The 72,089-nt window shown below is 43.4% G+C and overlaps 1 protein-coding gene and 1 long non-coding RNA gene across 4 annotated transcripts; both read right to left on the reverse strand.

Annotated features, from left to right (window-relative positions):
* Nucleotides 1–3,858: 3,858 nt before the first annotated feature.
* LOC116980457 (NXPE family member 3-like) lies at nucleotides 3,859–36,095 on the reverse strand. Of its 3 annotated transcripts, none has more exons than XM_033032712.1 (5): nucleotides 35,823–36,095; nucleotides 34,808–35,589; nucleotides 10,901–10,974; nucleotides 5,895–6,104; nucleotides 3,859–4,571 (listed from the first exon to the last, which is right to left on the reverse strand). In XM_033032712.1, exons 1-5 carry the CDS (start codon nucleotides 35,952–35,954, stop codon nucleotides 4,018–4,020), a joined length of 1,752 nt encoding a protein of 583 aa, XP_032888603.1. In that variant the 5' UTR covers nucleotides 35,955–36,095; the 3' UTR covers nucleotides 3,859–4,017. The 3 variants fall into 3 exon arrangements, with proteins under 3 accessions (XP_032888603.1, XP_032888602.1, XP_032888601.1); XM_033032711.1 differs by having other exon boundaries at nucleotides 34,808–35,595; XM_033032710.1 differs by having other exon boundaries at nucleotides 35,796–36,095.
* A 35,060-nt stretch (nucleotides 36,096–71,155) lies between these two features.
* LOC116980907 lies at nucleotides 71,156–71,864 on the reverse strand. Its single transcript, XR_004414094.1, has 2 exons — nucleotides 71,564–71,864; nucleotides 71,156–71,287 (listed from the first exon to the last, which is right to left on the reverse strand). It is a non-coding gene; the product is annotated as an uncharacterized LOC116980907 (long non-coding RNA).
* Nucleotides 71,865–72,089: the final 225 nt, after the last annotated feature.

Genomic DNA, 72,089 nt, shown 5'->3' on the forward strand with positions numbered 1-72,089 from the left:
TTTACAATTGCTGGCAAGGCTCGAATCAAGAAAGCATTGAATTCATCATGCACCTCTGCAGGCAGTGGTAGCAGAGCCTTTGAATAATATATTGGCAGAGATAGATTGATTCTGCAACATATTTTCCATCTTCAATCTGATCCGATCATCAGTCACTTTTTCCCATCTCCACCTCATTGTGCTTTCTCTACAGACCACACACACCCACAACTCCTTGGAGATGTAACAGCTGTCTGTACACCTCCTCCCTCACATATAACCATGGACCTAAGCAGGCCTTCCAGGTGAGACGGAGACTGGCATGCTCTCTTGAAAATTGAGAAATTCAATGTTCATTTCCAGCTTTCGCTCCCTGACTACAATCAGTCTGAAGAAGGGTCCCAACCTGAAACATTGTCTATCCATGTCCTCCAGAGATGATGCCTGCCTCGTTGAGTTACTGCAGCCCTTTGTGCTGTTTTGGTTTGTAAAATAGCATCTGCATTTCATTGTATCTTAGGCCTCTGGCACTGTGAGGCAGCAGCTCCACCATCTGTGCCACTCTGCTGCTCAAATGTTACAATATTTGCTGTATCTTGTTGTTTAGTTAGTTATAATAACTCTTTAATTCAGTAAGAATTCCATATCTCTTGATCTGCAAATGTGACAAGTTATCGTCGAAGAGTCACATTGTTCAGAAACAGGACCTTCTGGCAAACCTGCACATGCTGACCATCGGGCCCCATCAACGCTAGTGCCACCTGCCCACATTTGGCCCGTATCCATCTAAACCTTTCCTATCCATGTACCTGTCCAAATGTGTTTTAAACGTTATAGTACCTGGCAAGGCCTATTGGATCTCCTGGTTGCTAACTATTTTAACTTCCTTTCTCATTCCTGTACTCAACTTTCTATCCTAGGCTTCCTCCATTGCCAGAGTGATGCCACATGCAAACAGGAGGAACAGCACCTCATATTCCACTTGGGTAGCTTACAACCCAATGGTATGAACATTGACCCACACCCATGCCCCACCTGGACTCACTTTGGAGGGGGAAGGGGAGAAATAGGCGTGAGTTTGTGTGGTGCGCAGGGGTGGGTAGAGGTCAAGGGGGAATTTTGGACCAAGCTTGAGTCCCAGGATAACCATATGGACAACCATTGATTGTGGCAAAACTTGCATATTATAAAGTGAAGTCACACAGTGTGGCAACTCCCTGACGAGCTCAATACATTCTATGTTCACTTTGAACAGTGGAATGAATGACCTGCCCACATGTCTGATGAGAACCGGTAAACTGTTACCACAGTCAGCATCACAGATATCAAATTGGCCTTTCTGAGAGCGAACCAACGGAAAGCAACTGGCCTCTGATGAAACTCCGGCTCTGTCCTGGAATGACCAGCTGACAGAATCAGCTGACAGAAAAAATCATGGAGAACTTTACCTTTCCCTATTCCATTCTGAGGTTCCCACCTGCTTTAAGAAGACCATGATCATCCCGATGTCAAAGTAAAGTAAGGTAGCATATCTTAAAGATTACCGTCCGGTGGCTCCAGCATACTTTATCACAAAGTGCTTTGAGAGGCTTGTCATGGAGCACATAAACTCCAGGCTCCGAGAAGGCTTTGACCCACTGCAATTCACCTGCCGTCACAACAGGTCCATGGCAGGCACCTTCTTCCTGGACCTACACTCAACCATGGAACATCTGGTAACAAGGACACCTATGTCAGACCCAGTGCTGCAGGGACTCAGTAGGTCAGACAACATCTGTGGAGCATGGTCCTCTGGGTTCCTCCAGCACTGTTTTGCTCACGATTCCAGCATTTGCTGTCTCGTGTCTGTCAGATTTCCCTTTATGGACTACAGGTCTGCCTTCAATAATTCCAACCAAACTCATCTCCAAACTCAGCTCAACCACCCACCCCCTACCTGGATCCACAACTTCCCTACCGATAGACCATAATCAGTAAGGATAGGTGACAAAATATCCTCCATAATAATTCTCAACACCAGTACCCTGTAAGGATGACTTCACAATAGATAATAGGTGCAGGAGTACGCCATTCGGCCCTTTGAGCCAGCACAGCAATTCAATGTGATTATGGCTGATCATCCCCAATCAGCACCCCGTTCTTGCCTTCTCCCCATATCCCCTGACTCCGCTATCTTTAAGAGCCCTACCTAGCTCTCTCCTGAGAACTGGCCTCCACCGCCCTCTGAGGCAGAGAATTCCACTGACTCACAAGTCTCTGTGAGAAAACGTGTTTCCTCGTTTCTGTTCTAAATGGCTTACCCCTTATTCTTAAACTGTGGCCCCTGGTTCTGGACTCCCCCATTTTCTTTTTTGTTTGTTTTTTGTTCACAGCCCCTTATTATCTATATTACTAAAAATCTTGACCACTTCCTGTTGTTCTGTATATTAATTTTAGAAAAAACGCTGCCATTTATGGCTGTGATTTTTGGCCATCTTACTCAGAGTTCCCCCCCGCTGCGCAGGAGAAGAGGATTTTTTCCATCGATGAAAACTAAAAGAGTTATTAGTGTTTTAAAAATGTTGAGATTATCTCTCCTGAAGGCCACACCCCTGCTGGAGGGACTATAAAACCCGGAAGTGTTGAGTGCCTCAGTCAGTCTCTACAAGATGGGGGAGCGAGAGGGTCATGTCTTTCAGTCTGAGCTGTGAATAACACTGAACACGTCTACTAAACTGTGAGTGGTTTTACTGACCTGTCAGTGCCCTAATATTTGAAAATATAGTTTGGAAATGCTAAAGCTGTGTTGCCTTTGCTTTGGAAATGCTAAAGCTGTGTTGCCTTTGGTTTGAAAATACTAAAGCTGTGTTGCCTTTGGTTTGGAAAAGCTAAAGCTGTGTTGCCTTTGGTTTGGAAATTCTAAAGCTGTGTTGCCTAATTAAAGTTGCCTTGCCTAATTAAAGTTGCCTTGCTTAATTAAAGTTGCTTTGCCTAATCAAAGTTCCCTTGCCTTCTATATAATTAAAAATCTTGACCACTTCCTGTTTCTGCTTTATATTGATTTTAGAAAAAATGCTACGACGTACGGCTGTGACATTTGACCATCTTACTCAGTCCCCTTCTGTTCATCAGGTGCCGAGGATTTTTCCCATCTATGAAAAATGAAAGAGTTATTAGTGTTTAAAAAATGTTGAGATTCTCTCTCCTGTCAATCATGCCATGAAGGCCACGCCCCTTCTAGTGGGAGGGGGGAGGGACTCTAAAACCCAGAAGTGTGGGTGTGGCTCAGTCTCTGCAAGATGGAGGAGGGAGAGGTCACGACTCGCTGTCTTTAGTGGCCTTGCACCCTGCTTGAAATGGTATGAAATTGCACTTGAATTTGGTGGCCTTGCACACTGCTTGAAGTGGTAAGAAACTGCACTTGAATTTGGTGGCCTTGCACCCTGCTTGAAATGAAATTTCAAGGAATAGCCGTGAGTCAACTGCCAGTCCACCAGCCGTGAGTGAGTGAGCTGCCAGCACAAAAGGCTTGAGTGACTTAGCCGCCAGCCCAAGAATCCATTCGGCCCACAATGCCCATAATAGCCCTCTGGAAACCAGTCCCTTAAGCTGCACTCAAATTACTCCACTTCAAACACCAAATTGCTCCAAATTCCTAATTCCCATCCTCTCCAAGTCTTCACTTTCACTCGCTCTGAGCCTCTCACAGGAAGCAGACCTTTGGCTTGTCCAGATCACATTAACTCATCACAGAAGAACCCCATTCCCCCAATTCTCACTCACATGTCAGTTAACTCCCCTTTGGAAATGTCATATTCCAAACAGAATGGTTTAATATCAAACCTTAGGTAATGGTTAAGAATTATGACTAATTAAGATAATGGAATCAAATCATTTGTATGTTACAAAATATATTTATTTACAGAGATAAAAATGAATTAAAAGCTTAGAAATCAAAAATTTCAAAACATTTAAAATTGCACTTCAGGTTTAGACAGATAAATCTAAGATTTCCAATGTAATAGTTTTGATTTGGTGATGCATGGTAAGCAAATATAGTTATCTCTTTTCGGAAGGGCACACGTGTGAAAGAAACACATCTATTTCATTCTTTATTATGACTTGCGGAGGGTGTATGTTATGGGGCAGATAGTGGGCCATGGTCATTTCCCATGCATCCACAAATGCTACATTGATGCCGGCAAACATCCTCCTCATCAGTAAATCAAGTTGAAAAGAGAACCAGTCACTGTAGTTAAGAATTACATCTTGTGTAAGGGCCCGTACATTTGCAGTCTTTATAACGACCACCGTATCTGGATTCCTGCTGAGCAGATGTAGAACCGATCTTCGAATATGCTGCAGCCTTCTGATGTACACTTCCACTGGGAAACTGCAGAAATGGGCACATATAGCAATGCAAATAACAGTGTCTTTCCCTCCTTTAATTTCATTCAGTTTATTTGAAATGTAGTACAGATGCTGGCTTGAAAGGGTGGTGAATTGGATTGGTGGGCCATGAGCACAATATTCCAGCATGATGTTGTTTTGCATGTCCAAGGCACACAGAGGGCCAGCCTTTATTGGATTGCCAAGGTCAAACCATCTAATACCTAAACAGAAAAGACAAATTTTAAACTTGCTAAATATTGAAAATGTTAATATTTAGGAAACTGGGAAATGCACTTCAATCAAAACAACGACACCAAAGGAAGCCGTCCATTTACCTGCCACTAAAGGTAAAAGTTGAACAAAGGGAGAGAATTCTCACAGTGAATTACAGTGGAATCATAGAGCAAACACAGATCAACAAATTGAAAACAGGAAGACTTCACATTTATCATTCAGTTTCTTTCAAGCTACACAAGTGCCACACTATGACTATCTACGAGGGAGAGAATCTAACTACCACCTTTTGGCAATTAAAGAGCGTTTATTTGCATTATGCACCAGATACGAACTGAAACAATGAAACTTAAACTTGCTGCATCTTTACATTCATTTGATGTAACAACCACAATAGAAGAATCTGAAGAAGCACAATCGGAAGAAGGGTCTCGACATGAAACGTCATCCTTTGCTTCTCTCCAGAGATGCTGCCTGCCCCACTGAGTTACTCAAGCTTTTTGTGTTTAACCACAATAGATTATCAGTTACAGTGCCCTCCATAATGTTTGGGCCAAAGGCCCATCATTTATTTATTTGCCTCTGTACTCCATAATTTGAGATTTGTAATAGAAAAAAATCACATTTGGTTAAATTGCACATTGTCAGATTTTATTAAAGGCCATTTTTATACATTTTTGTTTCAGCTATTTTTAAACAAATTCCCCCCATTTCAGGGCACCATAATGTTTGGGACACAGCAATTTGACAATGACAAATGACAATAAATGGTATTGTATTGTATTGTATTGTATTGTAATTTCATGTAAATGAAAGTAGTCATATTTCGTATTTTGTTGCATATCCTTTGCATACAATGACTGCTTGAAGTCTGCGATTCATGGACATCACCATTTGATGGGTGTCTTCTCTGGTGATGCTCTACCAGGCCTGTATTGCAGTCGGGCGGTCAAGGGTGACAATGCACAAATTGGGCTACATCGAGGGTACAACAACCTGTGACTGTGGCACACAGACCTAGACAAATCAACACCCACTACAATGCCCATTGCTGGATAATCCATGTACTACTGCAGAACCTTGCACTTAACACTCCAATAGCGCAACAATGTGTACAGCAGTGGCGAGCCACTATACAGCATAAGGACATGAATGAAGAAGTAACACATTTCAGAGTGGCTACTTCCACAATTGCTGACATTTCTCATGAATACTTTAACCATTTTTCTTATTTCACTTTTGTAAAACGGATTGATAAATAAGCCAGACAAATCTGCATAAAGATAGTCAGTTTGATGAATGATACTAACCTGGAACAAATTTAGTCAGGTATTCAAACCACTGACGTAAAGTGGAATCTCCAAACAGATGAACTTTTTTCCTTCGAAGGCACTCGGTAACTTTTGCAGGAGTGTTGAAGCGACGAATATTGCAGGTCAGTGACATCCACTGGTCCTTATAATAAAAGCCAGATGGTGATAACATTGGTTTTCCCTGGACACATTCATCAAGAACTGTGGCTGAAAATAAGGGGACAAAGAGAAACATTTCATCTTTGGCTATCAATACTCTCTTGAGTGGTTCATTATAATTTCCATGGACAGAATGTATAGAGTAATATAATATGAATATCTGAACAATGTTGTGTCAATGTGGTTAGCACCAGGTCAGCTGGGTGGATTGTTCTTTGTTAGCATCCTTAACAGGGTAGAGAAACAGTATACTTAAGAAAGAGACAGGGCAGACTTCTGTGCATTTATGATCCAAATACACACAGCCTTTTGTTCATGTGGAATATTTCATTTTCTCCAGGGAAGCTTAAAAAAACAAACTTATCTCCAAACATCCAACTATTGATAGTTCCCAATTCAGGTTTGATGGACTACACCAGGAAATAAAATCCAGGAAAAGTGCTTCCCATCTCTGATTCCAGATGGGATGGAATTTGTTAAATGTGTCCAAGAAAGCTTCCTTAATCAATATGAACTGGGCCCCCACTTGAGAGGGTGCAACACCGGACCTCTTAGGGAACAAAGTAGGATGTGACCAAGGTGTCAGTGGGAGAGCACTTTGGGACTGACCACAAGTTAAGGAATTGTTTTGGAGGTACAATGTGTGAACTTGCAGAGGTTGACTGGATGTGTCTTTTGCAATAAGAGGACTGTTGGTAGGTGGGAGACTTCCCAAAAGAGAGATAACCTGAATGTAGTAAAACACTGTTAGGTAAAGAGCAAATCTGGCAGGTGTAGGGAACCTATTCCTTTTCTCCAGAGATTCTGCCTGACCCACTCAGTTACTTCAAAATGTTATGTCTATCAACGGAGGGAGACGTCGGTTTTAAGCAGTTGAGATCAAGAAAATCCTTCTGCAAGTTTAAATGTGGGGTTAGGAAGTGTAGGATTGATTTAAGAAGGCAATCAAGTGGTTAAATCTGAAATAGATTGGTAGGAAAGATAAAAACAAATCTAAAGAGATTCGACAGATACAAAAAATAGATGGTTAGGGAGAAAATATACCCCCTTAAAGATCAAAATGGCCATCATTATTTTAGATCAGTTGAGAGATATAGCATGGATCGAGGTCATTCAACTCTCTTGAGTCCACGCTGACCACCGATTACCCATTCACAGTAGTTCTATATTATCCCCTTTGTACCAACACTACACATTAGGGGCAATTTAGAGGTCAACTACAAACCCGCACATCTTTGGAATGCTGGAGGAAACCGGAGCATCCGGAGGAAACCCACATGGCTACAAGGAGAATTTGCAAAATCCATGCAGACAGTACCAGAGGTTGGGATTGAGCCTGTGGGACAGCAGCTCTACCAGCTGCGCTTCTATCCCCGCCTCCCTCCTCCATCCAAGAGGCCACAAGAGGGGAACATTTTAAATAAATATTTATCATCTGTTTTCTCTAGGGAAAAGATCATGGAAGCTAAAAAATCGAGGCATGTGAGTGGTGAGTTCATAGATGACATACAAATGACTAAAGATGAGCTACTGGGGTTTTAAGGCACATTATGGTGGATGAATCCCCAGGGCCAGATGAAATGCATCCTCATTAGCCAGAGAGGAATTTCTGAAAGTTGGGAGGTGGCTAATGTTGCATCATTATTTAAGATGGGCAGTAGGGCAAACCAGGGAACTACATTCCAGCGGGCCAGCCGTCAGTGGTGGGAGAGTTGTTGGAGGGGATTCTAAGAGACAAGAGTTGATTAGAGATAGTCAGCATGGCTTTGGGTGTGGGGAATCGTGTCTCATGATTATGACAGTTATTTCACCCCAAAGAGGTCAGCAAGATGACTGATAAGGGCAGGGCAGTGAATATTCTCTATATGGACTTTAACAAAACATTTAACAAGATCACACATTGGTAGGTACACATAAATGCTGGAGAAACTCAGCGGGTGCAGCAGCATCTATGGAACGAAGGAAATAGGCAACATTTCGAGCCAAAACCCTTCTTCAGACTGATGGGGGGGGGGGGGGGGGGGGGGGGGGGTTTGTTTGCAAGGTCAGATCATATAATTTCCAAAGTAAGCTAACCAAATAGATTCAAAATTGGCTTAGAGAACAAAGGGTAGTTGTGGAGATTGTTTTTCTGATTGAAGACTTGTGACCAGTTGTGTATGACAGGGACCAATGCTGTTCGTTGACATTGTTATTAAATTTATACCAACATTTCTCGTGTGGTGGACGAGGGAGGATATCTAAATATACAACAGTGTAGAATACCTGGGGAGGTGGGCAAAGGACTGTCAAATAGGATTTAACTGTGATAAATGTGAGGCATTGCATCCTGGCATGTCAAATCAGGGCAGGATGTGCACAGTAAATGGTTGAACCTTGTAAAATGTTGCAGAGCAAAGAGATCAGGGAGTGCAGTGCGTGGTTCATCAAAAGTGGCAGCTCAGGCGAGCAAGGTGGTGTGGATAGTGTTTGGCATGCTTGCGTTTATTGGGAAGAATGTTGGATACAAACATTGGAACATCGTGATATAGATGTCTAAATTATTGGTGAGACCACACTTACAGTACAGCATACAGTGATATGTTCTTGCTGCAGGAAGTATGATTGGAAAGGGTACAGGTAACATATTCACCAGGATGCTAAATGTATTCATTCGGAAAAGGTGAGGTGCAACAAGACCTGGGTGTGCTTGTACATCAGTCACTGAAAGTAAGCATGCAGGTACAGCAGGTCGTGAAGAAAGCTAATGGCATGTTGGCCTTCATTGCGAGAGCCAGAAGCAAGGAGGTCCTACTGCAGTTTTACAGGGTCCTGGTGAGACCGCACCTGTAATATTGTGTGCTATTATGGTCTCATAATTTGAAGAAGGACATTCTTGCTATTGAGGAAGTGCAGAGTAGGTTCACCAGGTTAATTTCCAGGATGGCGGGACTGACATAGGAAGAAAGAATGGGTCAACTGGGCTGATATTCACTGGAATTTAGGATGAGAGGGGATTTTATAGAAACATATAAAATTCTTAAAGGATTGGTCAGGCTAGATGCAAGAAAAATGCTCCCAATATTGGGGGAGTCCAGAACCAGGGGTCACAGTTTAAGAATAAGGGGTAGGCCACTTAGGACTGAGATGAGGAAAAACTTCTTCATCCAGAGAGTTGTGAATCTGTGGAATTCTCTGCCACAGAAGGCAGTGGGGGCCAATTCATTGGATGTTTTCAAGAGAGTTAGATTTAGCTCTTAGGGCTAAAGGAATCAAGGGATATGGGGAAAAAGCAGGAACAGGGTACTGATTTTAGATGATCAGCCATGATCATATTGAATGGCAGTGCTGGCTCGAAGGGCCGAATGGCCTACTCCTGCACCTATTTTTCTATGTATCTTTTTTATTTGTATTTATTTTATTTTTTTCTGTTTCTACTTGCAGGCTTGAGTCCTTAGCCTAACATATGAGAGGTATCAATAAGGTGAACATCCTGCCTTTTTCCACCTTAGAGGATTCTAAAACTAGAAAGGATAAGAAGGATCTCAGGGGAATCTTTTTCACTCTGGAATTAGCTGCCAGAGGAAACTATAGAAGACGCAATTGCTACTTTTAAAAGTCTGAAATGGATAGAAACGGTTTTGACTAATATGGGCCAGATATGGGCAAATGGGATTAGCCTAGAATGCAAATTTGGTCAGTATGGAAAAAGTGTCTGAAGAACCTGTTCTCATGCTCTATGATTATGTAGAATACAGAGACCAAGCTATTTATGGAGTGCTTCAGATGTATGTGCTTTCAAATCAAAGTGCAGAATATCCCAGATCTTTAGTGGTAACTATCTGAGTGCGTTACTGTTGATATTTGTTTTTTGATATCACTCCCAAGTCCACAGAAAGCTTATGTAGTCAGGCTAACATTTCCCGAACATAATCTCGAGGTATGGATTTCTTGAATCACAAAATATTGAGTTGCCAGCTGAAGTATGATGTTGCTTCAAGTATGTGATGGGGCAGAATAGAGTGGTGACAAAGCAAAGCATGAGATCAACATGCTTTGAATTTCTCAGTTTGAGAGCAGAATCTCAATTGTTTTAAATGAAGAAAACAGAAGCCCCTTGGCACTATAACAAATGTGAAATAGTTTGCTTGAAAAGTTGTTTATTCAAAATTTGGCACCAGATGCCTCAATCGACAATTCTGTATTAACTGCAATAGGATCTCTGCATATAGAGCATTAATCATATCACCATGGTGGCACCACAGCTGCATGTATCTATTAAATATATGATTAATAATAAATGAATGAATATGCTTAAGATTACTGTAAAGTCCCCCACCTACAATTTCATATCAACAATGTGATTAGTAGCAGGTTAACCAACAGATCAAGCCCGTATCTTTTCTGTTGAAAAAGTTAATATCTGTATTTATTGCTACTGTTGCTGTAGAGACCTGGCTAGGTGAATTCAATGGAAGAGCTGTTCTAGCTGGATGTATGTTGGGTGATGATCTGCCTCCATTACTGATGGACCACACCAGAAAAATGCTGTTTTATTTTAAATCATATATTCAACCATCTATTAAAATGATAAAAATACACAAATCTGCATGAGAAAATGTATTGAATTGCTTGAGATGTGGCAAGTGACTAATATTGAATCAATACTAGCCCTGAAAAATAATACATATTGGTGAATAATTTATAACTTAAATGTTCATCTAATTCAAGAAAGAACTTCACGCGCTGTATTTTGTTTTAAAATGTTGTATATTTATAGCAAGGAACTGCTTCACTATTCTATTAGTATTTCTTCTAATATACTAGACGATCAATTTATTAGATGTGATTAAAAATAATCTTACTTGGTTGAGGTGACGGCTCTACGATTATATAACCCATGGCACAGGGTAATATGGGCTTCTTGATGTTGACTTTACTGCAAATGTTAATACCATTCATTAAGTCACTATTTCAATATAAAACACACATGCATACAGGGGACAGTCCAAAAAAGTCTTCAAATAATCCATTTCTACAACCTAGCCCATTGCAATTAACGTAGCTTCCACAAGTTTAGCTTCGAACGTCATCTTCTGAATAGTATGGAACCTGTAATTTAGCAAATCCATCCGGATCCAAATTGCTCTACATTAATTGACATTTATACTGAAAACAAGTAGTGATCAGAAACTTCAATGGTAATCCCTCGTCTAAACCGTCTACTTTAGATGTGGTGTTTGTTCAATGGAAAAACCAGGGAATCAATACAATGGGAGACCTCTATAAGAAGGGGACTCTCTCCTCTTTTCAAGAACTACAGGAGAAATATGACCTGAATGCCAATAATTTTTTTAGATATCTTCAAATCCGAGATTATGTGAAAACATATATACAAGATTGTCCTCTTATGGGTCCAGATATATTAGACGATAGTTTGAATAGACAGGCCGATACAAGTAAGATTGACACCCCACCCTCTGAGATTTATAGCGAGCATGGGAGGACGAGCTGGGTTTACCCATTTCTAAAGATATATGGGAGGAAAGCCTACAATACATACACTACTGTTCTTTAAATGCTAGGCATTGGCTGATACAATTTAAAGTATTGCATAGGTTATACTACTCAAAGACCAAATTGAACAAGATCTTCCCAACTGTCTCCCCTCTTTGTGATAAATGTCACTTTCAAGAAGCCGCCCTAACTCATTCTTTTGTATCCTGTATAAAAATACAGAACAGGCGTTGGAGATGCCAAAAGAATGGTCTACCACAGGGCAGTGTCCTAGCCCCAACGTTGTTCATATATACAGTATATACCAATGATCAACCTATCACCCCGATAACTAGGTCATTTCTGTATGTCGATGAATTATGCATCGCAACCCTCAGACTTCAGCCAGATTGGGACCGTACTAGAGACTGCTCTGCAGAATATGACAACATAATACCAACAGAACTCCTGCGCCCAAAACCAACAAAAAAAGCAGTAGTTTTCAGAACCAAGGATAACCTACCGGTAATGTTAAATGTCTGCCGAGCTTCACAGCTGTGTATCACTGGCTTCTTAAAAGTTGTCACCACTCCTTCTCCCCCCTCTTTTAAAGGACTTACCATATACTGCGCTTTAGCCATCGTTTTACAGCGCCAACCTTCCTGTTCATCGCGGTGTGTGTCTGTTTCACGTTGACTTTGCACAGTGTGAATTTTTTAGACAGTGCCTCCTCCGCTTGCGTAACGGGCTGGTGAAGGAGGTGATGTGTTTGTGTGAGTGTGTGTTCCACTCTGACAGTCGCCGTTCCAGTTGCCAGTTTTTCAGGCGACTGCCAGTAACTTGACAAATCGCCTAAGTGGGTCAGGCCCATAAGGAGAAGATTTATGAAGATGTTGCCAGGACTCAAAGGCCTGAGCAACAGGGAGAAGATGGGCAGGCTAAACCTTTATTCCTAAGAGCGCAGGTAACCGAGGGGGGGGGATCTTGTACAGATGTATAAAATTTGAGGGCAAATGATAGAGTGAATGCACAGAGTCTTTTACCCAGAGTAGGAGGATCAAGACAAGAGAACATTGGTTTAAGGTGAGAGGGGAAAAATTGAATAGGAACCTGAGAGGTATCTTTTTCACCACTGGGTGATTGATTATAGGGAAGAAAGTGTCAGAGGAGGTAGTTGAGGCAGGTACTGTGACAACATTTAAAAGTATTTTGGACAGGTACATGAATAGGAAAGGTTTAGAAAGATATGGGCCAAACATGGGTAGGTAGGACTAATGTAAATGGGGCATCTTGGTTGGCATGGACAAGTTGAGCAAGAAGAGGTTGTTTTTATGCTGTATGACCCCATATAATCATATACAACAGAGATCTCTGTACAACTCCACTGGTAACAAACATCCAGCCAGAATAACACTCTTCTGTAATGATCTAAAGTCTTCTATGTGTAAGCCAGTTCTAAATCTGATTGATCAAGTAACCATGGATCCCATGCATCTTAATCTCTCTGGATCAGCCTAATATGAGGGACTTTATCAAATGCCTTACTAAAATACAGGTAGACAACATCTACTGCTGTTCCCTCACCTCCTCAGAAAAATTATTCAGGTTTGAGACATGACCTGTCGCAGCTAAAGAAATGCTGACTGTCCCGAATAAGCCCATTTTCTTCCACCTATAAGCCAATCCTATCCCAAAGAATCCTCTCCAATAGCTTCCTTTCAAGTGACATGATGCTCACCAGCTTTTATTTCCTTTGATTATCTTTGCTTCCTATCTTAAATAAAGGAACAACATTGGCTACTTTCCAGTCCTCTGGTGACTTGCCTATGGCTAGAGAAGAAACAAAGATCTTTGTCGAAGTCCCTGCGAACTCCTTTCTTGCCCTTCTCAATAATCTGAGACATATCCCATTAGGTCGTAGGGATTTTTCTACCTTTATGTTGTTCAAGAACCCCAACATCTCCTTCTTGATCTCAAACTGCCCCAGCACATTAGTATTCCCCACACTGATCTCGATGTCCTTCAAGTCTATCCCCTTCTGTGTATGTCATATTGTGGATGACGTAGTGATTACACATTAACCGGACAAATGACAGTTGAACATATCCTGTTGCTCTTTTATAGTTGGCTTAAGTCCAAATTTGAACCAAGAAAGCCAGATAGAAAGTAGATATGAAACTCCAAGGGACATGTGAAAACAATCAATCAATCGTGAATGGCGTGTCTAATAGTTAGAATGGAAAAAATCAAAGTATTCTTGAGAATTATTTTAATTACACATTTTACCCTAGTAATCCACTGTTACGGACTTTAAAATTTAAAAAAAGGACAGACTATGTTCAATTTGATAATGATCATGGTAGATTTAATTCATGGCTGAACAGTGCATGACGCTTTCCGCATGGTCAAGAAGTAGAGAAAATAGGTTTAAGATGAGAGGGGAAAGATGTAATAGGAATTTACACATTTTCCCACAGTATGGGGAGTAAATGGAACGAGCTGTCAGAGGAAGTGATCAAGGCACATTCAATAACACCATTTAAAAGACATATGACAACTACATGGATAGTTGCAAAGAATATGTGCCAAATGCAGTCAAATGGGCTAGCTTAGATAGTGTATCGTGGTCAGCATGGATGAGTTGGGCAAAGGGTCTGTTTCTGTGTTGTATAACTCTATTGTAGCCACATGGGTAGCAACTAATATTCTACAATGCATAATGGGAAAAAAGCCAACTTTACATGAGCAACAGGTTATTGTGAGTATGATTAAAAGTAACCATTTCAGAGCAGAGGGTAGTCACAAGCAATGGTAGATGTTAGAATTTGGAACAAAACAAAAAACTGCTGAAAGAACTCAGTGGGTCAAACAGCATCTGTGGAAACAAATCTGATGCAGGGTCTTAAACGTGAAGCAAAAGACTGGACAATATTTTCAGTTTGATCAGGCCAAACATGCTCAGCTCAAGGTCCATAAATTGTATTGAGATGCCCAAGAGAATTAACAACAAATTAACTGGATAGAGAATAGGGAAGTGCTATAAAAGACCATCTATGGCAAGGGCAAGAAAGAAAACTAGAAGTAGCAGTCTATCTGTGCAGGAAGGAACTGCAGATGTTGGTTTACACACCAAAGCTAGACACAAAATGCTGGAGTACGGGCCAGGCAGCATCTCTGGCGAGAAGGAATGGGTGATGTTTCAGGTAGAGACCCATCTTCAGACCTATCTGTCCATCTTCTCATCGTTCTCAGAAGGATTTCCAGGCTCATACGCATAATAAAGTGAAAACACAACAGTGGCCATTCATTGTAATGAGGCAAGAAAATCCAAAAGTAACAAAGGCCTCACAGTCAGGTAAAAGGGCTTTGTCACTTTGACAATAAGGGATAAGCAGATGTACAGGTTAAAACTGTGAAATATCAATGTAGGAAGACATAATTATGTTACCCATGTGAAAACATTGTCAGGAGCAATCAAATCTATGCTCCAGTGTCCCATTTGGGATTTGAGGACCCCCAGCCTTTTGGAAGATTGATGTGAAAACATCTTAGAAGCATTAAGTACACCAGGAGTGATAACTCGAGAACAACTGACACAGAAAGTGCACCCCGACTTCTGAACTCAGAGAAGACTACAACTCATTGAAGTAATCCTAGCTAATTCATTTTTATTTATTGGGCAGCAAGATAGGAAAAGCTGTATTAGTAAATGAGGTTATTAAGAGTTACAAAGGTCTTGTTGAATGGTTTAGTTAAATGCCTGTATATTTAATACTGATATGAATATTAATAGTAAGATTAAACGAGAACTTACCAGTTCGAAGTTTGATCTTTATTTTTATGAGGAGTTACGATGAGGGATTACATGAAGAAGGCCGTCAGCCCGCATGCGCATCGATCTTCAAAGCAGCGGTGTGAAGTCACAGATAAACAGTTGATGAACTGATAATAGTAAGATTCGCGAACTTAGAACTACCAGCTGTATTTTATGAGGAGGGTTGGGAGTGGAGGGCACGTAATCCCTCATCGTAACTCCTCATAAAATAAAGATCAAACTTCAAACTGGTAAGTTCTCGTTTAATCTTACTATTTTACTTCGAAGTCACGTGAGTGACTATGTGAAGATTTTGAAGCTCTGTGACTTCATGCTGTGGAACGAGTCCATGCGTCACACACCGCATGATTGACCAAGGAGGAGTGGAAATCAAGTATTCAGTCATGACATAAATTTGGAACATGCTGAAAAATATTTAATGGACAAAATTATAATAGAAAAACCCCTCTTACACTTGAGAGGGGTTTACAAAACAGAACTTAAAATAGAGTTTGCTCGACCTGGCTACAGGTTTATTGTAAAACGTCTGGAACGTGTGTTCTGAGGTCCATCCTGCGGCCGCTAGGATTAGGTCCAACGGGACGTCCAGGACCCTTGCTGCGGACGTAGATGCAGCCCTGGTGGAATGAGATTTGAACACATCAGAGTCTATCCCAGCCTCAGCCAGAACATGCTTTAACCACCTAGAGATGGTTTGAGCTGAAACCTTTTTATGTAGTTTCTTATGACTGATAAATAATGTAAGTTCTGACCCCCTAAGAACCTTGGTTGTTTTAATATATTGGTGGAGGTGTGTGACCACACATAATTGGGGGTCTAAGGGGTATGCCATCAATTGTAGCTTAAGACCCGAAACACCAGGTCTGCTCTGTTTAATGAGATCATAGACAAAAAACGTTATGTCACTGGCAGAAATCACTATCCTATCCAGACGCAGCTTCTGTAATGACTGGACCCGTTGAGCTGATACTAAGGCCATGAGCATCACTACTTTGTAAGTGAGCCGGAGAAGGGACAGGGATGTAGCTGGAGCCCATTGGCGAAGTAGTGTTAAAACCACACCTACATCCCATATTTTGATATACCTGGGCCTGGGAGGGTTTAAGTTAAAAATACCCCTCATGAATCTGGATATTAATGGATGGGACCCAACAGATTGACCTAAGCTTGGCAACAAATATGATGACAATGCACTCCTGGCACAATTCAGTGCACTGTAGCTCAATCTCTCGTCAAAGTGGAGTTTTGAGAGGAATTCCAGAATGTTAGTTATGTGCGTTGTCTCATACGTGATTTTAGTTTGTAAACAGAACTCTTCCCATTTCTAGTTTTCTAGTGCTGTCTCTCCAGGCCGTAGTTAGTACATCTGCGGTATGGTCAGCTAGTTCAATCCCGAGAAAGGGTCTTCTTAGAATCTGCAAACCAATAAGTTTTAGCTGATCATGTAGGGGATGTTCTTTCCGAGTGATTCGAGCATTTAGGCACCTCCATAAGGGTTCCATGATCACACCAAGAATGAGTGGATACCATGACTTAGTGGCCCCATCACGGCTATTAGGATGCCCGAGCCAGAGTCTTGATTGACTTTAAGCAGGCATCGACAGACAAGGCAGAACGGGTAGAACACAGAAAACTTATTCATCCCAATGCAGTGAGAATACATCAATCGCTATTGCCTTTGAGTCTGGTTTGCAACCAATATACCATTGGTGATCTTTTACATAGAAACATAGAAATTAGGTGCAGGAGTATGCCATTCGGCCCTTCGAGCCTGCACCGCCATTCAATATGATCATGGCTGATCATCCAACTCAGTATCCCGTACCTGCCTTCTCTCCATACCCTCTGATCCCCTTAGCCACAAGGGCCACATCTAACTCCCTCTTAAATATAGCCGATGAACTGGCCTCGACTACCCTCTGTGGCAACCCCTTAAGAATTTTGTAAGTTTTTATAAGATCCCCTCTCATCTCCTAAATTCTAGAGAGTATAAACCAAGTCTATCCAGTCTTTCTTCATAAGACAGTCCTGACATCCCAGGAATCAGTCTGGTGAACCTTCTCTGCACTCCCTCTATGGCAATAATGTCCATCCTCAGATTTGGAGACCAAAACTGTACGCAATACTAGAGGTGTGGTCTCACCAATACCCTGTACAACTGCAGTAGAACCTCCCTGCTCCTATACTCAAATCCTTTTGCTATGAATGCTAACATACCATTCGCTTTCTTCACAGCCTGCTGCACCTGCATGCCTACTTTTAATGACAGGTCTCGTTGCATCTCCCCTTTTCCTAATCGGCCACCATCAAATGTGCTGCTATATGATCTTTAATAACTGACTCTAGCAGTTTCCCCACTACCGATGTTAGACTAACTGGTCTGTAATTCCCCGTTTTCTCTCTCCCTCCCTTTTTAAAAAGTGGGGTTACATTAGCCACCCTCCAATCCTCAGGAACTACTCCAGAATCTAAAGAGTTTGAAAAATTATCACTAATGCATCCACTATTTCTGGAGCTGCTTCCTTAAGTACTCTGGGATGCAGCCTATCTGGCCCTGGCGATTTATCGGCCTTTAATCCATTCAATTTACCTAACACCACTTCCCGGCTAACCTGGATTCCACTCAGTTCCTCCATCTCCTTTGACCCGCTGTCCCCTGCTATTTCCGGCAGATTATTTATGTCTTCCTTTGTGAAGATGTTTCTATAAGATCCCCCCTCAATCTCCTAAATTCTAGCGAGTACAAGCCGAGTCTATCCAGTCTTTCTTCATATGAAAGTCCTGACATTCCAGGAATCAGCCTGGTAAACCTTCTCTGCACTCCCTCTATGACAATAATGTCCTTCCTCAGATTTGGAGACCAAAACTATACGCAATACTAGAGGTGTGGTCTCACCAATACCCTGTACAACTGCAGTAGAACCTCCCTGCTCCTATACTCAAATCCTTTTGCTATGAAAGCTAACATACCATTCGCTTTCTTCACTGCCTGCTGCACCTGCATGCCTACTTTCAATGACTGGTGTACCATGACACCCAGGTCTCTCTGCATCTCCCCTTTTCCTAGTCGGCCGCCATTTAGATAATAGTCTGCTTTCCTGTTTTTGCCACCAAAATGGATAACCTCACATTTATCCACATTATACTGCATCTGCCAAACATTTGCCCACTCACCCAGCCTATCCAAGTCACCTTGCAGTCTCCTAGCATCCTCCTCACAGCTAACACTGCCCCCCAGCTTAGTGTCATCCGCAAACTTGGAGATATTGCTTTCAATTCCCTCATCCAGATCATTAATATATATTGTAAATAGCTGGGGTCCCAGCACTGAGCCTTGCGGTACCCCACTAGTCACTGCCTGCCATTGTGAAAAGGACCCGTTTACTCCTACTCTTTGCTTCCTGTTTGCCAGCCAGTTCTCTATCCACATCAATACTGAACCCCCAATGCCATGTGCTTTAAGTTTGTATACTAATCTCTTATGTGGGACCTTGCCGAAAGCCTTCTGGAAGTCCAGATACACCACATCCACTGGTTCTCCCCTATCCACGCTACTAGTTACATCCTCGAAAAATTCTATAAGATTCGTCAGACATGATTTACCTTTTGTAAATCCATGCTGACTTTGTCCAATGATTTCACCACTTTCCAAATTTTCTGCTACCCCATCTTTAATAACTGACTCTAGCAGTTTCCCCACTACCGATGTTAGACTAACTGGGCTGTAATTCCCAGGGAGGGACCCTTCTTAAAAAGTGGGGTTACGTTTGCTACCCGCCAATCCTCAGGAACTACTCCAGAATCTAAAGAGTTTTGAAAGATTATTACTAATGCATCCACTATTTCTGGAGCTACTTCCTTAAGTACTCTGGGATGCAGCCTATCTGGCCCTGGGGATTTATCGGCCTTTAATCCATTCAATTTACCCAACACCACTTCCCGGCTAGCCTGGATTTCACTCAATTCCTCCAACTCCTTTGACCCGCGGTCCCCTGCTATTTCCGGCAGATTATTTATGTCTTCCTTAGTGAAGACGGAACCAAAGTAGTTATTCAATTGGTCCGCCATATCCTTGTTCCCCATGATCAACTCACCTGTTTCTGACTGCAAGGGACCTACATTTGTTTTAACTAATCTCTTTCTTTTCACATATCTATAAAAACTTTTGCAGTCAGTTTTTATGTTCCCTGCCAGTTTTCTTTCATAATCTATTTTTCATATGAAGAAAGACTGGATAGACTCGGCTTATACTCGCTAGAATTTAGGAGATTGAGGGGGGACCTTCTTGCTAGATGCAGGAAGATTGTTCCCGATGTTGGGGAAGTCCAGGACAAGAGGTCACAGCTTAAGGATAAGGGGGAAATCCTTTAAAACCGAGATGAGAAGAACTTTTTTCACACAGAGAGTGGTTAATCTCTGGAACTCTCTGCCACAGAGGGTAGTTGAGGCCAGTTCATTGGCTATAGTTAAGAGGGAGTTAGATGTGGCCCTTGTGGCTAAGGGGATCAGAGGGTATGGAGAGAAGGCAGGTACAGGATACTGAGTTAGATGATCAGCCATGATCATATTGAATGGCAGTGCAGGCTCGAAGGGCCAAATGGCCTACTCCTGCACCTAATTTCTATGTTTCTATGTTTCTTGTGTGAATGTTATTTGGACACTTAGGCTATTTAAAAAAGTTCATCTTTTCTTAAGAAATGGATAGATGTTTAGATCTAGTAATTGAATTTTGTAATTAGCTACAAATAGGTAACTAACTAATTATATGCTTTAATTTCAGGTCATTCAAGTAAGATTTTCATCTTTGTTTCAGAATGCTTCAATCTATAATAACTAAAAATGTATTTCAGTTCTTTTAATTTTTAAGAAAGTTATGGGCTTTTGACTGTCCTCGATCACAGCTTTTGTGTTCAGTCAATGGAAAAGCAATAGGGAACAAGATGCTAATTTCCGAGTATGAAAATGGCCATACTTTTTTAATACTGAAGATATGAAAGTGAATTAGGTGTCAAATTAAACTTATTTTTATGCTTTAACTGATGGGATAAATTCCAGACTTGTTTTTTTAAATCTCAAAATTTTGTAACATTGCTTTAAGACCGAGATGAGAAAAACATTTTTCACACAGAGTGTGGTGAATCTCTGGAACTCTCTGCCACAGACGGTAGTTGAGGCCAGTTCATTGGCTATATTTAAGAGGGAGTTAGATGTGGCCCTTGTGGCTAAAGGGATCAGGGGGGAATGGAGAGAAGGCAGGTACGGGATACTGAGTTGGATGATCAGCCATGATCATATTGAATGGCGGTGCAGGCTCGAAGGGCCGAATGGCCTACTCCTGCACCTATTTTCTATGTATCTATGTACAGTAAATCTTCAGTTATATTACAAACTGCTCAAAGATGGGAAATTATTAATACCATCTCTAGTTACGGACGCGGATGCGATTTGCATGAGTTACCAATTCTTCAGTTACAGTGGCTTTCAAAAGTATTCATACCCCTTGAACTTTTACACATTTTGTCACGTTACAACCACAAATGTAAATGTAGTTTATTGGGATTTTATGTGATAGACCAACACAAAGTGGCGCATAATTGTGAAGTGGAAGGAAAATGATACATGGTTTTCAAATTTTTTTACAAATAAATAACTGAAAAGTGTGGCGTGCAAAAGTATTCAGACACCTTTACTGTGATACCCCTAAATAAAATCCAGTGCAACCAATTGCCTTCAGAAGTCACCTAATTAGTAAATAGAGTCCACTTGTGTGTAATCTAATCTCAGTATAAATACAGCTGTTCTGTGAAGGCCTCAGAGGTTTGTTAGAGAACATTAGTGAACAAACAGCATCATGAAGCCCAAGGAACACACCAGACAGGTCAGGGATAAAGTTGTGGAGAAGTTTAAAGCAGGGTTAGGTTATTAAAAAAATCTTAAGCTTTGAACATCTCACGGAGCACTGTTCAATCCATCATCCGAAAATGGAAAGAGTATGGTACAACTGCAAACCTACCAAGACATGGCCGTCCACCTAAACTGACAGGCCGGGCAATGAGAGCATTGAAGCAGCCAAGAGGCCCATGGTAACTCTGGAGGAGCTGCAGAGATCCACAGCTCAGGTGGGAGAATCTGTCCACAGGACAACTATTAGTCGTGCACTCCACAAAACGGGCCTTTATGGAAGAGTGGCAAGAAGAAAGCCATTGTTGAAAAAAAGCCATAAGAAGTCCCATTTCCAGAATTATTCAAGGCAGATAATTGTGAAATTCCGTGACATCTCTTCAGTGGAATTTATATTGAAAAAGATCACTTATGGGAAGAAGCTGACATACCGTGGGGATAATGTGCGAATATTTCGCGATTACTCTCCTGAGGTAGTCCAGAAAATGAGATTGTTTACACCGGCAAGACACACTTTGAGAGAAGTCCCGGGAGTAAGATATGGAATTTACTTTCCCGGAAAAATGAAGATATCTTATAATGGCTTGTATACTTGAACGCTCATTTGCAGATCCCGGAAAAGCTTTAAAGTATGCAGAGGATATCGTTAAGAAAACATCGGGGCAAGCTGCCGACAAGGAAGAAGGTTGAACTTTTTACAGAGTTTTGAACTGATTAAAATGGCCGAGCTACCCAGACAATTATAAAGCTTATCTCGTTGGAATGTGTTATTCAGAGAGCTTGGTTATATTCAACCTTGGATGAAAAGCTCAAAGTTTAACCCCTTGGCACCTGCTTGTACGGTAGTTAACCCTTTGGTACCAGCTTGTATGATGTATGGTAGTTATAGAATGGGATATTATGTAAGAATCCTGGGTGGATATATATGGGAAAGTTTAGATTAGATTAAGATTGGCTAAATTAGAAGGACATATATACTTATATAATCGTGTATATGTTGTGTTCTATATTTGTTTTGTTTTATTACTCCTTATGTCTCTTTTTTCTCTCGGCTGTCACTAGCGCTGGTTTGATAAACTCATATAAGAAAAGACAAAATATGAAACGGTATGTAACTTTTTATGAGGATTCACCAAGGGGGAGGAGCTCAATGTATAACAACATCACGGAGGTCTATACATTTTTTGCCATCGTTGATGGCTATTCGTCCTTAAGGTATCTTCCCTTAGATACCTTAATAGCACCTTTTTTTTTAAAGCACAATCAAGATTTTTATCTGTTTAATTTTTTGAAAGTAATTGTGTATCACATTCTTTTTTTCTTTTTCTAAGGCACTTTACAAGAAGGAGATGCAATATAAATCTAATAAACCGGGATGACCACCCAAGTCCTAAAATTCTGAGGTATTTGGTTACACCATATGATTCAGGAATATTACCTTGATTTACAATGCAAGACGATAGACAAATAAAGAATGGAGGAATTACATTTTGTAGTTGGAATATAAGGGGTGCCAACGAACCAATTAAGAGGGGTAAAATTTTTGCCCAACTAAAATCGTTGAAAAGCGACATAATGTTTTTGCAGGAGACACACATGAAACAACAAACACAAATAAGATTAAAGGCGAATTGGATAGGCCAAACATACTACTCCTCATTTACTTCTAAATCTAGGGGTACAGCTATTCTTATTAGGAAAGGTATTCCTTTTAAATTAAAGAATACTATATCAGATAAAGAGGGAAGATATATTATAGTTTCGGGTGAAATTTATGCAACCCCACTAACTTTGATAAATATTTATGCTCCGAATTTTGATAACCCCCAATTTTTTGATAACATTATTGACATAATGTCAGAGTTTAATTACCAAAATGTGATAATAGGGGTGGACTTTAACTGTGTTTTAGATTCATATCTAGATAAATCAGCAAAACAAAAGAAGAGTAATTTAAAATCTAAAACCAGCGAACTTCTAAATACATATATAAAAAATACTAATATAATAGATGTATGGAGATCTGCTAATCCAGTTGGAAGGGAATACTCGTTTTACTCTTCGGTGCATAAAACTTATTCAAGAATTGATTATTTTTTAGTGGATATGAAATTAATGCCATATACAAACAACCCAACATACCACATTAGTAGTATCTCAGATCACTCTCCGTTGACATTTTCAGTAAAATTTGAGGGAATGCCGGGTAAAAAAAAATTTTGGAGGTTTAATACACATATTTTAAATGACGTGCAAGGCTATCAATATTTAAAACAACAAATTAAACTTTTTTTCGATACAAATGATATACCAGGTACTTTACCTTCTTTAACTGAATATTACTGATACAAGAAAGGGTTCAGCCGTAGACACATTACGAAGGAAGTTCCGCATAATCAGCTGAACCCAAGGTCGCCTACGTCAAACTATGGCACCTTCTGCATTCCTGTTGTGACTACTCAGAGAGTAAACAAAGGGAAACTTAGACACACTGCTAACCTAACAAACCTAATACCTATTACCTCCAAACCTAAACCAACCATAAAGCCTATCAATAATACCATCAGGATGGGTCTGCTTAATGTTAGGTCTCTTAATAACAAATCATTTTTAGTCAACGATTTTATTACCACCTCTAAACTGGATTTTATGTTTTTAACTGAAACATGGCTAGAACAAAATAACAGTGCAACCATTCTGATCGAGACAGCTCCTCCAAACTATAACTTTTTTGATGTATGTAGATCTGGAAAAAGAGGTGGAGGGGTTGCTGCTATATTTAAAAATGTATTTCAGGGGAAACAGATGTCACTTGGTGATTTCCCATCATTCGAATACCTTTGTGCTGTATTGAAATGTTCCCCCAGAGTTCTCCTATTAATTATTTACAGGCCTCCTAAATATCATGCTAATTTTTTCGATGACTTTACAGAATTATTGTCTAGCATCTCCACTGACTTTGACTGTCTAGTTATAACTGGTGATTTTAATTTTCATACTGATGATTTGAATGACAAGGGTGCAAAAGAATTTTTAACTATTTTAGACACATTTGACCTGTCTCAACATGTGAAAGAGGCTACTCATTGTAATGGGCACACCCTTGACTTGATTATCACAAAGGGTCTCATTGTTTCTGATATTTTCGTGACTGATCCTTCATTGTCTGACCACTTCTGTGTTTTCTTTAATATATCTTTTATTTCCGACATACAGACAAAATCAAATACTGTCAAAAAACGGTATATAAATGAACATTCTAATGTACTCTTTAAAAATGCCATCTCCCTCTTACCACCTCTAAACCCATGTTCTGCTGATGATCTTGTAGATAACTTTAACTCCAAAATTGTGAAAGTTATAGATGTCATTGCACCTATTACGGTTAAAACGATTTCTGGTAAGCAAAAGGCACCCTGGAGAAAAGCTGCTTTTGTAACAGCCCAGAAAAGAGAATGCCGGAAAGCTGAGCGCATCTGGCGGAAAACAAAACTTCATATTCACCATGACATCTATAAAGAGAGCCTCCGTGCCTACAATTTAGACTTAAAAAGTGCTAGAGAAACATTTTTCTCCAATATCATTAACAACAACACTAATAAGGCAAAAACCCTATTTGCAACTGTTGACAGACTGACCAACCCCCCAACACAATTACCACCTGAACTCCATTCCACGCAGAAATGCAATGAGTTTGCATTATTCTATACAGATAAAATTGAAGGCATCAGACGTGCCATCAATATCACCGCTTCAAACAAAAATGTTGGATCACCACCCTGTTTAGGCAAAGGTAACGTGGCAATGATGACATGCTTTAATGTCATAGACTCTAAAACTCTTGTGGAAACGGTGACACAACTAAGGCCATCCACCTGCTGCCTTGATGCTTTACCTACCAACTTCTTTAAGAATGTTTTTGACTGCCTAGCAATAGACATACTGCAAATAGTTAACAGCTCTCTTCAATCAGGCAATTTCCCAAAAGCCTTGAAAACTGCAGTTATTAAACCTCTTTTAAAAAAGCGGAGCCTAGATGCCTCTATTATTAACAACTATAGACCAATTTCAAACCTATCTTTCATAAGCAAAATCATTGAGAAAGTTGTCCTCCAGCAACTTAATCAATTCCTGGCTTCAACTGGCTGCTACGACAACTTCCAGTCAGGATTTCGACCTCTTCATAGCACCGAGACCGCTCTTATTAAAGTTGTAAACGACATCCGTCTTAACACAGACTCTGGCAAAGTTTCAATATTAATGCTATTAGATCTCAGTGCTGCATTCGACACTGTTGATCACTCAATACTTTTGGACAGGTTGGAAAAATGGGTGGGGCTCTCAGGCACAGTCTTAAGTTGGTTCAGGTCATATTTACAAGATAGGAACTATTTTGTTTCCATTGGAGACTTTGTATCAGAACCAACAAACGTGACGTGTGGAGTACCGCAAGGTTCGATCTTAGGGCCCTCTTTATTCAACATCTACATGCTCCCACTAGGGCAAATCATGCGATATAATAATATTGACCACCACTGCTATGCCGATGACACTCAAATCTATGTAGCGCTATCACCAAATGATTATCGCCCCATAGATCTGTTGTGCCAGTGCATTGAGCAAGTCAAAGACTGGATGTGCCAAAATTTTCTCCAACTAAATAAGGACAAAACGGAGATAATTGTTTTTGGTGCTAAAAAAGAAAGGCTTAAAGTAACCCAACACCTTCACTCTCTGTCCCTGAAAACTTCAAACAAAGCCAGAAATCTTGGGGTCATTATGGATTCAGATTTAAATTTCGACAGTCACATCAAATCAGTAACAAAATCGGCCTACTATCACCTCAAAAACATAGCAAGATTAAGAGGACTCATGTCAGCTCAAGATTTAGAAAAACTTGTACATGCCTTTATTAATAGTAGGCTAGATTATTGCAACGGTCTCCTTGCAGGTCTTCCAAAAAAAACTGTCAGGCAGCTACAGCTTGTTCAGAACGCTGTTGCTAGAGTTCTAACAAAGACCAAAAAATTTGAGCATATTACACCAATTCTTAAATCCTTACATTGGCTCCCTGTATGTCAGAGAATTGATTTTAAAATCCTGCTGCTCACCTATAAATCACTACATGGTTTAGGGCCAAAGTATATCACTGACATGCTTCCACTATATAAGCCTTCTAGACCGCTAAGATCTTCTGAAACCAATCTGCTAGTGATTCCCAGAGTAAATACAAAACATGGGAAAGCAGGATTTAGTTACTATGCAACAAATAGCTGGAATAAACTTCCTGAAGATTTAAGACTTGCCTCAACTTTGACAACTTTTAAAACAAGACTGAAAACTTTTATGTTTACTTTAGCTTTCAGCTAAATCTTAACTACATTGCACTTTTAACTTTTGCACTTTTTATAATGCATTTTTAATTTTGTTTTTCTTTTCTTTTAGTTCTTCTATTTTATTTCATTTTATTATTTCATTTATTGTATGACATGTTTTTATGTGAAGCACTTTGAGTCTGCCTCGTGTATGAAATGTGCTATATAAATAAAGTTGCCTTGCCTTGCCTTGCCTTGCCTTGCCTTGCCTTTATTATGGGAAACTTTTAAGGCATTTATGAGAGGAATTATAATTTCATATCAAAGTTTTCAAAATAAAAAGAATAAGACAGAACAATTGTTGTTAGAACAAGAAATCAGACAGTTAGAGTTGGATAATGCCAAAGATTCCACGACAGATAAACACATTAAGATAATATTACTGAAATTTAAACTTAATCGAATTTTATCGGCAAGAGTAATAAGACTATTCCAAATTACAAAACAGGAACATTTTGAGTTTGGTGACAAACCACATAAGCTTTTAGCTCGCCAATTGAAAAACAAGAAAAGGAAAATACTATAACCAAAATTAAATCAGAGAAAGGTGAATTACTAATACTACCTAAAGATATTAATAATAGATTTGCCCAATTTTACCAACATTTATATACATCTAAAATTAAAATAGAAGATAGTAAAATAATTTTTTTTCTAGATAACTGTAATCTTCCAATACTGGACCTTTTGGAACAAGAGGAACTAGGACTCAAATTACAATCAAAGAAATAGGTGAAACAATAAAATCGCTGGAAAATGGTAAGACCGGCGGACCAGATGGTTTTAATAATGAATTTTATAAAAAATTTCAGGAGATAACAACCCCTTATTTATTTAATTTATACTCCCATGCTTTGAAAGAAAACAAACTACCTGAAACACTAACAGAATCAACTATTACGCTTATTCCAAAAAAAGATAAAGGTTTAGAAGATCCGGTACAGAGCTATATCACTTTTAAATACAGATCAGAAAATTTTAGCAAAGATTTTAGCAAGAAGATTAAGCAAATATATTAGTAAATTGATAAACCCTGATCAAACGGGGTTTATACCTAAAAGATACTAATTTAATAATCAGAGACGCCTGTTTAATATAATGTACTCGCATAAAGTAGAGGAAGAAGATATATCAATTATTTCTTTGGATGCAGAGAAAGCATTTGATCAGGTAGAGTGGCAATACTTATCTAAAGTACTACAAAAATTTAATATGGGAGAGAATTTTATAACATGGGTAAAATTATTATATTATAAACCAATGGCAAGAATTTTAACTAATAACATGTTATCTCAAAAATTTCAACTATCAAGGGGTAATAGGCAGGGATGTGCACTATCACCCCTGCTATTTGCCCTTATGATAGAACCCCTGGCTGAAAGTATAAGAATTCATCCGAATATTCAGGGCTATAATACCAGGGACTCAAAGAATAAAATCTCATTATATGCAGACGATATACTTTTATATATTACAAAGTCACAAACGAGCATACCAAATTTATTAAACTTAATAGAGGAATTTGGGTCTTTTTCTGGATATAGAATAAACTGGAATAAAAGTGAAATCATGACATTAAAACCTCAAGAACCTACACACTTACTGAAGTTCCCCTTTAAAATCGCAACAGAAAAATTTAAATATTTGGGTATTCAGATTACTAGAAAATATAAAGCATTATTCAACGCTAATTTCATACCTTTATTAAATAAACTTAATACGTTGATTAAATTTTGGAAAACACTTCCCTTATCATTATTAGGCAGAATAAATGCAATAAAAATGATCTTCCTACCACAATTACTATACCTATTTCAATCTATACCGGTATATATACCAAAATATTTAAAAAAAAAATTAGACTCTAATATTACTAATTATATTTGGGACTATAGATCACATAGAATCACAAAAAAACACTTATGTAAACCAAAAGAGGTCGGGGGACTTTCACTTCCGAACTTTATGTATTATTACTGGGCAGTGCTTATTAAGAATATGATTTATTGGTTGGATAGTTCTACCCAACAGACAGAATGGATAAAAATGGAGAAGGAGGATTGCCATCCTTGTAATATAGGAATGATCCTCTTCTCCCCAAAAAAACTGAATAACACAATATATAAGAAGAACCCAATTATATATGGTACAATAAGAATTTGGAAACAAATAAAATTATCTTTAAAATTAAGAAATCTATCACTGTTAATGCCAATAGCGAATAACCCTTTATTTAAACCATCTCTTATTGATAAGACATATAACCAATGGGAAAGTCTCGGAATTAGAAGGATCGGGGATATGTACGAAATGGGAAACCTACCATCATTCCAACAACTACAATTAAAATTAAAATTGAAAAACAACCAATATTTTAAATATCTTCAGATTTGCGATTTCGTGAAAAAATATATACAAGGATATCAAAAAGTAACTCCTGACTTATTGGAAGAAGCAATGAATATTGAAGCTGACTCACAAAAATTAATATCATATTTATATAATAGTTATATAAATATAGACCTACCATCGACAGAGGTACTTAGAGAAGAGTGGGAACGGGAACTAATGATAAAAATTACGAAGGTTAAATGGGAAAAATATCTGATATATATTCACAAATGTTCAATTAATGTAAGACATAATCTAATTCAATTTAAAATTGTACATAGATTATATTATTCAAAAACAAGATTGAACAAATTTTATCCAAATATATCCGCCACTTGTGATAAATGTCTAGCCCAAAAGGCAACTATAACACACTCCTTAGTTTCCTGCATAAAACTTTATAGATTTTGGAATGATATTTTTGAAATATTTACAAAATTATTCAAGACAAGAATGGAACCTAATACTGAAACGATTATATTTGGTGTAATGGAAGATGGGAATAAATTGAACACATCTCAAAATCTATTCCTTAACTATGGTTTAATAATAGCAAAAAAATTAATTCTTAAATTTTGGAAGGGTACATCAATACCAACGCTTAAAATGTGGATTGCAAGTATGTTGGACACCGCTCATCTTGAGGAAATGCGATTCCTCCTAATGGATAAATCAGACCAATTCATAACGAGTTGGTCTCCATTCGTCGTTTTTTTGGTATCATATGGTGCAACACAATTGTAAAAACTAATGTTTCAGGACTAGACGAGGGTTGGTCAAGATTATAAATAATGATCTCCTTTTCTTTTTTATTTTCTTTTATTTTCTCTATTTTCTCTCTCAACTTTCTTCATTTACTCGTTTTCTTTTTTCACACATATATTTCACATCTTTCTATCCTTTACTATCTAACTTCTTTTTCTTATTCTAATCTTTTTTCAATGTAACAAAAAAAAAAAAAGAAGTTGTACATAAAATGTATTATGAAAATATATATTAGCCACTTTGGTGCCATATGACTGTACTTACTTCTAATAAAATAAAATATAAAAAAAAGAAAAAAAAAAGAAGTCCCATTTGCAGTTTGCCACAAGCCATGTGGGGGACACAGCAAACATGTGGAGGAAGGTGCTCTGGTCAGATGAGACCAAAATTGAAGTTTTTGGCCTAAATGCAAAACGCTATGTGTGGCGGAAAACTAACACTGCACATCACCCTGAACACACCATCCCCACTGTGAAACATGGTGGTGGCTGCATCATGCTGTGGGGATGCTTTTCTTCAGCAGGGACAGGGAAGCTGGTCAGAGTTGATGGGAAGATGGATGGAGCCAAATACAGGGCAAACTTGGAAGAAAACCTGTTAGAGTCTGCAAAAGACTTGAGACTGGGGCGGAGGTTCACCTTCCAGCAGGACAACGACCCTAAACATACAGCCAGAGCTACAATGGAATGGTTTAGATCAAAGCATATTCATGTGTTAGAATGGCCCAGTCAAAGTCCAACCTAAATCCAATTGAGAATCTCTGACAAGACTTGAAAATTGCTGTTCACAGACGCTCTCCATCCAATCTGACTGAGCTTGAGCTATTTTACAAACAAGAATGGGCAAAAATTTCAGTCTCTAGATGTGCAAATCTGGTAGAGACATACCCCAAAAGACTTGCAGCTGTAATTGCAGCGAAAGGTGGTTCTACAAAGTATTGACTCAGGGGGGCTGAGTACTTCTGCACGCCACACTTTTCAGTTTTTTATTTGTAAAAAAATTTGAAAACCATGCATCATTTTCCTTCCACTTCACAATTATGCGCCACTTTGTGTTGGTCTATCACATAAAATCCCAATAAAATACATTTACGTTTGTGGTTGTAACGTGACAAAATGTGGAAAAGTTCAAGGGGTATGAATACTTTTGCAAGCCACTGTATGTGATTGTGCCACACTCCGCATATTTAGAGAAACCAGGTCACCTACCTCCATGGTTGCTAGTTCATATGCGGTGTGCACTGGCGTGCGGCAGTTGCTCCTGTTGGCCCGGGCTTTGCCCTGAAAAAGGCCTTAGGCTGCCTCTGTTGGTCCTTGAGCTGGTACTGGCTCCAGTAGACCACCTGCTGCTAGCAGAGGCATATGGGTGCTGCCGTCGGAATGCTGATGGTCTGTCTGCTGGTGGAGCTCTGAGTAGCCCCACCGCTTTTGACTCATTGTCCAACTCTTTAATTTGTTTGGACAAGTCCTCTCCAAATAGATAATTGGGCAGCTGCACATTGGTTGACTTACATAACCCCGCAAACTTGGGATTAAGTACCGGACGAATGCCGTTTTTTCTAAAACAATTTATTTGAAAATGTGCATTGCACATTAGAACCAATGCGTCTTGTTGAATCTCTGTCAGGGAGCTTTTATCTACAGAGGCAGTGACTCCAGCAGCTAGCAGGCTCAGGATTCTTTGGAGTTTAACCTCCTGAGTCTTAATGCCTCCTCCCATGTAACTCCAAATAGAGCTATTAACAATGGGGACCTTTAGTGAGGCGCAGTTGCTGGGTGTTTGATACTTCATTTCTGTTTCCAGCATTACCTGCTCCTGTAGTTGATGAGAGATCAGGTAATTTATACTAGCCGCTAACTCCTCGTTCAACGGCTCACTGACTTGAGACAGCATCGCAAACTTAGATACCATGGAGGGTACTTTTGTTTCTTGTAGGTCTTGTGCTTCTGTCATGGCACTGAAGGGTGAGCCCGCCCAGGGCTGTTGACCTACACTCCCTTCTTCCGACAGGGAGATATAACGCAGCCCTGCACCAGGCGCTGCCACGGGTCCCTCAAGCCCATGTTGATATAACTCCTGTTCCTGGAGTATGTCATGCGGGAAATTCGTCCGAAGACGTTCCCTGTAGGGGGAGGCGAAATCCTCCCGGCCGGACTCATCTGAGTAAACTGGCCTGTTGGTATTTAGCTTGGCCTTCACGACTCTCGGGGTAACCAAGGTGCCTTCCATAGGCGCTGTGTCAGAAGTTGCTGGTTGTGCTACCAGCGACCGAGATGGTGAGACCGACGGCCGCCCGCTAACCGCACTCTCGCGGTCCTCAGTAGCGGCTCTCCCTGTGGCCCGCCTGGTCTTCACCCTGGTTTTTGTCCATAATGGAAAAATTCCCTTCCTGAATGTAACACGAAAAATAAAAGACGACTGCCGGTAAAGTTTAAACTTATCTGGAGGTCTTTAAACTTACCGCTGGAGGAGCGACGCGTCTACCAGCCAGTCACGGCGCAATGCGTAGACGTAATGACGCGCATGCGTGCTGACGGCCTTATTCACGTAGTCACTCACGAGACGCCGAAGTAAAATAAAGATTGAGTTATGTCAATGCTTTCTTTGTCACATCAATTGAGCCACCACATTACAGAGGGGTTTCAGTTCGCATCCTTAGATGGGCATGTCAAGTGATTATCTTATCATTACACCGTGTATGAATCGCAGATGTCATAACAACAAAAAGAAGTTGCAGAGAACTTGATTAGTTAGGGTAAACTGGATGAGTTAAGGGCCTGTCCCACTTAGGCGATTTTTTTCAGCGACTGCCGGTGACAGACACAGTTGTAGCAGGTCACCGAAAAACCGGCGACTGGACCCCCCCGCGACAATGTCTATGACAATCTACCACCTAGTCGACGTCAAGCTACGGCAAGCTACCGACAACTGGCGACCCATTAGAACATCCACCTACGACCACATCTACGACAACCTACGGTCATACAGGCGACAACCTACGACAACCAAAGTCAACCTACTTCCATCCGCAACAAGTTATGGCAAGCTATGACCCTGTCGGCGACAACTGAAGACAATTCAGTTGCCGGTTCACGAAGATTCATGTGGTTAGTCGCCAATGGAATTCACCGAAGTCATCAACCTACATCACCTGGCGCCAACTTACGACAGCACCTGCGACAGAAGACAAGCTACGTCCAGCCCACTGTCGCCGAAAGGTTTTGAACATTTCAAAATCCAGCGGCGACAAGAGAAAAGTTAGGACTCTTTAGGCGACTTGAGGAGACAACTACCCAAGCGAAATATGAGGTGCTGTTCCTCCAATTTGCGCTGGGCTTCACTCTGACAATGAAGAAAGGTCAGACTGGGAATGGGAGGGGGAGTTGAAGTGCTGAGCCACCGGGAGATCTGGTAGGTTAAGACGGACCGAGCGGATGTGTTCAGTGAAAAGATCGCCAAGCCTGCGCTTGGTCTCGCCGATGTATAGAAGTTGACACCTGGAATAACGGATATAGTAGATGAGGTTGGAGAAGATGCAAGTAAATAGCTGACTCACCTGGAAAGTCTGTTTGGGTCCTTGGATGGAGTCGAGGGGGGATGTAAAGGGACAGGTGTTGCATCTAGGTTAGATTCATGGCTTGCATGCCACTATGGGGCAAATGCAGGCTGGATATTAATTTCTGTGAACAACTAGGGAGAAGGAACCAGTTCCATATGGACAGGCTTACTTAACTTTGTGCTGGAAAAGAAATAACTCCCTATAATAATTTAAGAGGACCATGGAAGGATGGGGGACGGGGGACGGGGGGGCTGGGGGGGGGGGGGGGGGGGGGCCTGGGGGCGGGGGGGCTGGGGGGGGGGGGGGGGGATGGGGGAGGGGGGGCTGGGGGGGGGGGGGGGTGTCCTCAAGTGTCTTGCAATTTGCCCTTTAAAAAATTAAGGGCAAATTGCAAGATGGTTGCGCAACGAAACAAATGTGTAATATGACCAATGTTGTCATTAGTTATAAGGAAAGATTAGACAAATTTAGATTGTTTTCTCTGGAGCATCAGAAGCTGAGGGGCAACTTAAAAGAATTATGTAAATTTATGAGAGACAAAGATAGGGCAGATTATCAGAGTCTTTTTCCCATGGTGAGATACTTTGCACTTGTCCAAGTTAAATTCCATCTGTCAGTCCATGGCCCTAGGTAACACAGTTAGACAATAGACAACAGGTGCAGGAGTAGGCCATTTGGTCCTTCAAGCCAGCACTGCCATTCAATGTGATCATGGCTGATCATCCACGATCAGTACCCCGTTCCTGCCTTCTCCCCATATCCCCTGATTCCGCTATCTTCAAGAGCCCTATCTAGCTCTCTCTTGAAAGTATCCAGAGAACCAGCTTCCACCGCCCTTTGAGGCAGAGAATTCCACACTCACAAATCTGTGTGAAAAAGTGTTTCCTCATTTCCTCATTGGTGTAATCTTAGATAACCTTCTTCACTGTTCACTCTAACAAACATTTTGGTCCCATCCATAATCTTGCTAACCATGCCACTCATACACTCAGCCAAATCATGAATATACTTGAAAAAGAACAGATCCCTGTGGCACACCGCTGGTCACAAGCCTCCAATTTGATCAACAACTCTCCACTATCACTCTCTGACTCCTACCACCAAGCCAATTTTATATTCACCCTGGATGCTATGTGATCTAACCTTTGAGACCTGCCAACCATGTGGGAGCTCACTAAATTCCTTGCAGACAATGTCTACTACCCTGCCCTTGTCAATCCTTTGTCACCTCTTGATAAAACTCAATCACATTTATGTGATGCGATTTCCCATGCACAAAGTCATGATGTGAATAAGTTAATAAATTCTATGAATTAGTAAAAACTCAATAACTGAAGAAACAAAATGAATTGTAACTTAAAAGCAAAAAAGCTGCTGATGCTAGAAGTCTGAAATATAAAACACTAAACGGAAATACCAAAATATAAAAATAAAAATGTAAGTGGAATACCTCTGGAAAAACAGCCTTTCTTCTCCAATTAAAATATCTGTCAGATATCCACCTACAGCATGATTGATTCGAGTTGAACACGGAAGATTTTCTGGTTTGTAACAGAACCAAGGCTCTCCTGTCCTGAGATCAGTAAAGTTACATAGTGGTTTAGTTGGAGTCAAAATTAGATTGCAAACAGTAGTCTTTGAAATTGCTCCAGCTTTGAAAGTGCTTTTTAAATACACTCGATCTGAACGTTCTTCACGCAGCCGCTTTAGTACTTCGATCCCTTCACTGGGATGAATTAGGGAAAGAGACACTTGGACTTTTCCCGGCCAGGATAAAGTAAAATTAATGTAATAATATCCATTTTGGTTATCTATAACTGTTCCTGCTGAACCGGCCTTTAACTCTGGGGTGTGAATCCGCGCTTGCAGATAGTCACCTCCATATTGTTTTGGATTTCCGTCAAAGTCAAACATACGCAGCATCACCTGCAATTGATCTCCAACGTGGAAAGTCTTCTCAGAATTTAAAATGATAAAGCAAGTATGCAATGGGTCGCTGCTTTTCCTAAAGGGCACAATGGGATCGGGAGGCATTGGCCATTCAATCATTTTCATCAGTACTGTACCCTCGGTTCTTTCTTCAAGGGTGAAGCTATGATTCTGATAGCCATATTGCATCAGCTTGTGGATCCATTCAGTCTTCGGCATTTTTACTTCCTGCAGTAGTGTGGAGTAATTCTTCGGAGCTGGGTATCTGATCCACACTGACTTTGCTCCGGAAATTGAAAATTGCTTGAACTATAGAAAAGACCAAATTCAATGAATGTCTTAACAAAAAAAATCATTACATCCATATTGTTTTACAGCATTTATAATCATCAAGTCAAAAAAAGTCAAAAATTTAGTTTCAATCACAGAATGTTTACAACACGATTAAAACATTATATTCAAGTCATTTTATTGTCATATGTAATGGAACAGAACAATGAAATTCTTACTTGCGTTAATTGCATCGTTCTACACACCTTTATATGTTGCATGTTTAGAAAAACCAATGCCAGTGCCAGCAACGCCACAATCAGAAATCGTCCGACTTTAGTGTTTTTTCTTGTAGCTTGTTCGTCCATGTTGGAGTTCCCCCGCACTCCCGTGTACATCTACAACTAAGAAAACAATTAAGAGCTTGAAAGTTTCCGCCCGACAGTGGGAGCAAAACTGCGGGAAAGGACTGGAGGGTAAAGATTAAAAGGCCAAAATACGTTCCAGACCAGCCGTCTGCCAACATAAGTTATACATTACATCGGGAGAGGAGAGAGCGGAGGATCAATACTTCATTTAAACACTAAATATCAACACTAAATAACCACCCCCCATCAGTCTGAAGAAGGGTTTCGGCCCGAAACGTCGCCTATTTCCTTCGCTCCATAGATGCTGCTGCACCCGCTGAGTTTCTCCAGCAATTTTGTGTACCTTCGATCTTCCAGCATCTGCAGTTCCTTCATGAACAAATAACAACAAGATTCTGGTTAACGGTTTACTTACTTGAAAACGGTCAATGCAACACTTCAGCTAATTGACGAAGACGATTTACTTTTTATGCGCGCCCGAATAAAGAGTTTAGCATTCAGCAGAACGAGAGTAGAAACTATGAGTTGCAGGTGCTGCTTTACACGAAAGGGCACAAAGTTGTCTGATGAAGGGCGACACCTATCCATATTCTCCAGAAGTGCTTGCCTGACCCGCTTTTTATTTAATTGTTCAATCTACTTATTTACTGGAATATACCGAAAATATACCATATATACCAGAAATCAGAAAGATAAACAGGAAATTCTGGGGATATGGAGTGAAGACGGTGTTTGACCAAGCGAGGAAAACGAAATCTATTTAATCATAGAAACATAGAAAATAGGTGCAGGAGTAGGCCATTCGGCCCTTCGAGCCTGCACCGCCATTCAATATGATCATGGCTGATCATCCAACTCAGTATCCTGTACCTGCCTTCTCTCCATACCCCCTGATCCCTTTAGCCACAAGGGCCACATCTAACTCGCTCTTAAATATAGCCAACGAACTGGCCTCAACTACCTTCTGTGGCAGAGAATTCCAGAGATTCACCACTCTCTGTGTGAAAAATGTTTTCCTCATCTCAGTCCTAAAAGATGTCCCCCTTATCCTTAAACTGTGACCCCTTGTTCTGGACTTCCCCAACATCGGAAACAATCTTCCTGCATCTAGCCTGTCCAACCCATTAAGAATTTTGTACGTTTCTATAAGATCCCCCCTCAATCTTCTAAATTCTAGCGAGTACAAACCGAGTCTATCCAGTCTTTCTTCATATGAAAGTCCTGACATCCCAGGAATCAGTCTGGTGAATCTCCTCTGTACTCCCTCTATGGCAAGAATGTCTTTCCTCAGATTAGGAGACCAAAACTGTACACAATACTCCAGGTGTGGTCTCACCAAGACCCTGTACAACTGCAGTAGAACCTCCCTGCTCCTATACTCAAATCCTTCCAGTACTATCCTTCAAATCCTTCCAATCCTTTTAATTACCCTTCCAGTACAGACCTCTCTATCCCCGGCTTCCTCTGTTGCCATGTGATGCCGCTCGAACAGTCCACCGCAGTAACAGCGCCGCGTGTTCCATTTACGTAGTTTACACCCCACGGCATGAACTTTCACTCTAATTTCCCAGCTCCCTGCCCCCGCACAGCTCTCTTTCCACTCTCCCCACTCCATCACCCAGTTACTTTCCCCTCTTCTATCTGCTCATCACCCGCCCATCCTTTCCCTGTCCATCGTTCACCAACCCTTCACCGCCCCCCCCCCCTTTATAGACAATAGATGCAGGAGTAGTCCATTCGGCCCTTCGAGCCAGCACCGCCATTCAATGTGATCATGGCTGATCATCCACAATCAGTACCCCGATCCTGCCTTCTCCTTCTCCCCATAACCACTGACTCCGCTATCTTTAAGAGCCTTATCAAGCACTCTCTTGAAAGTATCCAGAGAACTGGCCTCCACCACCATCTGAGGCAGAGAATTCCACAGACTCACAACTCTCTATGTGAAAAAGTGTTTCCTCATCTCCGTTCTAAATGCCTTTCCCCTTATTTTTAAACTGGTTCTGGACTCCCCCAACATCGGGAACATGTTTCCAGCCTCTAGCACATCCAAACCCTTAATAATCTTATATGTTTCAATAAGATTCCCTCTCATCCATCTAAATTCCAGAGTATACAAGCCCAGCCGCTCCATTCTCTCAGCATATGACAGTCCCGCCATCCCGGCAATTAACCTTGTGAACCTACGCTGCACTCCCTCAATGGCAAGACGTTCCTTCCTCAAATTAGTGGACCAAAACTGCACACAATACTCCAGATGTGGTCTCACTAGGGCCCCATACAACTGCAGAAGGACCTCTTTGCTCCTATACTCAACTCCTCTTGTTAAGAAGGCCAGCATGCCATTCGCTTTCTTCACTGTTTGCTGTACCTGCATGTTTACTTCTACCCACTTTCTCTCTGATACTACACTTCAGTTCCCACCTGTCCATCATCTGCGTCCTATTGTCTACTCCACTTATCATTTCCTGCTTTGGTTGCTATCTCCACCCTTCTCTTTCCCCCATCTATCAATCAACTCTTCCTCAGCTAGATCCACTTATTGATTGCCAACTCTTGTCCCAACCCAACCCCTCACCTCTCTCTACCAGCTATCTCCTCTCTGCTCCATCAATCTGAAGAAGGGTCCAAACCCCAAATATTGCCTGTCCATTTCTCTCCTTTGTTACCTGACTGGCTGAGTTCATCCATCGCTACTTGCAGTGCCCTCCACAATGTTTGGGACAAAGATCCATCATTTATTTATTTGTCGCTGTACTCCACAATTTGAGATTTGTAACAGAAAAAAAAATCACATGTGGTTAAAGTGCACATTGTCAGAATTTATTAAAGGGTATTTTTTATACATTTTAGTTTCTCCATGTAAAAATTACAGCTGTCTTTATACATGGTTTCCCCATTTCAGGGAACCGTAATGTTTGGGACACATGGCTTCACAGGCATTTGTAATTACTCAGGTGGGTACAAGGTGGGTACCTAATGCAGGTACAAGAGAGCTCTCAGCACCTAGTCTTTCCTCCAGTCTTTCCATCATCTTTGGAAACTTTTATTGTTATTTATCAACATGAGGACCAAAGTTGTGCCAATGAAAGTCAAATAAGCCATTATGAGACCGAGAAACAAGAATAAAACTGTTAGAGACATCGGCAAAACCTTAGGCGTACCAAAATCAACTGTTTGGAACATCATTAAGAAGAAAGAGAGCACTGGTGAGCTTACTAATTGCAAAGGGACTGGCAGGCCAAGGAAATCCACAGCTGATGAGAGAAGAATTCTCTCCAAAATAAAGGAAAATCCCCAAACACCTGTCCAACAGTTCAGAAACACTCTCAGGAGTCAAGTGTGGATTTGTCAATGACCACTGTCTGCAGAATACTTCATGAACAGAAATGCAGAGGCTACACTGCAAGATGCAAACCACTGGTTAGCAGCAAAGATGGGATGACCGGGTTACAGTTTGCTAAGAAGTATTTAAAAGAGCAACCACAGTTCTGGAAAAAGGTCTTGTGGACAGATGAGACGAAGATTAACTTATATCAGAATGATGGCAAGAGCAAAGTATGGAAGAGAGAAGGAACTGCCCAAGATCCAAAGCATACCACCTCATCTATGAAACACGGTGGTGGGGGTGTTATGGCTTGGGCAAGCATGGCTGCTGAAGGTGCTGGCTCACAAATCTTCATTGACGATACAACTGCTGGTGGTAGTAGCATAATGAATTCTGAAGTGTATAGACACATCCTATCAGCTCAAGTTCAAACAAATGCCTCAAAACTCATTAGCCAGCGGTTCTCTCAACAATAATCCCAAACATGCTGCTAAAGGAATAAAGGAGTTTTTCAAAGCCAAAAGTCAATTCTTGAGTAGCCACGTCAATCACTCGATCTGAACTCAATTGAGCATGCCTTTTATATAATGGTGGCCGACTAGGAAAAGGGGAGATGCAGCGAGACCTGGGTGTCATGGTACACCAGTCATTGAAAGTAGGCATGCAGGTGCAGCAGGCAGTGAAGAAAGCGAATGGTATGTTAGCTTTCATAGCGAAAGGATTTGAGTATAGGAGCAGGGAGGTTCTACTGCAGTTGTACGGGGTCTTGGTGAGACCACACCTGGAGTATTGCGTACAGTTTTGGTCTCCAAATCTGAGGAAGGACATTATTGCCATAGAGGGAGTGCAGAGAAGGTTCACCAGACTGATTCCTGGGATGTCAGGACTGTCTTATGAAGAAAGACTGGATAGACTTGGTTTATACTCTCTAGAATTTAGGAGATTGAGAGGGGATCTTATAGAAACTTATAAAATTCTTAAGGGGTTGGACAGGCTAGATGCAGGAAGATTGCTCCCGATGTTGGGGAAGTCCAGGACAAGGGGTCACAGCTTAAGGGTGAAATCCTTTAAAACCGAGATGAGAAGAACTTTTTTCACACAGAGAGTGGTGAATCTCTGGAATTCTCTGACGCAGAAGGTAGTTGAGGCCAGTTCATTGGCTATATTTAAGAGGGAGTTAGATGTGGCCCTTGTGGCTAAAGGGATCAGGGGGTATGGAGAGAAGGCAGGTACAGGATACTGAGTTGGATGATCAGCCATGATCATATTGAATGGCGGTGCAGGCTCGAAGGGCCGAATGGCCTACTCCTGCACCTAATTTCTATGTTTCTATATGCTGAAGAGAAAACTGAAGGGGACTAACCCCCAAAACAAGCATAAGCTAAAGATGGCTGCAATACAGGTCTGGCAAAACATCAACGGAGAAGACACCCAGCAAATGGTGATGTCCATGAATCGCAGACTTCAAGCAGTCATTCAATGCAAAGGATATGCAACAAAATACTAACACGACTACTTTCATTTACATGACATTGATGTGTCCCAAACATTATGGTGCCCTGAAATGGGGGGACTATGTATAAACACTGCTATAATTTCTACATGGTGAACCCAAAATATATAAAAATTGCCTTTATTAAAATCTGACTGTACACTTTAACCATATAACAATTACAGCATGGAAACAGGCCATCTCGGCCCTACAAATCAGACCATAACCCTCCATTCCATTCCCATCCATATACCTATCCAATTTATTTTTAAATGATAAAATCGAACCTGCCTCCACCACTTCCACTGGAAGCTCATTCCACACAGCTACCACTCTCTGAGTAAAGAAGTTCCCCCTCAAGTTACCCCTAAACTTCTGTCCCTTAATTCTGAAGTCATGTCCTCGTGTTTGAATCTTCCCTACTCTCAATGGGAAAAGCTTATCCACGTCAACTCTGTCTATCCCTCTCATCATTTTAAAGACCTCTATCAAGTCCCCCCTTAACCTTCTATGCTCCAAAGAATAAAGACCTAACTTATTCAACCTTTCTCTGTAACTTAGTTGCTGAAACTCAGGCAACATTCTAGTAAATCTCCTCTGTACTCTCTCTATTTTGTTGACATCCTTCCTATAATTGGGCGACCAAAATTGTACACCATACTCCAGAATTGGTCTCACCAATGCCTTGTACAATTTTAACATTACATCCCAACTTCTATACTCAATGCTCTGATTTATAAAGGCTAGCACACCAAAAGCTTTCTTTACCACCCTATCTACATGAGATTCCACCTTCAGGGAACTATGCACAGTTATTCCTAGATCCCTCTGTTCAACTGCATTCCTCCCTTCGCTACCATTTACCATGTACGTCCTATTTTGATTTGTCCTACCAAGATGTAGCACCTCACACTTATCAGCATTAAACTCCATCTGCCATCTTTCAGCCCATTCTTCCAAATGGCCTAAATCTCTCTGTAGACTTTGGAAATCTACTTCATTATCCACAACACCACCTATCTTAGTATCATCTGCATACTTACTAATCCAATTTACCACACCATCATCCAGATCATTGATGTACATGACAAACAACAGTGGACCCAACACAGATCCCGGAGGCACCCCACTAGTCACCGGCCTCCAACCTGACAAACAGCCATCTACCATTACTCTCTGGCATCTCCCATTCAGCCACTGTTGAATCCATCTTGCTACTCCTGCATTAATACCCAACAATTGAACCTTCTTAACCAAACTTCCATGAGGAACCTTGTCACCTTTAACCACGTGTAATTCTTTCCATTACAAATCTCAAACTGTGGAGTACAGAGGCAAATAAATAAATGATGGGTTTTTGTCCCAAACATTATGGAGGGCACTGTAATTGGTGCTGATCTGTCTGGGGAAGAGTAAATAAAGGGAAATGGCTGAGGGTTTGAGTTAAGGACTCCTGATACTTTTAGACAGGCTTCTATTATCTCAAGCATTTTGTTCAAAGATACATAAACATCTTCTGAACTCTGTATGGTTATCACCTGCACCACAACCACTTTCATGTTAGTCAATGTAACTGTTACTCTTGCAGAACGTTCCATGCAGTAGGATGAGGCTTGATTCCAGGTGTCTGCAATAATAAATGATAAATGATAGGAGATGTGGAGCCTGGTATTGAAGGTTACTCAAGGGATTAGTCATAGTTGTACCTCTGGGAGGGAGCTGGAATGTGGCTTGCTTCTGAACTGGAAGTGACTATTTTGCAATGTGGTCTTTGCCTCCACCTCAAAGATACCAATGCATTCTTAGAATGCACAATTTCAAAAGGTTATTGCCCATCTTCATCTTGTCCTAGAAGAGAAAGAGCATAAGCAATAATATTTGGGAATGATGTCTCACCTGGTTGAAGATCTGCAAACTGATTTGGTGTAAGCAGTGTCTAAGGAGGATACAATAGTTACCGTGCAGTAAATCAGTAGGCAAAGTTGTTGAGGTTGTGATGTTACTGTGGATCCAGTTATCGAGGTGTGTATATGATGTAAAGTATGGAAACAGGCCATTTGGCCCAACATGCCCACACCGACCACAACATCCACACTAGTCCCACTTGCCTGCATTTCCCCCATATCCTTCTAAGCCTGTCCTATCCATGTACCTGTCTAATTGCTACTTAAACATAGAGATAGTCCCTGCCTCAACTACCTCCTCCAGCAGCTTGTTCCATACACCCACCACCTTTTGTGTCTTTGGTCATTCATTTACTTGAAGCAGTGGAGCCATATCCTGGCACCAGGGCTCAAGACTCTACCTCCTGGGTAATTTCCTATGTTTTGAGCAGTAACAGCTACTCTGCATCCTCCTTCACCCCAGCTTGTCTCTACTCCCTGCAGCAGGATTTCCAGTGCAGCATCAGCAAACATGGATGCTGTGACAAACTTTATCAGAATATTCATTTATTTGTGTCTATGCAACATGTTACTTAATGCACATACACAAGCTTGTTATGCAATTGCTGTCAACTGCAACAGCGGTAAAAACAGTGGCAGCTTGTGAAGGATCTGCACTACAGTAAGGTTGGTCACACTGGAATAAATCACTTACATCATCAACTCCATCCTTGGCAGTACGGAGGCAACGGGTATCCATGTGATGGACAAGACTGAAGGATAGCTAATAGAAACAAAGGAATACATTCCTTCCTCCAGCTTCATAATTTCCAACACTTCAATCTTTTTGTCTCACACCTTTTTTATCTTCTCTGGTCTTTGTCTTACCATCTGCCTATCAAATGCTCCCCTTGCCTGTGTTCATTTATTACCTGCCATGCTTTGTCCTGCCCACCCCCCTCCCCCCCCACCCCTCCAATCAGTCTGAAGAAGGATCCTGACCCAAAACCTCACCTATGCATGTTCTCCAGGGATACTACACTGAGTTACTTTGGCAATTTGTGTCTTTATTGATATTTGTGGAAAATGGTGCTGACGTAAATGATCACTCATGATGTCGATTCCCACAAACCTCTTCTACACCTGAGAATGCCAATTGTCACATCCAAACACCCTTTCGTTACCTTGTTCAATTCCAATCAAAATTATGTAAGAAAGGATATTAATATTTTCTTCCACAGTTCGTGCCTTCTAGTTTCCCCACAGTAACTATCCAATTAAACCCTTTACTAACCTTACATTAGAACGCTTCTTAACTCTGTTTTCCAGAGAGGTTAAACATAGCCTGTTCCTTAGAGATGCTTACTTTAGAACCTCCACATTGTCTGGTCTTTTTGCAAGGAACCTGGAGTATAAAAGTGGGGATGTTTTGATGTATCTTTACAAGACACTGGTGAGACTATTGCTGAACATTGCATGGACATTTGCTTCATACTGGTGGTAATTTAATCAGGTTCATTGGAGTGTTTCAAAGGGAGAAGCATTAAATAATTACTGATGTTCCTAAAATGAAAACAGGAACAGTTTGAAGCATTCAGCAGGTTCGATGGGATCTGTGAAGAGAGAGTATATGGAAATGGGGAGAATCGGGCATTGGAGGCCTAAGCTATTGGGCTCTCCGTTGTGAAGCTTTGACATTTGAGAACAACATGCAAAGGATGTTGGTTACGTTTGGGACATGAAGTAAAGGCTAGGGAGGGGTGGTGTTGCAGCCACAGGCAGCTGCCAGCATTCACTGGTGGCATTTGTGATAGTCAGTCAGTATCAGTGCAATAATAAATTGTGATTGACACATGGGGGGCTGGTGCGTGCTGGTTAAAACAGATGACTAGTGCCAGAATGTGTGGGTGGGACAATTGGGACTGGTGATGGATGGATGGTGTGTTGAGAATAGTACCTGGTGAAAGCCATGAGATTGATGGGCATGCAGTCAGTACTGCAAAAAAATGGGACGAGAGGCCCAATGAAAAACTAGCATAAAATAACTTTGAGGAGACTTCCCTGAGTTAATTTCTCAGTGCAAGGCTGGAACATGCATAGGACTGTCCCTTTTAAATAGTGGAGCAGTGGAAATCTTTGAAAACATCTTGAGATTGTCAGGGAATAACAACATACATCTTGGGGATAAACATGATCTAATTTCTCGATGCTCTCTTTATTGCTCTCTCAGTAACACGTACTTGGTTCTGTCTTCACTCAGGAAGACACATTCTCCCAGAAATACTTGGGGATCAAAAATCTAGTGTGAGGGAGGAACTGAAGGAAATACACATTAGTCACAAAATGGTGTTAGGTAAACTGTTGGGACGGAAGGCAGATAAATCCCCAGAGCCTGATGGTCTCCATCCCAGAGTACTCAAGGAGGTGGCCCTAGAAATCGTAGATGCATTGGTGATCATTTTCCAACTTTTATAGACTCTGGATCAGTTCCTGTGGGCAGGAGGGTAGCTAACGTAACCCCACATTTTAAGAAATGAGGGAGATAGAAAACACAGAATTTTACTTTGGAGTCACGTGAGTGACTACGTGAAGAGCCCACCAGCCCGCATGCGCGTCATATCGTTTAACGCATGGCGCAGCGACTGGCTGGCAGGTGCGCTGCTCCTCCAGCGGTAAGTTTTCAAGCCCTGCAGGTAAGTTTTTAACTTATTTTCAGGTTCTTTTGCTTGTAGGAAGCACTAGAGCTCTTGCTGGATGACGGCCGAGGCAAAATCACGCCGGGCCGCGGGGAACCCCGGCTACGGGGACCACGGGGAACCCCGGCTACGGGGACCGCGGGGACACCCGGCTCGGGGAAAACCCAGCTGCAGGGACCGTGGGTAGACACGGGTAGGGGGAAACCCGGCTGCAGAAACCGCGGCGAACCCGGCTCGGGGAGACCCGGCTACGGGGACCATGGGAAGACACGGCTACGGGCCGCGGAAGTGCGGGTAGCCGGCAGCGATAGTCGCTGACAGTACGGTCAGCGACTTCAGACTCCGGCAGCCCCGAGAGGGTGTACAGCCGAATGAAGTATGAGAGGCCTGGACTGAGACGAGTCAGGCCAGGAGGGTCCCCTCCGACATGGGTGCGTCCTCAGACGTTTTTACCCAGATGGAGCATGGATGGCGTCCACAGGGCGCTAATCCCACTGAGGTAATGCTCCATCCTGATATGGTCCGTGGAGCTGGGCCATATCAGCGCAGGGTCTTTTCGGGGCCTGCGGCAGCACCCTGTTTCAAGGCTGCTTACAGATCTCCCTATCTGTGGAGAAGAGTGCGAGGGGTCAGTGTGTAACTGACTCCAAACTGGAAAGGATGTCCGTGGAACATAATATTGTTCCTGAAAATACCAGCAGTGAACAGCACCAACTAGGGTGACATTGGAGGAGGCATGATAATCCAGGAGCTAAAACCCCAACAAAATTAAAAAAATTACTGGCCTGCTGTTGATGCACAATGCACACTTCATAATGAACTGGAATGCCATCAGACCTGCCTTAAAACCAAATTTGCAGGCTCATGTAAGGGCAGCAATGTCCAGCCGCTGAATTTTCTCTTCGGGGAAGACCTATCCAACAGGTAAGACCTGGATGAGGAAGCAAAGCTGTCGGACTAATCAAGGTACCAACAACGAGCAAAGCTTCATTTTTTCGGCGACATCACACACCACGCCTCCATCGGCAGTAAGCGGTTCACTGAAGCTGGACAAAGGTCTTCCAGGCCAAGGCCCATGCCGGTCCTCAGCAAATATATGGAATCCACGCACTCCAGCAGTCCTTCTCTCCAAACTAAGGACGGAAATAGAACCCGCATCAGGGGCCTTTGGGGCTTACCATAAGTCCACCGGTAACCATGGAGGTAGGTCGGTCTGGTTCCAAAACATGGGGTATGTGGACCATTTACAAGTTGGTAATATTTACACTTGTTTTTGTACAAATAACAATGATAACATGAAATTAGTTTATACTGCACAATATACAAGGTTTCCAAGCAGGCTTCCGGGCCAGGATTGCCTTTCGAGACAAGCTCGGAAATATGGCCAGAGTTGTCTTTCGAGACAGACTCGGAATTATAGCAGGCGTGGCCTGATCATTGTGAAAGTTGGTGGAGGTCAGTTCATCGGTAACCCTTGGATGAACTTTGAGATCCGCACTCTTCTGAAATCCAGACACCGGGCATTCACGTCCGATGATACAGTGGCCTATAAGAAGTCCAGATACGACCTTGGTAAGGCCATCAAAAAGGACAAAAGGGACTTCTGCTCCAAACTGGAGGATGAGACAGATGTTCGGCAGCTGTGGCTGGGCTTAAATGCAATCACCTCCTACAAAGCGAAACCAGGAGGCAGCTCGAATGTCGGCGAAACATCACTCCCTAACGAGCTCACTGCGTTTTACGCAAGCTTTGATAGGGAGAATACTGATGTGCCTTCCTGAGCCCCCATTCGCTGTGATGGTATTTCAGTCTCAGTCACAGAGGCCGATGTCAGGAAATCCTTCAGAGGGGTGATCCCTCGAAAAGCGCCTGGACCTGATGGTATACCCGGTCGTGTTCAAAAACCTGTGCGGACCAACTGGCTGGAGTTTTTACGGACATTTTAACCTCTCACTTCTAAGGTGTGAGGTCCCCACCTGCTTTAAAAGGGCATCAATTATACCAGTGCCCAAGAAGAGTAAGGTGACGTGCCTCAATGACTATCGACCAGTGGCACTAACGCCGGTGGTGATGAAGTGCTTTGAGAGGTTGATCATGGAGCAAATCAACTCCTACCTTGACAAAAACCTGGACCCACAGCAGTTCGCTTTCCGCCACAACAGATCAACGGTGGATGCGATCTCGCTGGCCATCCACTCTGGTCTGGACCACTTGGACAACAAAAACTCATATATATGCCAGGCTGTTATTCATCGATTACAGCTCGGCATTTAACACAATCATCCCCTCCAAACTGGTTACCAAACTCGCAGAACTGGGTCTCTGCGCATCCCTCTGCAATTGGGTCCTCGACTTCCTCATTCACAGATCAGTTTGTTCGTATTGGTGGAAATGTGTCAGCCTCGATAACAATCAGCACAGGAGCACCTCAAGGCTGCATGCTCAGCCCCCTGCTGTACTCACTCTATACTCATGACTGCGTAGCCGGTCACAGTGCGAACTCCATCATCAAGTTCGCTGACGACACCACTGTTGTGGGACATATCACTGATGGGGATGAGTCAGAGTATAGAAGAGAGATCGAGCAACTGTCCATATGGTGCCAGCACAATAACCTGGCCCTCAACACCAGCAAAACCAAGGAACTGATTGTGGATTTTGGAAGGAGTAGGATGGGGACCCACAGCCCCGTTTATATCAATGTGTCGATGGTTGAAAGGGTCCAGAGCTTCAAATTCCTGGGCGTGCACATCTCTGAAGATCTTTCCTGGTCAAGAAAGCGCATCAGCGCCTCTACTTCCTGAGATGACTATGGAGAATCGGTTTGTCAAGGGGGACTCTCTCAAACTTCTACAGGTGCACCGTAGAGAGCATGCTGACCGGTTGCATTGTGGCTTGGTTCGGCAACTTGAGCGTCCTGGAAAGGAAAAGACTACAAAAAGTAGTAAACAATGCCCAGTCCATCATCGGCTCTGACCTTCCTTCCATCGAGGGGATTTATCGCAGTCGCTGCCTCAAAAAGGCTGACAGTATCATCAAAGACCCAAAACATCCTGGCCACACACTCATCTCCCTGTTACCTTCAGGTAGAAGGTACAGGAGCCTGAAGACTGTAACAACCAGGTTCAGGAATAGCCATCAGGCTATTAAACCTGGCTCGGACAAAACTTTGATTATTAATAACCAATTATCTGTTATTTGCACTTTATCATTTTATTTATTCATGTGTGTATATATTTATTTTATAGTATATGGACACATTGATCTGTTTTGTAGTAAATGCCTACTATGTTCTGTGTGCTGAAGCAAAGCAAGAATTTCATTGTCCTATCAGGGACACATGACAATAAACTCACTTGAACTTGAACTTGAACTCATCCTTGATTTACCTCGCATGTGCAGTATAGACATTTCAGCATAGGAAACTTCGTTATTGTTCAGTTCCCATTCACAGGGATCACCGGAGATATTTAAAATTTAACTGGATGGGGCAATAATAACAGTTAAAGCGTTGCAAAATGGGATAACTTCAGCTCCCCAGGTTATTTACCAAATTACTAAAAACCAGGGCTTGGGCTGCTCAGAGCCCAATATCACTTGTTATGGCCTATCTGAAAGATATTCTAAACGCTGTATTTTACTAAAATTAACTGTTTCAGCTGCAAACTATATTTAAGATGCTCATCCATCCGCTTAAATTTAAGTTGATACCAACTGGAGTTATTGATTATTGGGATTTACCTTTAACTCTATTAATTTGTCTGTGACTCCGCCCTGGGGAAAGAGATTAGAATTAGTAGAAGTGCATCAAGTGACCAGTGAAATTGGCAATATAGTGGCTGTACTTTTAAGCAGCGCAATTTGGGCCTTTGCATTATCAGAACTTACAAATGTGCGAAGGACCAAGTTCTTTAGTATCATTTAGTATCATTTAGGTCTTTGTTAACAGACCTATGCTAGTACCAACTGAAGCTATCAAAGCCACAATGGTGGACGTACAGTATTCAGCATTGCTAATAACTTTTGGTCAGTAAATCTTCAGTTATATTACAAACTGCTCAAAGATGGGAAATTATTAATACCATCTCTAGTTACGGACGCGGATGCGATTTGCATGAGTTACCAATTCTTCAGTTACAGTGGCTTGCAAAAGTATTCATACCCCTTGAACTTTTCCACATTTTGTCACGTTACAACCATAAACGTAAATGTATTTTATTGGGATTTTATTTGATAGACCAACACAAAATGGCGCATAATTGTGAAGTGGAAGGAAAATGATACAAGGTTTTCAAATTTTTTTACAAATAAAAAACTGAAAAGTGTGGCATGCAAAAGTATTCAGCCCCCTTTACTCTGATACCCTTAAATAAAATCCAGTGCAACCAATTGCCTTCAGAAGTCACCTAATTAGTAAATAGAGTCCACTTGTGTGTAATCTAATCTCAGTATAAATACAGCTGTTCTGTGAAGGCCTCAGAGGTTTGTTAGAGAACATTAGTGAACAAACAGCATCATGAAGCCCAAGGAACACATCAGACAGGTCAGGGATAAAGTTGTGGAGAAGTTTAAAGCAGGGTTAGGTTATAAAAAAATATCCCAAGCTTTGAACATCTCACGGAGCACTGTTCAATCCATCATCCGAAAATGGAAAGAGTATGGCACAACTGCAGACCTACCAAGACATGGCCGTCCACCTAAACTGACAGGCCGGGCAAGGAGAGCATTGATCAGAGAAGCAGCCAAGAGGCCCATGGTAACTCTGGAGGTGCTGCAGAGATCCACAGCTCAGGTGGGAGAATCTGTCCACAGGACAACTATTAGTCGTGCACTCCACAAATCGGGCCTTTATGGAAGAGTGGCAAGAAGAAAGCCATTGTTGAAACAAAGCCATAAGAAGTCCCGTTTGCAGTTTGCCACAAGCCATGTGGGGGACACAGCAAACATGTGGAGGAAGGTGCTCTGGTCAGATGAGACCAAAATTGAAGTTTTTGGCCTAAATGCAAAACGCTATGTGTGGCGGAAAACTAACACTGCACATCACCCTGAACACACCATCCCCACTGTGAAACATGGTGGTGGCAGCATCATGCTGTGGGGATGCTTTTCTTCAGCAGGGACAGGGAAGCTGGTCAGAGTTGATGGGAAGATGGATGGAGCCAAATACAGGGCAATCTTGGAAGAAAACCTGTTAGAGTCTGCAAAATCGTAGGGGGCGCTGCTCTGGCAGCAGCCATGTCATGCAGCTCGTCAGTTTTTCAACTTTTTAAATTTTTTTTAGTATGTTTTAAAGTCTATATTTAATGTTTCTTTGTGTGTTTTGTGTGGGGGTTGGTGTGGGGGGGTAAGGGGGAACCGCTTCGGTCGCCTCCTCCACGGAGAGGCGAGTTTTTCCAGGTCGCCTCCCCCGTGGCCTAACATCAAGGATCGACGCGGCCTTTCCCGGAGACGCGCCCGGGGCTTCAGCGGCTGGCGCAGCGTGGACTCTCGGCGTGGAGTGGGTGAGCCCTCGCTGGGGCTCGCTGGAGGGGAGCGCTCCGTTTCGCTGGCCCGGGGCAGCCGGCAGCCTGAAGTCGCAGCTTGAAGTCGCGGTCTGCAGAGCTCCAGCTGGTGCGGCGTCTACAGCCCGGGATCTCACGTTGGGGACCCGGGGGAAGAAGAAGCCATCACTGCCGGCCCGCGGCCGACTTCTACCGCGGGTCCGGCATGGACTCACCATCACCCATGGAGGGGAGCTTCGACCGCCGGCCCTGCAGTCTACGGTGCTTCTGACTGCGGCGGGGACTTAAATCTTGACCGCCGGTCTGCGGCCTACAACATCTTAAAGCCGCGGTCTCCGGTGAGGAAGAGCCGATCCTGGACTGACTCTGGACTCTGGTCCTGACCATGGGGGGGAAATGGAGGAGGACTGGCCAAATTTTGTGCCTTCCACCACAGTGATGAATGCTGTGGTGGATGTTTGTGTTACAGTTTTATTGTGGTTGTGTGTTCTTTATTATTGTATCGCTGCAGACAACCCAAATTTCCACCAGCCTGGCTGTGTGGCAATAAATTATATCTAATCTAATCTAAAAGACTTGAGACTGGGGCGGAGGTTCACCTTCCAGCAGGACAACGACCCTAAACATACAGCCAGAGCTACAATGGAATGGTTTAGATCAAAGCATATTCATGTGTTAGAATGGCCCAGTCAAAGTCCAGACCTAAATCCAATTGAGAATCTCTGGCAAGACTTGAAAATTGCTGTTCACAGGCGCTCTCCATCCAATCTGACTGAGTTTGAGCTATTTTACAAAGAAGAATGGGCAAAAATTTCAGTCTCTAGATGTGCAAAGCTGGTAGAGACATACCCCAAAAGACGCAGCTGTAATTGCAGCGAAAGGTGGTTCTACAAAGTATTGACTCAGGGAGGCTGAATACTTTTGCACGCCACACTTTTCAGTTTTTTATTTGTAAAAAAATTTGAAAACCATGTATCATTTTCCTTCCACTTCACAATTATGCACCACTTTGTGTTGGTCTATCACATAAAATCCCAATAAAATACATTTACGTTTGTGGTTGTAACGTGACAAAATGTGGAAAAGTTCAAGGGGTATGAATACTTTTGCAAGCCATTGTATATGGTATCAACTACCTATAGACACTGGGTGCATTCTCTGGGTTAAAGGTTATTGTGCGAATATGCATAATCTGCATGCTCAACTCCAAGTTGATACGCTTTGGTGGTGGCATATATTAATCACATGGGTGCAATCAACTCAGTATCCTGTGATAGTTTACATAACCTCATTTGGCGCTGGTGTATCATCACGTAAAATCAATGATAACACAGAATGGATGTTGGATCATAAAGTATTTAATGACATTGTCCGAAAACTGAGATGTTTGAGGCTCAATCACCAGTTGCAAAAATATGTGGCATGGCAGTGGCGATGGATGCATTCTCACTACACTGGGGAGGAATGTTCATTTATGTCTGTCCTCCATTTTACCTCATCAGTCGGATCTTGCAAAAATTCAGCAAGCTCCCGCTTCAGGCATTTTCGTAGTGCCTGACTGGCCTATACAGCCATGGTTCCCACTGATGTTGGGAATGAAAATAGAACCTTATATGGTTATTTCTAGACACAAAAAATTGTTGGTTCAGCCGTGACTCGGGTAACCATCCTCTGCATGATAAAATCAATTCATTGACTTGCAGACTCTGACAAGACCGTTCCTGCGGCTCGTGTTGACAGCCCGAACCATGGACATGCTCACTGCAGATTGCAGGGATAGCACCAAAAAAACAGTACATTTCCTCATAAGGAGATGGGAAGTATTTTGTTTAAATGCTAATATTACATATAATTCGGCACAGATGACTGACGTCTTGAAGTTCATTTTCATATGGGTCTTTGACAATCATTAAGTTATCGTGCCATTAACTGTGCCAAACGTGCCTTCTCATCATATTGGCTGCGGGGAACAGGATCCACTCTGTCGGGTCTCACCCTCTGATATCCAGATTATGAAGGGTATCTTCAACTGAAAACCTCCCAGGCTCAGGCACGCAGAGATATGGGATGTTAACATTGTGCTAACGCCGCTTTGCCAGTAGGCTCCAGCTACATCCCTGTCCTTGGTCAAATGCATTTAGAAGCGGTTATGCCCATGGCGCTGGTTTCAGTGCAACGGGTCCAGTCATTGCATAAGCTGTGACTGGACAGGATGATTACATCTGCAGGCAAAATAACATTTTATGTTTATGACTTAGTCAAGCAGAATAGACCAGGGGCATTAGGTCTCAAACTAGATTTGTTGGCATATCCCATGGACCTTCGGTTGCGTGTGGTCACACATCTACAACAGTATGTTAAGGTCACTAAGAGCCTTAAAGGCTCTGAACTAGCAATGTTTGTTAAGTTGCATAAAACCTCATAAGAAGATATCAGTACAGACCATTTCCAGGTGGTTAAAACGGGTTCTGGCTTATACAGGAGTGAACACTGACATTTCAAATCTCACTCCACCAGGGCTGTAACTACATCAGCAGCAGGGTTATGGACGTTTCGCTGGACCACATCCTAGCGGCTGCGGGATGGTCAAATGAACGATCTTTCCAAACATTTTAGAACTAACCCATTGCCAGACCGGGGGTATTTGCCAACTCTATATGCCAACTCTATTTTAGGTTCTGTTTATAGTTTCCTCCCGGTTGAGAGGGGTTACTATTATCATTATTTGTTCATTAAAAAGCATCAGCATGTCTATATCTATGTCATGTCTGAATGCATTATTAATGTTCACTCATCCTTGGTCAACTGATGCAATGTGTGACGCATGGACTCAGTTCCACGGCATGAAATCACAGAGCTTTGAAAATCTTCACGTAGTCACTCGCGTGACTCCGAAGTAAAATAGTAAGATTAAACGAGAACTTACCAGTTTGAAGTTTGATCTTTATTTTATGAGGAGTTACGTTGAGGGATTACGTGCCCTCCATTCCCAACCCTCTATCATAAAGGTCAGCTGGTATTCTAATTTCTCTCATCTTACTATATTCAGTTCAACAACTGTTATCTGTGATTTCACACCGCTGCTTTGAAGATTGACGCGCATGCGGGCTGGCGGGGTCTTCACGTAATCCCTCAACGTAACTCCTCATAAAATAAAGATCAAACTTCAAACTGGTAAGTTCTCGGTTAATCTTACTATTACAGGCCAGTTAGCCTGACATCGGTAGAGGAAAAGCTGCTTGAGTCGATTAATAAAGATGTAACAGTAGCCATTTGGAAAGCAGTGATAGGATCGGTCAAAGTCAGCATGAATTTATGAAGAAGAAATCATGCTTGACTAATCTTCTGGAATTTTTTGAGGATGTAACAAGTAGAATGGATAAGGGAGAGCTAGTGGATGTCGTGTATCTGGACTTTCAAAAAGCCTTTGACAAGGTCCCACACAAGGGATTAGTGCGCAAAATTAGAGCACAAGGTATTGGGGGTAAGGAATTGACATGGATAGAGAACTGGTTGGCACGACGGCACAGACTCTTCACACGCTGTGAAAGGAACTCTCCCCCCAATTGGTCCCTTCAACAAGTGTTGTCATTCAAATAGATGACAACTGATTCACCTTGTCCCAGTGTGCTCCCGATTTTCCCATCATCTCTCCACCTGCCATCACCTTGGGCAAATTGAATTGTTACTGTCTTTAATTTAATTTTTTATTTTTACGGAGAGAACAATCTGCGCATGCGCGCTTTAATTTTTTTTAAAAAGCCGCCTGACTGCCTACCCTGAGTAATTACTCACGGCACGTGCCTGGTGCAAGGCCACCAAATTCAAGTGCCGTTTCCTACCACTTCAAGCAGGGTGCAAGGCCACCGAATTCATAAGGTCATAAGGTTCATTTATTGTCACATACGCCAATTGGTGTAGTGAAATTCACTGGCCAGGTCAGTCATACAATTTAAAAAAGAAACAAGACTCAAAAAAACACATTTTAACATAAACATTCATCACAGTGACGCCTACATATTCCTCACTGTGATGGAAAGCGAAAATAAAGTTCAAGGCCTTCCCTTGTTGTTCTTCCTTGGTCGGGGGCCTCGAGCCCCCCGTTGATGGTCTTGAGTCCTGTAGCCAGCGGCATTCGGGTCCTCCGCGTCGAGGCATTCAGCTCCCGCATCGGGGGGATGTGAGCTCCCCCGCGCTCACAGCAGGGTGCATGGCCACCAAATTTAAGTGCAGTTTCATACCACTTCAAGCAGGGTACAAGACCACCAAATTCAAGTGCAGTTTCATACCACTTCATGCAGGGTGCAAGTCCACCAAATTCAAGTGCAGTTTCATACCACTTCAAGCAGGGTGCAAGTCCATCAAACTCAAGTGCAGTTTCATACCACTGCAAGCAGGGTCCAAGTCCACCAAAGTCAAGTGCAGTTTCATACCATACCAAAAATATTAGGGATATACAGTGGCGTAGTGGTAGAGTTGCTGGCTCACAGCAGCAGCCACCTGGGTTTGATTCTTACTATGAGTGTTGTCTGTGTGGAATTTACATGCTCTTCGTGACCACATGGGTTTCCTTTGAGTTCTCCAGATTCCTCCCACATTCCAAAGACGTGTGGTTTTGTAGGTTAATTGATTGCTGTAAATTACTATTTGTGTGTAGCGAGTGGATACAAAATTGGAATAATATTTTCACTAGTGTGAATGGGTAATCGATGATCAGCCTGGACTTGGTGGGCTGAATGGCCTGTTTCCAAGCTGTATCTCGAAACTAAACTAAACTGCATTAAAGTGGGAAAGCAGACCTGGACACAATATTCCAGACTTGGTCTCACCAGGATTTTATATAATTGGAGCTAAATAACGTACCAAAATTGTCTTGAAATAAAGGTCAATGTACAATTGGCCTCCACTGTGCTTGCTGTAACTGTACATTAACTTCCAATGGCAGTGATTCTTGTGTAAAACCATCCTGGTTCCTGGTTCAGTCTCACATTAAAACAAATATTCCTCTTGTCTGTTTTTACTACTTAAGTACATAACCTTATTTTTTGCCATATATTTCATCCTCTTGAAGCCTGTCTGTACACTCCTCATGGTCACCATTGCCACCTAGGTTTGTATCATCAGCATTGCATTATTATATGTGTAAGAAGGAACTGCAGATGCTGGTTTAAACTGAAGATAGACACAAAAAGCTGGAGTAACTCAGTGGGACAGGCGGCATCTCTGAAGAGAAGGAATGGGTGACGGTTCGGGTCGAGACCCTTCTTCAGACTGATTAGGGATAAGGGAAACGAGAGATATAGACAGTGATGTGGAGAGATAAAGAACAATGAATGAAAGATATGCAAAAAAGTAATGATGATAAAAGAAATAGGCCATTGTTAGCTGTTTGCCGGGTGAAATTGAGATGCTAATGCGACTTGGGTGGGGGAGGGATAGAGAGAGGGGAAATGAAGTGAGAGAAAGCAATATTCATACCACTGGGCAGTAAGCCGCCAACAAGCGAAATATGAGATTCTGTTCCTCCAATTTGCGTTTGTCACTCTGACAATGGAGGCGCCCTAGGACAGAAAGGTCTGTATCCCTGGACAAAGTTGAGGGAGGAGGTTTAGTGACAGGTGTTGCATCTTCTGCAGGGGTTGGTTTGGATAGGAAGGGATGAGTTAATCAGGGAGTTGCAAAGGTAACAGTCTTTGCGGAAGGCGGAAAGGGGTGGAGGTGGGAAAATGTAGCTAGTGGTGGGATCTCGTTGGAGGTGTTGTAAATTTTGGAGGATTATGTGATTATATTATTAGACAATAGACAATAGGTGCAGGAGTAGGCCATACGGCCCTTGAAGCCAGCACCGCCATTCAATGTGATCATGGCCCAGCCACTCCATTCTCTCAGCATATGACAGTTCTGCCATCCTGGGAATTAACCTTGTGAACCTACGCTGCACTCCCTCAACAGCAAGAATATCCTTCCTCAAATTTGGAGACCAAAACTGCACACAATACTCCAGGTGTGGTCTCACTAGGGCCCTGTACAACTGCAGAAGGACCTCTTTACTCCTATATTATCATATACTTATCATATACTCCTATCATTATCATATACTCAACTATAGTGTATCCCCATATTACAGAGGGGTTGTTTTCCTAGAAGTCTATCACAATTAATGCCTATTTTTCCATTGAATCTCATTATAAGTGGAGATGCGTACCTATAATAATTTCTCTCAGCAGTAATGCCTCCTGCAATGTGAGATCCATAGGCAAGAAAATTGTATTGAAGGTATTGTAGGAGCCATTTATGTTTAGGCCAGTTACTGTTGGCATATTATATTATTTTGTCTAGATATTTCTAGCAGTATTATTTTGGACACTTCGGGGTGGTCATTTGATGATAGATAACATATGGGATTAGGGGACAGGGAGTGACTCAGATCAAACATAGGAGGTGGAGAGTACACAGTTCTCATCAGATCGGAGAGACCAGAAAGTTACAACTTGTTTGAGAATAAGGAGAACCTGGTATGTTCATCTCTTTGTTTGTACAACTAATAATGACTGGAAGATCTGTTCTTTTTGCTCTGCGTACGACCACTCCTACTTACCTGTGTAGTAATGGTAATAGAAAGTTGGACATATTGTGTAAAAATCTTATATAAATCATACTTGAAACTCGTTAAGACCAAAACCTGCACATTTTTATTAAATATGAGAAAAACTTCAAATTTTCTGCGTAGTAATTGCCCAATCAATGCACATTTGACATTGAGGTCGGACGCAAATTGACCAATCCCGCGCTTTGTGTTATGGTTGCTAGGCAGCGAGGAACCTGGCATCATGGCTGCCTCCTAATTACATCAAAATAATGTTTTCAGGGAATAAAGGTAATTCTCACCTAGCTGATCATTTTGTTTTTCAATTGATTTACTTTATAAAGTTATGCTGTGAACTTTAAATAAAAATGATAAATAACAAATGTAGGGTTAGGGGTGTCAGTCGGTCGGTCAGTCTGTCGGTCGGGCTTGTCGGTAGAACGATGGATGCTATGGAGGATCGGTTGGGCTGCCGGTGGATGGTGAGAGTGGCCGGGCCGCTGGTGGATGGTGAGAGTGACCGGGTCGCCGGTGGGTCGTGTGAGTGGCCGGGCCGCCGATGGGTCTGAGAGTGGCCAGGCTGCCGATGGGTCATGAGAGTGGCTGGGCCGCCGGTGGGTCGTGGGAGTGGCCAGGCCGCAGGTGGATGGTGAGAGTGGCCGGGCCACCGGTGGATGGTGAGAGTGGCCGGGCCGCAGGTAGATGCTGTGAGGGGTCGGTCGGTATGCTGGTGTTGCAGCGAGCGAGCGAGTGGTCTGAAGGAGCCGACGCTATGGTGATGCTGAAGGCAGCTCGGGCGGTGTGCAGGGAAATGCTGCTCCCCACCATCATCACCACGATGATCGAGAAGGGCATGCTGGCCTAGGTGGATGCGCTGCAGGGCCACACTTACGGAGCCCGCAGCCGGTCCAAAAGTGGCCCCAGCTCCAGCCATGGGCAGCTCTGGAAGGGGGACGAGTTAGGGTTAGGCATTTTCCTGTCAGTGGAAGATGCCTTAGCCTTCCCCCAGCCTGGCAGTGCCCCAGTCCCACTATTGCCATGACCCCCACTCTGCACACTGGCAGTCAGTGGGATTCAGTAAACGGGGGAACCCACAGGAACTGCCCTCACCCATTAATTAGGCCGGTTCAGGAGCCAGACCTCTGCGGCACTCATTCAAAAAACACACTCACAATTATATTCATTATATTATTTTTATATAATACTAGACCAAGTGCACACCCGTTGGGTCTGTTTCCCCAACGGCGTTTGGGGGGGGGGGGCTGCGGCATCACACTCACATTAACCACGCCCCAAACACACAGGTGGGGGGAGGGGGGGTGAGAAGAGGGGAGGGAGTAAAAGGAGGAGGAGGAGGAAACGGGACAGATTTGGGAGGGAAAGGAGAGCGGGGTAGGGGGTGAGAGAGGGGGATGGGGAGAGAGATGTGGGGGAGGGGCGGATGGGGAGGAGGGAGGGAGAGGGGTGGGGGGAGAGAGGGGAAAGAGTGGGGAGGGAGAGTGGAGGGGGAAGGGGGGAGAGGTGGAACAGTGGGGAGGGAGGAGGAGAGGGGTAGGGGGAGTGATGGAAGAGGGACAGAGGGGTAGGAGGAAGGGGGCGGGTGGAGAGATGGAAGGGGGTGAGGTAGAGAGGGAAGGGGGGTGGGGGAGAGAGGGATGGGTGGGAGAGGGAGAGGGGTGATGAGAGGGAAACATTGAAACATAGAAATTAAGTGCAGGAGTAGGCCATTCGGCCCTTCTAGCCTGCACCACCATTCAATATGATCATGGCTGATCATCCAACTCAGTATCCTGTACCTGCCTTCTCTCCATACCCCCTGATCCCTTTAGCCACATCTAACTCCCTCTTAAATATAGCCAATGAACTGGCCTCAACTACCTTCTGTGGCAGAGAATTCCAGAGATTCACCACTCTCTGTGTGAAAAATGTTTTTCTCATCTCTGTCCTAAAGGATTTCCCCCTTATATTTAAACTGTGACCCCTTGTTCTGGACTTCCCCAACATCTGGAACAATCTTCCTGCATCTAGCCTTTCCAACCTCTTAAGAATTTTGTACGTTTCTATAAGATCCGCCCTCAATCTTCTAAATTCTAGCGTGTACAAGCCGAGTCTATCCAGTCTTTCTTCATATGAAAGTCCTGACATCCCAGGAATCAGTCTGGTGAACCTTCTCTGTACTCCCTCTATGGCAAGAATGTCTTTGAGCATTGGGCATTGTGACATCACACGATGGAACGTTCACCAGGGGCTGGGGCTGGGGCTGGTTCTATGGGTGAGAAGCCAGTTTTATTTTGAAATATTGGGGGGGGGGGGGGGGGCGGGAGAAGGATTTGATTAAAAATGTGTACATAAAGAAGACAAAATGTAATCAAGAGTGGATACTTAGAATGAAAAGTGAAATATCTACCGAAATGGACATCCCAGGAATCAGTCTGGTGAACCTTCTCTGTACTTCCTCTATGGCAAGAATGTCTTTGAGCATTGGGCATTGTGACATCACACGATGGAACGTTCACCATGGGCTGGGGCTCCTGCAAAGGCATATGTAAATGAATCCATTCCGATTGGACATCTGTGAGCATCGGGCATTGTGACATCACACGATGGAACGTTCACCAGTGGCTGGGGCTGGGGCTGGGGCTGCTTCTATTGGTGAGAAGCCAGTTTATTTTTGAAATATTGGGGGGGGGGGGGGGGGGGGGAGAAGGATTTGATTAAAAATGTGTACATACACACGACGAAATGTAATCAAGGGCAGATACTTAGAAAGAAAAGTGAAATCTCTACCGAAATGGAAAAGATGTCGGCGATTCTGCGTCTGGTTTCGGCATAGCAAGGAATCAAAGGAAGAAAGGCAGCCGGCAGCCGGACGGACGGACGCCGGCAGGCACACAGTTTTATATAATAACTAGACCAAGTGCAGACCCGTTGGGGATCGTTCACCAGGGGCTGGGGCTGATTCTATGGGTGAGAAGCCAGTATTTTTTGAAATATTGGGGGGGGGGGGGGGGGGGGGGCTGCGGCATCACACTCACATTAACCACCCCCCAAACACACAGGTGGGGGAGGGGGGTGAGAAGAGGGGAGGGAGGGGAGAGGAGGAGGAGGAAACGGGACAGATTTGGGAGAGAAAGGAGAGCGGGGTAGGGGGTGAGAGAGGGGGATGGGGAGAGAGATGTGGGAGAGGGGGGGATGGGGAGGGAGGGGAAGAGGGAGGGAGGGGGAGAGGGGTGGGGGGAGAGAGGGGAAAGAGTGGGGAGGGAGAGTGGAGGGGGTGGGGGGAGAGAAGTGGAAGAGTGGGGAGGGAGGAGGAGAGGGGTAGGGGGAGTGATGGAAGACGGACAGAGGGATAGGGGAAGGGGGCGGGGGGAGAGAGGGAAGGGGGTGGGGGAGAGGTGGATGGGAGAGGGAGAGGGGTGAGGAGAGGGAGGGGGCAGGAGAGAAGGGGGAGAGAAGTGGAAGAGTGGGGAGTGAGGGAGGGAGGGGTAGAGGGGTAGCGGGAGTGGTGGAAGAGGGACGGGGGAGTGGTGGAAGAGGAACAGAGGGGTAAGAGGAAGGGGTGGGGGAGAGAGGGAAAGGGAGGGGAAGAGAGAGGGGTGGGGGAGGGAGAGGGTGGGGTAAGGGGAGAGAAGTGGAAGAGTGGGGAGGGAGGGGTAGGGGGAGTGGTGGAAGAGGGACAGAGGGGTAGGGGAAGGGGGCGGGGGAGAGAGGGAAGGGGGTGGGGTAGAGAGGGAAGGGGGGTGGGGGAGAGAGGGATGGGTGGGAGAGGGGTTAGGAGAGGGAAACATAGAAACATAGAAATTAAGTGCAGGAGTAGGCCATTCGGCCCTTTGAGCCTGCACCACCATTCAATATGATCATGGCTGATCATCCAACTCAGTATCCTGTACCTGCCTTCTCTCCATATCCCCTGATCCCTTTAGCCACAAGGGCCACATCTAATTGGGCATGTGTGAACATTGGGCATTGTGACATCACACAATGGAACGTTCACCAGTGGCTGGGGCTCATGCAAAGGCATATGTAAATGAATCCATTCCGATTGGACATCTGTGAACATTGGGCATTGTGACATCATACGATGGAACGTTCACCATGGGCTGGTGCTGCTTCTATGGGTGAGAAGCCAGTTTATTTTTGAAATATTGGGGGGGGTTGGGGGGGGGAAGGATTTGATTAAAAACATGTACTTAAACACGACGAAATGTAATGAGGAGCGGATACTTAGAAAGAAAAGTGAAATCTCTACCGAAATGGAAAAGATGTCGGCGATTCTGCGTCTGGTTTCGAAGTTGCAGTGAATCAAAGGAAGAAATGCAGCCGGCAGCCGTACATGTAAATGGATCCATTCCGATTGGACATCTGCGAGCATTGGGCATTGTGATTGGACATCTGCGAGCATTGGGCATTGTGACATCACACGATGGAAACGAATCAAAAGGAAGAAAGGCAGCCGGACGGACGGCAGACGACAGGCACACAGTTTTATATATTAACTAGACCAAGTGCAGACCCGTTGGGTCTGTTTCCCCAACGGCGTTTGGGGGGGGGGGGGGGGTGAGAAGAGGAGAGGGAGGGGAGAGCAGGAGGAGGAAACGGGATAGATTTGGGAGGGAAAGGAGAGCGGGGTAGGGGGTGAGAGATGGGGAGAGAGATGTGGGGGAGGGGGGATCGGGAAGATGGGGAGGAGGGAGGAAGGGGGAGAGGGGTGGGGGAGAGAGGGGAAAGAGTGGGGAGGGAGAGTGGAGGGGAAGGGGGAGAGAAGTGGATGAGTGGGGAGGGAGGAGGAGAGGGGTAGGGGGAGTGATGGAAGAGGGACAGAGGGATAGGGGGAAGGGGGTGGGGGGGAGAGGGAAGGGGGTGGGGTAGAGAGGGAAGGGGGTGGGGCAGAGAGGGATGGGAGAGGGAGAGGGGTGAGGAGAGAGAGAGGGGGAGGACAGAAGGGGGAGAGAAGTGGAAGAGTGGGGAGAGAGGGAGGGGTAGAGGGGTAGCGGGAGTAGAGGAAGAGAGACGGGGGAGTGGTGGAAGAGGGACAGAGGGGTAGGGGAAGGGGTGGGGGAGAGAGGGGAAGGGAGGGGAAGAGAGAGGGGTGGGGGAGGGAGAGGCGTGGGGTAAGGGGATAGAAGTGGAAGAGTGGGGAGGGAGGGGTAGGGGGAGTGGTGAAAGAGGGACAGAGGGGTAGGGGAAGGGGGTGGTGGTAGAGAGGGAAGGGGGATGGGGGAGAGAAGGATGGGTGGGAGAGGGAGAGGGGTGACAAGAGGGAAACATAGAAGCATAGAAATTAAGTGCAGGAGTAGGCCATTCGGCCCTTCGAGCCTGCACCACCATTCAATATGATCATGGCTGATCATCCAACTCAGTATCCTGTACCTGCCTTCTCTCCATACCCCCTGATCCCTTTAGTCACAAGGGCCACATCTAACTCCCTCTTAAATATAGCCAATGAACTGACCTCAACCACCTTCTGTGGCAGAGAATTCCAGAGACTCACCACTGTGTGAAAAATGTTTTCCTCATCTCAGTACTAAACGATTTCCCCTTTATCCTTAAACTGTGACCCGCTTGTCCTGGACTTCCCCAACATTGGGAACAATCTTCCTGCATCAGACAAATGCAATTCAGGACTTTTCTCTTCACAAGCAAAGTCAGAATGACGGGTAGTGAAGAATTCGAATATTCGCTGAGCGTTCAGATGCCGAGCGCGCCTCCTGCACCAAAGGGGGGGAGGAGCGTGTTTCGTCACACACAAAGATCTTGTAGCGGAGAGCTCCGCTATAAGATCTTTGGTCACATACTAAGCACGCGCCTCCACAAACAGATGAGCGTCTTCTGGAATGGAGAGCGCGTGGCCGCCTCCACAAACAGTCACACACACTGTGGACCCGCCCCCACAAAAAATATTGTGTGAGGAAGGGGAGGAGGACGGTGGAGAGGGAGAGGGGGAGGGGGGGGGGGAGAAGAAGAGGGGAAGGAGAGGATGGGGGAGAGAGGTGAAGGGGGGGGGAGGGGTTGGAGCGGGCGTGCATGAGTCGAGAGAAGAGAGAAGGGCAGAGAGAGAGAGGCTGGAACAACAACAAAAATGCTGGATAAACTCAGCGGGTGCAGCAGCATCTATGGACCGAAGGAAAAGGGCAACGTTTTTGGCCGAAACCCTTCTTCCGGGTTTCGGCCAAAAACGTTGACCATTCAATTCGCTCCATAGATGCTGTCGCACCCGCTGAGTTTATTCAGCTTTTTTTATGTCTACCTTCGATTTTCCAGCATCTGTAGTTCCTTCTTAAAGACAGAGACTGTGCACGGCAAGGGAATGAGGAGGGAGAGGGGGAAGAGTGTGGGGGGAGGGGGAGAGTGGGATGGGAGGGGGAGAGGTGTGGGGGGAGAGAGGGGAAAGAGTGTGGGGGGGAGAGAAGTGGAAGAGTGGGGAGGGAGGGAGGGAGGGAGGGGGAGAGGGGTAGCAGGAGTGGTGGAAGAGGGACAGGGGGAGTGGTGGAAGAGGGACAGAGGGGTAGGGGAAGGGGTGGGGGAGAGAGGGGAAGGGAGGGGGAGACAGGGGTGGAGGGAGAGGGGTGCGGTAAGGGGAGAGAAGTGGGAGTGGGAGGGGTTGGGGGAGTGGTGGAAGAGGGACAGAGGGGAAAGGGGCGGGGGAGAGAGGGAAGGGGGTGGGGTAGAGAGGGAAGGGGTGGGGGAGAGAGGGATGGGAGAGGGGTGAGGAGAGAGAGAGGGGGAGGAGAGAAGGGGGAGAGAAGTGGAAGAGTGGGGAGGGAGGGAGGGGTAGCGGGAGTGGTGGAAGAGGGACGGGGGAGTGGTGGAAGAGGGACAGAGGGGTAGGGGAAGGGGTGGGACAGGGAGGGGAAGAGAGAGGGGTGAGGGAGGGAGAGGGGTGTAATAAGGGGAGAGAAGTGGAAGTGGGGAGGGGGGGGTAGAGGGACTGGTGGAAGAGGGACAGAGGGGTAGGGGAAGGGGGCGGGGGGAGAGAGGGAAGGGGTGGGGTAGAGAGGGAAGGGGGGTGGGGGAGAGAGGGATGGGTGGGAGAGGGAGAGGGGTGAGGAGAGGGAAACATTGAAACATAGAAATTAAGTGCAGGAGTAGGCCATTCTGCCCTTCTAGCCTGCACCACCATTCAATATGATCATGGCTGATCATCCAACTCAGTATCCTGTACCTGCCTTCTCTCCTTACCCCCTGATCCCTTTAGCCACAAGGGCCACATCTAACTCCCTCTTAAATATAGCCAATGAACTGACCTCAAATACCTTCTGTGGCAGAGAATTCCAGAGATTCACCACTCTCTCTGTGAAAAATGTTTTTCTCATCTCTGTCCTAAAGGATTTCCCCCTTATCCTTAAACTGTGACCCCTTGTTCTGGTCTTCCCCAACATCCGGAACAATCTTCCTGCATCTAGCCTGTCCAAGCTCTTAAGAATGTTATACGTTTCTATAAGATACCCCCTCAATCTTCTAAAATCTAGCGAGTACAAGGCGAGTCTATCCAGTCTTTCTTCGTATGAAAATCCTGACATCTCAGGAATCAGTCTGGTGAACCTTCTCTGTACTGTCACTATGGCAACGATGTCTTTGACCATTGGGCATTGTGACATCACACGATGGAACGTTCACCAGGGGCTGGGGCTCCTGCAAAGGCATATGTAAATGGATCCATTCCGATTGGACATCTGTGAGCATTGGGCATTGTGCCATCACACGTTGGAACGTTCACCAGGGGCTGGGGCTGGTGCTGCTTCTATGGGTGAGAAGCCAGTTTATTTTTGAAATATTGGGGGGGGGGGGGGGGAAGGATTTGATTAAAAACTTGTACTTAAACACGACGAAATGTAATGAGGAGCGGATACTTAGAAAGAAAAGTGAAATCTCTACCGAAATGGAAAAGATTTCGGCGATTCTGTGTCTGGTTTCGGAGTTGCAGTGAATCAAAGGAAGAAATGCAGCCGGCAGCCGTCCATGTAAATGGATCCATTCCGATTGGACATCTGCAAGCATTGGGCATTGTGATTGGACATCTGCGAGCATTGGGCATTGTGACATCACACGATGGAAACGAATCAAAAGGAAGAAAGGCAGCCGGACGGACGGCAGGCGACAGGCACACAGTTTTATATATTAGATAGATAGATAGATAGAAGATAGATGTGTGGTACAATAATATATGGTTTAGACTGCAACACAGAAATAGGCTCCCCATGGTGTAATATGGACATTGTACCCAAGATGGCGCTTACTTTTTCGATCCCATTTTCTAATTAGTTTAATTAATTAATGTGCAACTTTTAGCACTGACGAGTTACGACTTCCTTCTCAATTATATTTTATCTAAATCTGTGCAAATTTCATGTAGTTCCGAGTCATGGGTCACGAAAGTTGATTTCTAGACACATTTTTGATGCTCGGCCCACAGCCTAATTGTTTGATGAAGCATCATTGTACAAGTATTAATGGAAGAGATGCACCTCCAATTTCTGATTTTTTCCCCCCCATTAAGAAAATAGTTTATGCTTTTATTCCTACCACCAAAACGCGTTACTCCACACTTTGCTGCGCTGTATTCCATCTGTCACTACCGTACACCTGTAGATATGTTTGATATAGTACTCGCTATATAACCAAAGGTACATTGCAGTAAGAAAGCAGAGGTGTTGATGAATATTTCTTTGTGACTACATTGATATGCTGGGCCCAGGACAGATCTTCAGAGATGTGCACATTCAGGAACCTGAAGCTGTAGAATCCACACCGCCGTCTCATTGATGAAAACAGGTTTGTGGATCCCCGACTTCCCCGTCCTGAAATCCTTGGTTCTTGGTTTCTTGGTCCTCCAAAATATTCCAAATGGAATTTAAACTGGAGGTGGTGAAGGGAGGGCTTAAGCCAGAAAGGGTTATTGGGAAGAAAGAGCTACTTTAATTTTAGTTGCATCTGGTTGGGTAACTATAGTTGGGTGGAGATTATTCCATGCTTTAATTGTGCGGGGGAAGAACGAATCCAATCATCTCCTTGGTCTTGCCAACGTTGAGATGAAAAAATGTTGTTCTCGCATATCTCTTCAGTACTCTAACTCATTATTACCCGTTGTCGTACAACTACTGTGATATCAAGTGTACATTTGATTTCCCCACCAAATCACATTGTGTTTCACCCCAGACAGAATAAAACATATCAATCAGTTACGTTTTTTAAAAAAGATGTGAGTATTTGAATTGATTTGCATTAAAAAAAATCAGAGTAGTAATTTATTGAGACTGAATGAACTGTGCAGATGCTGGAATCTTAAGCAAAAACGTAGTGCTGGAGGAACTCAGCATGTCAGGCTGTCTCTCTGCAGAACATGGGTAGTTAATTTATTGAGGTGGTTACTTCAGCACATTAGCTAAAGCATTAAAACCGAGCAGAAGTGAATACATACAGGAGAAGTGACTTGCACGTCGCGCTTTTCGGCTAGTTTACGGTGCACCACCTTCACGCTGGCCGCTGACGAAGTGGTCGAGCCAGGCCGCCATTGATCAGCAGCTCTGCCGCCGACGCCTACAGCTCCACCTTCGTCCATGAGGCCGCCGGGCGCGCATTGGTCTCGAGACCAGCCCGCGCCGGTGTCATGGTACCGGCGCCAACGGTCGGCCTTCGAAGTGCAACCGTCACCGTCCACTTATACGAACATTTATTTGTTCGATCGTGCCTACTCTATTAACCCTGCCTCAAAAAGTTTGATTTCATAGTCGGTTTGCTACAAGCGTCTTCAGTCTCCGGGAAGTGGGTTTAAAGGCGAAACAGGTCAGTGTAAGACAAATAAAAACAATTGCTCGGTTGTACACAAAAGAAGGACATAAAGTGTTGGATTAACACAGCGGGGCAAGCGTGCATCTCTGGAGAACATGGATAGGTGAGGTTTCAGGTCGAGACCCTTCTTCAGACCAGTGACGCCTACTTTGAAGAAGTTCTTACCAAAGATACTATCTTTGCTTCTTACTCTAGCTCTGTGTGTCTTATAGCCCTGTCTCACGGTGCGAGCTGACCCACGAGGTACCCCGAGTGAAAGACTCGTGGTTGTGTACGAGATTCCAATGGGTTAGATGAGCAGGGTTGTTTGCAGTTGCAGAGGGATGGGGCAAGGGCGGTACAGTTCCCAGTCTCAGCTCCTGTCCATGGGGGTGGCCGGAGACGTCAGGACCAACGGGACACCGACCCCCAGGCCCACTGCAAGCACGGAGAACCCAGAGACCCACAGCCAACAGCAACTCCAGCCCCGCTCCAACTCCAGAGGAACCCGCTCCCCGATGGGCCGCTACGGCGACAATTGGCAGTTCGCCCACAGCCCGAGCTGTGCCCCCTCATCCGCCACCCGGGTTCCTCTGGAGTTGGAGCGGGGCTGGAGTTGCTGTTGGCTGTGGGTCTCTGGGTTCTCCGTGCTTGCAGTGGGCCTGGGGGTCGGTGTCCCGTTGGGACAGGGAGACCCAGCGGCTTTTGAGACTGGTGGGCAGTCACTTCCAAAGTGTCTGCCCACACAGTCAGTACACCTCTCCTACACTTGTCTCCCGCACTAAGATCATCCCGCAGAGAATGATCCCAGCCTAACCCAAGAGCCATGTCACCACCAAAGATCATAGAGGAGCAAGATAGACCACTCCTCCGAAATCAAATGGACTGACGTGTAGTACGTGACGCAACGTCACGGCCGCCATTTCTTAATGCGACACGCGACTTCCGGTATGCCACCCGCTGTGATCCAAAGCAAAGATTATAGAGCTCCTCTATAATCTTTGATCCAAAGCAAAGATCCTCGAGTATCTTGTAGCGGGAACAGCCCCCTCCTTTGCGTAGTTTCCCTTGCATTGTATTGTGCAGTTTCCCTTGTATTGCTTTAACACACACTGCACAAAATTAAATTTAACGTATATATATTTAATATATTTATATGAATGTGTGTCTGTGTGTGAGAGGCAAGTTAGAGATAATAAAGTTTATTCTCATGTATCAGAAGCAACTTTGATTTAAATCATCACTAATAATTAATTTGTCTAGTAAGATGATGTACATAAACCATAAAGGCAATTATATATATAATTATATTTTGATAATAAATATATACATATATATATTTATACACACATATATACACACATACATACACATACATATGCACACATACAAATGCACATACATATTGTTACATTTATATGCATACATATATAAACATATATATATATATATACACATATACATGCATATATACACATACATGCATATATGCACATCAATAGATTTACGATCAGCTCCTGTGGATTGGAGGATAGCTAATGCTATCCCACTTTTCAAGAAAGGAGCGTGAGAGAAAACGGGAAATTACAGACCAGTTAGCCCGACTTTGGTGGTGTGAAAGATGCTGGAGTCAATTATTAAAGATGCAATAATGGGGCATTTGGATAGCAGTAAAAGGATCTGTCCAAGTCAACATGGATTTATGAAAGGGAAATCATGTTTGACTAATCTTCTGGATTTTTTTGCCGCAAGGCTTGGTGTTGGGGCTGCAACTGTTTACCATATATATTAATGATTTGGAAAAGGAAATTAGGAGCAAAACTAATGCATACATACCTACATATGTACCCATGCGCTGCTGTGACCCGACCCCCGGAGACTCCAACCGCAGGCCTGGCAGACAGTAATATCAGAGCCTGCGGGTCCCTGCTGGGAGACCGCTTTTCGGGTCTTCCGCAACGGCGACCTCTCCCGCACGAGTAGCGGGGTCGAGGATGACCTGGAGCGGGGCCTTACATCATCGCCCGGCGTGGCTTAAACGGCTGCGGCACTTTGCTAGCGCCCGCCGGGGGCTCCAACAACCTCTATGAGGTTCAAGTGACAAATAAATTGTATTGTGTATTATGTATATTTAAATTCATCTGGTAAGTTGGTCAAATAACATGGGCACCTTCTTGCTTTTTGTGATACATGGATTTTTTAAATGTGAATGTCTCATATCAACACATTTGTGGGTCAACAGTATTTTGTACAAACCCCCACATTTTCAAATAATTCTCAATTGAACTTCTTAAACAAGGAAAACGATTTTTATTCACATCATTTTGTGCACGACATATACAGGGTTGCAGTAATTAGAATATCAGATAATCAATAAAAGTGATCTCAAATTCTACACATTTCAAACAAAGGAAAAAATTTGCGACTTATACACAATCACTAGACTAAGTGGGACCCGTTGGGATAAGATTTACACAATTCACATTATTCTGTGTGCGAGTTATACAGGATTGCAGTGTTCTGCATTTCAGCTAACCAGTGAAAGTGATGTACAATTTAACGCATGTAACACAATGATAGCCCCACCCGCTTCACCAAAGAGCAAAATGTCCAACATAGATACAAAAATAAATAATTTGCCATTTGCATTAGTTTTGTGCAGTTAACAAATCACAATTCCACACAATGTACATAAGAGGGCAGTTATTTGACAAATACTCCGCAGTTCGGTGTAGATCATGTCCACTGTCGACATCTGAAATTACAGAAAAAATCTGCAGTCAATATGCATTAAATAACAGAGATGTACAAAGAAAATGCTTTGAGAAGATTTTTACAAGGATGTTGCCATGAGGACTCAACTATCTGAGCTCAATGATCTAACTACAGTGAGAGATGAAACAGGCCAAATAAAGTTTTCAATGTGCCACAGAGGTAATAAATGTTTTCTTACCTTTCCTCCTTAATGGGGAACCTGAAGAAAGATAAGTCGTGTTGCCTACATTGCCGATTGTCGATTGTTTTTCGCAGGAGTGGTCCATCTTGAGCACATGGTATTGCGGGCAGGGTGTTCACATGGATAGAAAATTGGTTGGTAGACAGGAAGCAAGGAGTGAACGGGTCCTTTTCAGAATGGCAGGCAGTGTCGAGTGGAGTGCCGTAAGGTTTGGTATTGGGGCCACAACTGTTTACCATATATATAAATGATTTGGAAGAGTGAATTAGGAGCAACACTCGCAAGTTTGCGAATGACACAAAGCTGGGTGGCAGTGTGAACTGTGAAGAGGATGTTAGGAGGTTGCAGGGTGACCTGGACAGGTTGAGTGAGTGGGCAGATGCATGGCATGTGCAGTATACTATAGATAAATGTGAGGTTATCCACTTTGAAGGCAAAAACAAGGGGGCAGTTTATTATCTCAATAGAGTTAGGTTAGTTAAGGGGGATGTGCAGCGAGACCTGGGCGTCCTTGTACACCGGCCTCTGAAAGTTGGCTTAGAGGTACAGCAGGCAGTAAAGAAAGCTATGGAATGTTGACCTTCATAACAAGAGGATTTCAGTATAGAGTGAAGAGGTTCTTCTGCAGCGTAGGTTCATGAGATTGATCCCTGGGTTGGTGGGACTGTATATGAGTAAAGATTGAAAAGACTAGGCTTGTATTCACTGGAGTTTAGAAGGAAGAGGGGGAATCTTATAGAAACATATTAAATTATTAAAGGACTGGACAAGCTAGATGCAGGAAAAATGTTCCCAATGTTGGCTGAGTCCAGAACCAGGGGCCACAGTCTTAGAATAAAGGGCATGTAATTTAAGACTAAGGTGAGAAGAAACTTTTTCACCCAGAGAAACTTATGGATTTATGGAATTCCCTGCAGAGGCCGAAGCGAAGATCCTATCTTTGGTCAGAAGCAAGATACTCCCACAGAGTATCCATTCCTGCCCATTAGGTTCCCATTGTGATGAAGAACACGCAGGCATGAAAAGTTGAAAAATGATTTATTACAGTTTAACATGTGAATCGCTTAAAATATAACAACATTTTAAATGTCAAAGATGAGAATAATTCTTTCTTGCTGTGCCTCTTGTTGCTGCTCACTGCGTCTTTATGTCTCTTTGTTGTTGAAAAAAAAAAGAGACAATTTAAATATAGAGAGATTCAGCGGTCAGACTTTAACCAATAAAATCTGATAATTTATCTCAGGTCATCATTCAATAAAGCACACTTTTATATAAGCACGCATATATACAAACACACAGACTCACACACACATCTATACACACACACACACACACACACAGACTCACTCAAATGTTTAAAGCCTCCTTTAGAGGCTGCTGCTGTTGAAGCAAATACGTGCTTTAAATAACGTCCAACAATCACACTCACCATTGACAGAGTAGTCAGCTCTCTTGAATTATTCAGCGGTGTCTTCACTCGGTGCCTTCTGCAGTCAGCGCCATCTTGCCACGAACCGGAAATGATGCACTCAGCACCACATTGCCGCTTTATCCATCCGCATACTGTTGCGACGATTTTAAGAGCCAATTAGTCCAACACTTTGCAAGCAGCCAACACATTTTCAGAAGAGTCTTTAAAAGCCAAGACAATTTGGCAAACACTTTGCAAGTATCAAACACATTTTCTGAAGAGTCTTTAAAAGCCAAGACAATTTGGCAAACACTTTGCAACCACATCAAGGGGGCTCGCCGTGGAGTAGACGTGCGTTCAGTGTTATTCGCCGCTCAGAGAGCCGTGACCCTCTCGCTTCCTCTGTCTTGCAGAGACTGCGTGAGGCACAACACTTCCCGGTTTTATAGTCCCTCCCCCTGGGACTCTGAGTGAGCTGGCCAAAAATGACAGCTGTAAGTGGCGGCATTCACTCGGAAATCAAGAAACAGAAAGACAAGAGCGT

This window comes from Amblyraja radiata, chromosome 14, assembly GCF_010909765.2.
Source record: "Amblyraja radiata isolate CabotCenter1 chromosome 14, sAmbRad1.1.pri, whole genome shotgun sequence".
In the NCBI taxonomy this organism is placed as follows: Eukaryota; Metazoa; Chordata; class Chondrichthyes; order Rajiformes; family Rajidae; genus Amblyraja; species Amblyraja radiata.

Excerpts from the sequence above, each read along its gene's own strand:
- LOC116980457 (XM_033032710.1), bottom strand. The coding sequence starts at position 35,954 with ATGTACACGGGAGTGCGGGGGAACTCCAACATGGACGAACAAGCTACA. Across the intron at positions 6,105-10,900 it reads AGAGCCGTCACCTCAACCAA|CCACAGTTCTTGATGAATGT; the intron begins GTAAGATTATTT and ends CCTTATTTTCAG. Across the intron at positions 4,572-5,894 it reads CCTGACTAAATTTGTTCCAG|GTATTAGATGGTTTGACCTT; the intron begins GTTAGTATCATT and ends TTTTCTGTTTAG.